General features: G+C 26.7%; 1 protein-coding gene across 1 annotated transcript; it reads right to left on the bottom strand.

The window, feature by feature from the left end:
• Positions 1 to 19,566: 19,566 nt before the first annotated feature.
• Positions 19,567 to 63,627, bottom strand: LOC132928143 (LON peptidase N-terminal domain and RING finger protein 2). The gene is made up of 10 exons (XM_060992655.1): positions 63,322 to 63,627; positions 54,090 to 54,916; positions 34,966 to 35,084; positions 34,627 to 34,902; positions 34,454 to 34,559; positions 32,234 to 32,439; positions 31,284 to 31,558; positions 30,343 to 30,527; positions 30,023 to 30,219; positions 19,567 to 21,287 (listed from the first exon to the last, which is right to left on the bottom strand). The coding sequence occupies exons 2-10, from the start codon at positions 54,910 to 54,912 to the stop codon at positions 21,174 to 21,176; spliced, it is 2,301 nt and encodes a 766-aa protein (XP_060848638.1). The 5' UTR covers positions 54,913 to 54,916; positions 63,322 to 63,627; the 3' UTR covers positions 19,567 to 21,173.
• Positions 63,628 to 66,204: the final 2,577 nt, after the last annotated feature.

The following is a 66,204-nucleotide window of genomic DNA, read 5'->3' as shown; positions in this document are numbered from 1 at the left end:
CAAAAACAATACGGCTTTATAAGATTAAATTCTGTCGTCGTTATTTTCGCACGTCTCGAACATCGCGCACTGAGTGTTAATCATTAATATATGACGCGCAACGCGGTTAGATAATTTAGGCGGTCGGTTACTATACAGTTATCATTACGACGCGACGCGTATCGAAAAAATTAGAAAAAATAAAATAATAAGTAATAACCAGTAACTAGTTACTGGTTTTACCATTGGCTAATGAATAATTTAAATGATGTGTACCTTAACTATAACTACAACTACAGGTATTTACACATGTTTATATAATATTATACATATGTATGATACAACTCCTGCGAATAATCTCCTCGCCGTCCTAGCACAAGTATACAGGGTGCCTCAGTATGTTTTCTAATTAATATTTTTTTTTAAATCATAACTGAACCTATTTATAGAAGGATACAATTTTTTGTAATACAAAATAGATGCCTACAATTTTCAAATAAAAAATGTTCAATTTATGAATGAATAATGTATCTAAATATTTTAAAAACTTAATTTTGGTCACCAAGTAGGTAATAGTAATCAAGTAGATTATTATAATATAAGTTATAAGTTCTTAAATTTAAAATAAGTATATTATAAATGTATAGTATTTTCTATTTAACTTACATATGAGAAATGAGCTTATAAGGCAAATGCGATGAACACTCTGTATAAAATATTATACATACACCGGTTCATGTCAATACACTCACGCGCGTATCTTTATTATTAATATGAATTATGAGGACATGAACTCGTCGTATTCGTTGTTTACGTGAAACACGTATAAGATGCTAAATTTTCATTCTTCTTAGGTAGTACTTAGAAGTTAATTGAATACAGTAGACATTATAATGTTTAAGTAAAAATCAATTTATTGTAAACAATAAATTATCTATGTTCTCTTATGGTTTTTTTCTCGATATTTCGATTCGATAAAGATGTACATTTTTAAATTCTAAAAACCCACTAATAAATAGCTCACATAAAAATTTAAATATCGAAAAATATAGGTATTTGACGAGATAATAAAGGTATGTATCTTTTTATAATCTTAACTTTTCAAGTTTGATAATAAGTAAATCTATAATACTAGCAGTTATTAAAATTAATAAATTTAGGTATTTATGTTAAAGCTGAACTTAAATTATTTTATATTAGAACATTTTTTAACATAAACTGTATACCATTTACTAGTGTGTATGAGTAACATTATTTGTATCATTATATATTTTACATACAAACAAGCCAATTTTGCAAAAATCTCCAACATAAATTGATATTTGGTTCAAACGGTACTACAGTATAGGTTTATTAGTATAATATTAGTATACATTATAGCTCTCGATCGTGTAAATCCTTCTCGTGTATATACTATGAGTACGCACTACGCAGTATCGTGTCCTATCCGTTATGTTTATTTTTTCTTTTAACAATATTTTACGTGTATTAGAAATATTATATAATCCACTTAGGACACGCCCTGAGTGACCGTGAACCTCTCAACGTAGATATTTTTACATGACCTGAACTGTGATGTATATTATTATTTATTATATACACACCGTTCGATATTTTTTCTCAGCTCTTTATTTGCATATATTATAAATGTGTGTGCGATTTTTACATCCAACCACCCACTCCTCCACACAACAGCGTACTTTGGTCAAACATCACGTAAATTGTAAGTATATATATATGTACTATACTATTATGTACACGCAATATAATATAAGCCACTCCTGTAAATATTATTAAGTGTTCGCCTTAAGGACAAGACGTTGCTCCCGGTCCAGAAGTTACATGGATAAATCGCGAATACGCTTTGCTTTAACATAATATTAGCACAATATAATAAAAGTAAGTTCATTCAATATTTGTCCGAAACGCATTATAAACTTTATAGTTTATTATTACCATTGTTTCTCAAAGTGTAATAAATACTCATCCATAATATCTAAAATATTTAATATGTTTTTTAAATCAACAACTGATTGAATCCTATTAAAAATCAAACTAAAATTACGTCTTAGGAATGTCAAAGTTACGACACAAGACTTGTTATTCACATTAAAAAAAAATATCACTATTATTATAAAAAAAATGGTTATACAAGCTTAGACAAAATAATAAATACCTAACGCGACAAAAATAAAAACCATATAGTTACAATTACTATTATTAGATTAATATTTTAATCTATGTATATATACTATATAGATATATAATACGTGGTATATATTATAATATACTACGTTACTACCCATATTTTACGTATATTGTTAGAGCCTCTAATTAAATATATTGCGTTGGGCCATATAAAAGTTAAACTATCATAATCACAGTTTACAAAATTACAGAACTTAATATCCCATCAACTTTTAATATGTATAAAAATTAATTTTTAGCGAAATTATAATTTGTAGGTACTTTCTTTTATACAATATATACACGCAACATACTCGTACATGCATACGCTATGCTCAACATTATATCTATAACCTATACAACAAATTATTAAAATAAATTAACCTTATATGTCAAATTTGATGTTATTGGGTTTTTAATTAAAAAAATATATTGTATATACAATAATAATATACTAAACTATGCATGTATATATAGTTACGATTTCTTGCAATAATAGTTTTTATCGGTTGTATCTTTTACTTACCTTCAAATTTCAATATTTGTATTATTATTTATTATATAATAATTGTATTATTATTTATTATATAATAAATAATAATAATACAAACATTGAAATTTGAAGGCAAGTAAAAGATACAACCGATAAAAACTATTATTGCAGGAAATCGTACCTATATATAAATATGTAGTTTAGTGAACATAATATAGATTTTATCACTGATAGAAGGAACTGATAAAGTCTTCAGTGTGATATTTTTTGTTTATCTTATATAATATTATAAAATAATATTTATTTATTACATTCATATAATATTTTATATTATATTAATTTGAAGTGCATATTATATAATTTTTAAAAGCATATTTTGAGGATTTTTTGTGAATACAAATCCGTTCTCTGTACATAACGTCATTCATTTGAATTTTAAAGTTCTCTAAGCTTTCATAATAACATAATATTATTAATTGTATATTTGTATCATTTATTAAGTACTATGAATGGCTTAACTAGGTTTCAAATTATTTAAAATCAATATTTTATAATTATAATAACAATAATAATGTATTCAGATAGATTTTTAGAACTGTAATAAAAATGGAAAACTTACTTTACCTTACTTACTTATTTTTATGAAATACATAGTATATCCTATAGGTATCTTTAAGAACTACGATATACTTACGGTATTACGATATAGCTATGTTAACTATCTATTCATACTACACAGTGGCGTCAAGGGAGTATTAAAAGGTCACAAACCTCTCACTTAATTTCTTACTTCATAAAAATATTTTTGACCCATTTTTACGAAATTTATGATTAAACCAATTATTATAACCCCTCTTCTCAGAAAAGTTGTATATTATGTGCAACTATTACTATATAACCAATATGATAATTAATCATTACAATTTCTGAAAATAGGGTATATATACTATATAGTATATACGTCTTATATTTACTAGTTACTGTATTAGTTCAAAGTCAAATACGGCCTGCACAAAGTTTTTAACTTTTAAATTAAAAAAAAAAAAAATTATTGAAATCTCTCTATTTCACAAATTGTGATAGTTTTTCCTGTGAAGCAATGGCATAGTATGTTTACTAAAAACATATTATCTTACCATGAATATTAAGTATTAAGTACGAGTATTATAGTATGATAGCTACGCGTACCGATAACACCTATACTATCAATCTAAAAATAAATCTTTTCTATATCATTATGTATTATAATATCAATGCCTATGTCTTTATAGTTTCATGAATAATAATATATTATACAGCTTCAGCCGCCCGTGGAGAAATGCGGTCCATATCGGAATTCGGCAGAGTCATGTTTTGCGGAAACAATAAAATATATAATAATAATAACATATTATATTACATTATTACACACGCATGGTCGGCGCGACTGTGCCCAAAAAACGCCCAAACTCATTACCGCGGACGGGCCGAGAACGCGGTAGGTATACATTTTCTGCGGTTGTCTCAAGTAGTAAAGTCAAACGCAATTAGAAGATTTATATATATATACACCACACACGGTAATTCCGTCTTGGCGTCGCGTATTATATTATGTTATTATGTGACTCGTATAATATAATTTACACGTCTGCTGGTTCGCGTGAATGACGTACGAGCTCATATATTATAATAATATTGTATATTGTCTAAGGATTTTTACACGCGCGCGTACCCGTAATAATTAGTAAGGCAGATCTATAGAAAATAAGATCATAAACAGCCTTTAGCGATTTTTTTTTTTTTTGTTTCCCCGAGTTTAAATCGTGCGCGTGTGTGTGTTTATATATATATATATATATATATGTGTGTGTGTTTATAAACATTCATTGCATTATACGATATATACGATAAGCCCTAAGTAGATAAAGTTAGCCTACTAGAGTCTATATTGTCTAGGGATCTAGGATTATCTTTTATTACACTAATAATATACTACATACTAGTAAATATATAAAAATACGCTAGATTTATTTGTTTCTACTGAAACGTGCATCTAAATGTACTTTCAACGGTTTTTTAATTAGAAAATAAATAACATTATTCAATTACCTGCTGAAGAAAGTAGAACATCAATCACATCGTGGAATTTTCACGGTAGAAATAATAGCTACGCACAATAATGATCATACTAATTATATTAATTCTTAAAGATATTTAAAGTACCTATTTATCATGCCAATTTAAAAAATGAACATTTTAATATTCTTATACAGTTATTAGGAATAGTAAATATTACTAATGCTTAAATGTATAATGATTAATGATTAAGATAATGATAACAAAATAAATAATTAGTTACAATATACAATATAATATAAGTAATATACATACAGTATATTTGTTCATGATTACAACTATAATATTGATAAGAATTCAGATGCAGATACTGATAATAACCCGTATTATTTGGTTGAAGAAATAATCAATCATTTAAATTTAAATGGTTTTTTTAGTACACTTATTAATATATATACCTACATATTAATAGAAACACAAAACAAAATTCATCTCAATCGCAATAATAAAATAATAAAAATAAGTAAATATAAAAACATTTTATTTTTACTCTGTTACCTACTTTTTTAAATATTTAAAATATCTTTTAAAATCTTTGGGGTTATTTTTCTGTAGGATTTCAAAAATAAACTCGATTCTGTATAAAAATGGTGTTATGTTAGAATTTCTGCTGTTTTTTTTGTTAATTGGTAACCTATTTCTCAATAAATAAGAAAATTACTGTGAATTTCTTATTTTATATCCACGCGGTTCCAGTTGATACATCTAGATTAGTTTTTCTACCAGAAACTATCATCAATCTTAAACAATTTTAAAAATATTCTGTTCCAAATTGAACAAGATTACTAACACAAATAAACCAGTGGCGTCATTTGATCATATGTTTGTAGCGAGGAGGATGAAATTTGTTTACATTTTACCTATAACCCCTCCTACCAAAAAAAAAAAATTGTATTTATCATAAGCATTTTCTTTCAGTGCAATAAACAGTATGTATGCATATGACAAGCCTCACAGAAACAAATAATTACAAAATATTCAATAAAATTTATTATTAAATTAGTAAATAAATGTAGTTAACCAGTCTTTTTTTAAAAAAAAAAAGGTCATGTTGGGGATATGACACTCAAATCCCCCCCTCGTAGTTACACCACTGAAATAAACACAAATCATTATAAAACTAATATGGCAATGCATTCTTCGTTCCACTCAGAAACCATAATTGTTGGAAGCTCGTACTAACTTTTTTTGTGGGCCTTGTTTGTTTTTGAGCGGCAGAGACGGCCGATTTCTTAGACTATTTGAAGTTCTTATACATTCCAATTAGGTTTTATATTCTTATATTTTTATTCATAGGGTTATCCGTAGGCCACAATACGCTTTATAATGTACTACACACGGTCTGCAGAGTACAAACAAACAATGTTTATTCCTCTCTCTTTCAAAAACTGTTCAGTTGATCCTCGTTATGTAATTGCTGTAAGTTAGGTATATGAATATGACCGTATTGTTTTCCGGAATAGAGTTTTTTCGTAGATCTAATTTGCATTTACGATTTACCAATGCTATTATTATGCGTACTCAACAATGAATGCCTATAACAAAATACAGAAACATAATATATATATATATACTGCCATAAGTACACTATGTAGTTATTTACATTTGTATTATATTAATTATTTTACTTATGCAATACGTCCTCTGAGTCTTCTATACTCATATGCTTTTTACAGAAAATATCGTAAAAGATCAAAGCAAATAGCTTAGTTACTTTTGTTTTCTATCAAAAATTAATAAATAAAATTTCCAAGGATTATAATACTTAAAATAATAAAGAAAAATAAAGAAGACAAAATAAATATCAATTTAAGTACATTATATATGGTGTAGAAGTTAAGTGTGTGATTAAATAAAAAAATTGTATAGAGAATTTATATAGATATTATTTTATTAAATACCTACTGAATCGTTTAGAAAACACCTTCCATGAATGCGCGAATGTAGAATGTTATTCAAACAAAAGATTTATCGCCTAACTTTTCTAAAAATCAATCTACATCATAATATATTAAGCTAAGACAATAAATAAGTACTAGCGCCGATAGAAAAAGCAACCAAAAATCTAATTAGATTCATCAATAAAGCTAAACTCGGACTGATTATATAATGAAGTATTGTACAACTAAATGTAAATAATTTAAATTTTAAAGTTAACTAACAACCACGTATAGTTGATGTTTAAAATAAAATAAACTATACATTGTATAATAACATAATATGACAAGTAAAGGCGTAACCAATTCATATATTTTTTTAGGGCCACATTAGAAAATTTGTGGAACACATCAAATTGTAATATACATACCTATCTAATCAAACTACCAAAGCAATTAAAGGAAAATAAAATGAAATGAATTAAACCTTATATAATTTACCATAAAATAATAATTAAAAAAAATAAATTTCTTATCTGCGGCCTGTGGGATACCATTTGACAAACATCCGGCATAAAGTACCTATACCTAATTAATAAACATTTTTTGTATGCCATATATATATATATATATAAATTTTAATACATAGACTTTAATAAGATATATTATATAGATATTAAGTAATTTTTTTTCATCAACTTTAAAATCATCGTAATACATTTTGTACAGCTAAAATCACAGTGATCGTTGTACACAAAAATAACTATACTGTACGCGTGCAAATTCATGAACAATATAATATTTATATCGTTGATTTTAATCATAATAACGACGCATGTCATTACGTGTGGATTATGAAATATGCGCAAATAAATATAAAAAAAAAACTGTTTTACGCTATAGGTACATACACAGACGAAAACCTTTAAAAGAAACTTTAAAAAAACGTTTCATCGAAGGGCATAAGGCGTGTCGGGTGTGTATAAAATTAATTTTTTTTATTTATACCAATTTTTTTTAATTTTATTTATTTATTTTTTATTCTATGTACGAGTAGCTAATATATTGCAAATGATCAATTTTCTTGTACACTATATATGCGATCGTTCCGTCATTGAAATATCAAGCCCGCGTGATCAACAAACATGATATTGAAATCAATCAAACGCTTGCAAATCTTTGTAATATAAATAAAACATAACAATACTTAATATTACACACTTTGTCTAAACGCGATTCGTGGCAGACAAGATGATGGATAAATACAAAACGTGTGGGTTACTATATTATGATAAGTTGCAGCACGCGCCGTTTGCAAGGTGAATTACTATTATCTCTCATTGGTAATATACTAATGTTATATTATTGTTCAGCTGAAGGGTAGCGTCGACAGTCATGGCGCCGCAACCGCCTCAGGTACAAAAAAAAAATGAAAAAAATAATTATAATAAAAAATAAAAAATAAAAATACACGTTTTCCACACTCCCAGACCAATCACGTGTAAATTTCGATATAAGTAGTTACAACTGTACAAGTTCATATCACTATTATAAGGTTATCAAACATTCACAAATTTTCATAAATCAATAAGCATGTAGGTACGTCTTTTAATATATTATATTTAATATTATACGATATAGGTATATTCAATATAGGTATCTGATAGTACATTATTTTTTTTATATTTCAAACTTTTTTTTGCTTCTCACGCCATACAATATAATATATTATGCAAACTCGTCCAAAAAACTTTAAAACTATATTATTATATTATAAACTTACCTATCTATATTCTATTTATATAACGTGAGTATATTATGATGTAACATATGCAAGTATTTTTGTGACTACCAATAACATATATAAGCCGATAAAGATTTTTTTTTTGCATGTCTTAATTGCTTTAAATTCACACGGAAAATAAAATATACAAAATAAAAAAATTACATCAGCATCGTCCCACGCGTTATTTTATCGGACAATCGTTTATTATACAATAGGTAATAATATTATTAACACTATAACTTGTAGGCATATGGTGTAAAAATAATTATGTACCCTTATACGTTAGGAAAATATAAAAACCATAATATGGTTTTCGTTCTTTCCTATGATTAGTTAATGTCGTCAATTGTCATGCGTTTATTATTGATACATCTAGTAAACAACGTATAGATAAAGCGAGAAACCGTCGTGTGTAGTTTTTGATATTTTATTTTTTCTTTAATTGATTTTTTTTCGAAAAACAGTTTGTGTAAAAATCATTATTTATTGTCTATGAACAAACAATATCTATTCAAGTATCATAATAATATACTATGTAAAGTATTTATTTCGCTAATTAGGTTAGGTTTTAGTCAATAAAAATAATTTATTTTCCTATCACTGTTTCCTATATTATATTGTTTAAACTACAAAATCGTGTTTGTTCGTTTGAATACATTTTCATGTATAGTCTGCATTAAGCATGCTTGATTACCTTATTTCTATTATATTACTATTATTATATGTATATTATATATACTAATAAAATGTAGATTAATTAAAAAATATATATTCAAATAAATTACATTACAGAAATACTAAATTAAATTTTTACTTCATAGCTATATTATATTTATAAAATAATATAATATACTAGTAATTTAGTAGGTGTAAGTTATGACTTTGTTAGTTTTAATAAGTAAATAAAATATTTTTTCCTCGTCAAGTTACTTTTGAGTGTTAAATATTTGTCAAATAAGTAAAAATTTGTAAAATTGTTTTTTTTATTTATCTATTATCTAATAGGTAGTTGCAGAGTCTGGTATTCGTAGCATATTCATGAATACTTAATAATGTCAGGGATAGCATAAACAATCATAAAACATTTAATAAATCAATAACATTCAAAAGTTATCAAATACTGTTACATGCTATTATGCTAATGCTGGTCTCTTAAATATCGTTAGTGCATTACAATTCATGAAAAATTTAATTAATACATTTTCTATGCAACTAAATATAAGAAACATAGAAAATGTTTATACATTCATACGTAAACATTTTTTCGGATTAAAGTATATTCAAGTATACATTTTTTTATAAAACTATTTACTATTTTAAAAATCTAAAAAAGTAATTAGTTATTGTTGCTTAAAATGTTTTTAATTTTTAATTGTTTGTGTATATTTTTAGTTTTTACATTTATAACATATTTAAGTACGTATTTAAATTATTTTTAATCCCGAACCTGTAGTATAAATAGTATAGTTCTATTATTTTACTTATAATTATTTTAGATCAAATAACAATCATTATGTCATACGTTATACGTTATACTACTGTCACTCTTAAAGTTCAGATATTTATATATATAATAACTAATAAGTTTAATTAAATATAATTTTATGTTTATTTTAATGAATACTCAATAGCATAAAGTTAGTTATTACTACAATACATCATGGAGCCTGCCTACACGTTCTTTATACAAACATATAATAAGCATGCGTTAAAAATAACTGTCATATATAACTATTATTTTTATTGTTATTGTTATTGTTATATTATTATTATCATTATTTATACTTAATTACCTCGGAAATTCAAATGTTTGGCATCCAAAAAAATAAAACGAACACACGGCGGATATCCGGATAGTTTTTGCATTGCTAAAAAAAACCCAATTCTCTAGTTAGACGTACACGACGGGAGATATTTTAGATTCTAAACACAGCAAGGAATTTAATAGTTTTACAATAATGTGTTTTTTCTGCAGGTCCGATCATCAGATTTTTTTGGAGCAGATAAATCTTTAACATTGTTCGTTTTTTCTATTAGCAAAATAATTCTAGTTGATACTTTTGGGAGTCAAAGGAAGATATAATAATAGAAAAAAATTGATATTTAAAAAAAAGCTGGATACGTATACGTTGATACTGTTACTACTTTTTTTAGAGTGCAATGTTCAAACTAGATCCAATTTTTCATCCAAGTTATCAAAAACTACCTTCAAAGTAACACATCCATTACAGTGACCTACTCTGCAATGACAATGTATTCTGGAAATAAAATAATAAAGGTCAAATACCCTTAACTGTAATATGCAATGTAAACCATAAACGTCATAATATTAATATTATTGTTGTAAATCGAATACAAATTGCTATAGTGTACAGATTTCCAATTGGTATTTACCTACTTATTTTTCATGTTTAGGTCAATCCGTATTTACCAAACATTTATAAATCCAAACAATACAGTTAAAATTTCTGAGAATTTGAAAAACCAACGTTTATTTTTCTAGGACATTATTATATACTCGCTGTGGATACGACAAAAGCTTATATGGATACTAATATTTTACTCCAATAACATATTGTAATTTCAAAAAAGAAATCAGAAAAATCATAGCGAACGTATGAACTGGTAAGTACAGACAGTACAGTATACCATTCATTATAATATTTTATGATGGTTATATTATACGCTACGTGGGAATTCACACTCGGGCGAGACAATAAGTCGAGGAGAAATTAAACGAACCAAACGCTGCGGCCGCAGAAGACAAATGGGAAAACACAATTAATCTAATACCTGTAGAGAAGAAATGATTTCGAACTCCTTACAAAAATCGGCCACACTCGGATTACTATCGCAACAATAATATGGCATATAATGAAGAAAATAACAAGCTGAACACAGTGATAAACGCGCGTGTGGGGAATATATCGGCGTACATTAATATCGTGATGTTTCGGTCGAATTCGATATTATTTCGCTATATAAATTGATTAAATAATTTATTATTTTGATTCGCGAATTGATCTGCAGTTGTTTATAGGTATCACGCGTAAACAATGTATTAGGCGGGTCGCGGGTTATACATTGTATGGCGTAAGTTAAACTTTTTTCGTGTTGATATTCATTGTAGGTACTATACATACTATAAGGAAACTACGAACATGAATATTGTGGCCCTGGAGGGATGTGTGAAATTATTTATTTAAAAGCTGACTATTAAAATGTTAAAACTGTCAAAAATTAAAAAAAAAAAAAATTAAGACTCAATAATTGTAAGTTAATTTCTGCTCTAGTAATATTTAAACCAAATGATAATTTAGAACAGATATAAACATTTTATTTATGTACATATATATTAACAACTATACCACGTGTCCATATACTACAATAATTTTATATTAAAAAGATAAAGATAACAACTAAATTCATGTGTGTAAAGCCACTAACCAACAATAAGCATGTCATGATATACGGTAAGCTCAGCTCCCATTTTGTCGTCGTATCATTTCGTCGAATTTATTGTTCGAGTAACTTAATATAACTTAAAAGTTACAAATTACATACTACCTAATTAATTATATTTATGAACAATAAAAAAATTAAAAGAAAAAAAGTTTTTTAAACTGATTTAAATCATTCGTTGTGTTTAATTAAATAACTAACATTGTCCAAATAATCAATCCATTTCATTTGTAAAACTTGTCACTCTTTCCTTATGAGATCAAATCCTTTGTTGGAGCTATGGTATTTATGGTAAATTCTTTTAATTTGTTTTCCACGATGGAGAAGTTTCATGTCATCTTCAATATTTTCAAAATTCATATAGTATAATACTAATAACTCAGTAATAAGATTGTTTCAAATTATAAATATTTCACTGTGTCTTTTTATCACTTTACAAATCACAAATTCATAACCATGTTTTAAAACAAAAATAATTTTAGAATTATGCGGCGAAATGAATCGGCAACAAAACGGGATACGACCATGATATACGTATATTATTCCAGTCGGTTGCACAAACGAGACATAATTATTATTTAATTGTAACGCCCCATAAGTACGGCAGGTACCTTAAATCCATTAACTGTTTTCCTCCGTTTTACCCCTTTCACAGACGACAAAAGAGTCGTAACCTTTACCACACTGCCAAATGCCATATTAACTTTATGATTGTACATTGTCCACCCACGTCGACAATTAACTCTTTTGTGCATAGTATAAAAAAAGTGATTTAATACTTTATGAAAGTTCATAACAACCCTATAATAAATAATAATATTGCATAAAATATAATATAAAATGAAGAAAGAAAGAAAACCATCTAACGTCGAGCCAAATTCAAGGCATTCTACTACCCTTATAACATATAATCAAATATTATATTTTTAGGTTAGAAAATTACAATAAAATAATATTAATAATAATAAATTAGGATATATTATAAGATACAAAAAATTATGAATTTTTAATATACCTACCAGGTGATTCTATTATAAAGCACTCTTATTCCAAAATCTATTTACGTTTTTGGAAATATTTTTCTTATACAATTTACAGTCAAAACAAAACAACATTTTTTTTAAGAAATATATATTTTTTCGTTTAAATTTTCAAGCTTTTTACATTTTTTGTATGAGAACGTGCATTTTTAAATTCATTTTCTGAAGTAGAATACTTTTTAGAGTATTTCGATACATAGAAATTGAAATCTGTACGAGTAATATATGAGTTATTAAGATTTATAATTTCGGTGAGCAGAGTATAGAGTGGAACGAAGTAGGTACCCTATAACATTTCAGTCTACTATACTATATTCAGAATGTTGTACTAAGTACTACTTACACTTACTATAATTATATACTATACAAAATATTCAAAATATCGTCGGCCCGTCATATATTGAAACGATTTGCCTATTGATTTTTCTTTACCTAGCTTCCTGCTATTACATACCTAGGAATACCGTTTACAGCCATAAAATATTTTAAATTTCATTCCTACACTAATCCAAAATATCGTTTATTTACCGCTCCAAACAGGTTTTTAGGATTTTTGCACACTAAAATATACTTCAACAATCAACCGTTTCCGCAATATGCCGTATACAAATAATATAATATTAACTCCAAAACTACGGAAATGTCAATTACCATAATATTATATCATTATTATTATTATTTTACGACAATAATTTGAACGGTATTGAACGAAACGGAATTATATATGGAAACATGTATGGAATTTAATAGCCGTGTGCCATTTAAACGATAGGTATCTACGCGAGTACTCTGCATAGATGAGCGTTCGCGAAATGTATATATCCTGCTGTACTTTTTTTTTTTTTTTTTGTTATGATTTTGACACATGTCCTTGTCGGATTCCTGTGCACGTCGAACCAGTTATACATGTGCATATACATGACCAGTATAAACGTATTATTATAAATATTATCATGGTATACTTCAGCGTGGTTATAGAGATCGGTGCCCCGCAACTCGCAAGTTTAAAACGAGTCAGTTTTTTTTCCGTTCTAACGCCATCGACGGCTATATACATAATGTTAAATACGCATATTATTATACTCTTCGTGAATTGTTTTATGGCGAATAATACAATTTAGGCTGTACTACTCTCCTCGTCATATTATATAGTGTCATACATTGTTATATACATTTATTCGAAGCGTACGTATAAGTGCGTCACATAATATCATTATAATGACCATATACCAAGCGAAAAAAAATCCGTATCAATGTAAAGTTAAAACAATTTTATTTTATGCATTAGCTTATTATTTTTAATTATTATTTATGTTATACTCAGTATAAATGTCAACATGCAAATTTATGTATTATTTGACCGTGAAATGGACAACGGCTTGAACCACCACCACCGACACCTTTATAAAAATGTACCTACTTACTATCGATTCGGATTAAGGTAAACATTTTTCATGAATATAATATAAGAATGTTCCTTTTTTCAACATAATTTCCAATTGAAACAATTATTCAACAAGTAGATAATATAATATCAATATATCATAAATACATTTTCGACCTGTTATATATTAGCTCAAACGATAGGTTACAAGGTATAGACCCATAGCAATATTATACTGATTAAATTGTTTCTTACATTTTAGTAACCGCTTAATTATAATATAGTTATATAGTATGGCACTTAAATTTACTTTCCAAGTACATGTGTATATTTTACTCAAAATAATATTACGAAAATAATTTAAGTATTTTAGTAGTAGTTGAATCTGAACGGATCAATAAACGTATGTATAATAACGAGTACAAGTACATACCAGATACATACCTACTCACCTATATTCGCAGAAAATTTACTAATATAAGTAGGTAATAACATAACTGTTATTATTATATAATATATGACGTGTTTTAAAAAACTCAACGATTAAATGCTTTTAATTTCAGTCTTTGATTATATTAACTTATTATACTTTACGTTTACATAATCCTAATATAATTTTAATCCACCTACAAAATATAATTATTGTTTTCTTGTGTTTTGTTTATACAATTAGTCAAATCATTACACACGTCATACAGCAATGCCCAAATAAAATTTACTATACACCATCGTACACGTACATTTATTTCTATAGTAAAACAAATTGTATTGATCGGTATAGAATAGATATTGCTTAGGTCAATAATTCTATAATATACAATCCTTATCACACTCCGGGATAACTAGTAAGTTTCCTATTAATTATTGTTGTATTTTATATTTCAACTCGCAAGACTACATTATTATAGAAAGTAACTGCGCACTACAAATAAAATTAATATATTCGTACAAACCTATACAAACTATTAGGAGTATTGTATATTATAATGAAATTATAATGTTTATACGAGTAGATCTTGAAAAAAATTAATGATTGTTACTCGTTAAGTAAATATTAATTACTTAATGCATTTGTCATATTAATGTTATTTTATACCTACAAAAAATGTATACTTATTTTTTTTTTTTAATAAAAAAAATTAATCGTACGGAAATTAATATAATAATAATTAATAATTATCAATAATTCGATAACAAATCGAGTGGTGCCAATTTTATAGGTTACACGGTGACTGTTTAAATATTTTATTTTTTATATTTCTACTAAATAATAAATATACAAAGCACTGCCACACAAGTACCTGCGTTTACAATTTCGTATCAACCGCAATCATTTTTATCATTAACTAATTATTATTATTATTATAGTTTTTTTTTTTATTATTATGACTTGTCATATTGTACTTCCTTTTCAGATTTAATTGCGCTGCAGCTAATTTACGCACTACCACCACCGCACAATCAATATTACACAAGTAGTGTAATTCTGTAATGCCATGTTTTACTATAAAAAAAAAAAATACCTATTGTAATATATTATATAGGTACAATATAATGGTGCTGTCTTTATCGATGATTTCGGTAGGTTGAACGTTTCGTAAAATAATGGCACTGCAGTATAATATATACATCGGTAAAAACAGCTCACACAATAACTATAAACGAGATATCTAACAAATTTAAATTTACATGACGTGATAAAGTGAAAATTGAATTCACATTTAGTATATATAGTATCAATAAAATATTGTTTAAACGCTAGACAATGCATAACTAAAAAAAAAATGTATACGACTCCGGTTGATCTATTGTTTTTTATTGTTATTTTTTCTTACGGCTTCGAATAAAAATACAAATAATAATGAAGATAATATATTTAATTAATTAATTAAATTTTTTCAGGTTACTACAAATTTTAGAGCTGATAAATTATTTTTATATTTTCAACTATAGTTTAGTGTATTTTAAAGATAAAAAAATATATATTTTTTAGTAGCCGAGAGTCTTATATAAAACAGCCTCGATAAAATATAAATATAAATCTATCGATAGATAAACATTGATGGTTTATTGGTTTGCTATAATATATTTTATCAGCATATCGTACAAATGTTTTCACATGCTAAACAATTATTATTGTTAAAATATTTTTAATTAGTATAGAAATCGAATTTCTTGGTAAATTTTTTTTAACGTTGACCATGTTAGCCAGTTGCCAGTAACCAGATATAGGTAAATGTAAGTATATTTTAATATACCATACGATTTTAAAGATAAAGAATATAAATTATTTTAATTTGATTTCAAAATTCTCACTAGATTGGTATAAAAAAAATTCTATTTACAGTACCAAATATACGAACCGTAATGATGTTTAGACGAAAAAAACGTCCCTGAAACTATAGGCAACTTAACTTACATACACATGTATATTGAATTGAGACCGGAAAGGAGCAATTAAAAAATTATCATGTAATAATGTGATATCATAATAACTTATTGAAAACCAAAGAACATATTCTTATTAATAAAATAATAACTATTATGTATTATGAAGTATTCATTTTAACACAATTTTTACTAATCATATTACGTTATTTTGATAATGTTTTTAATATTATATCGTTACAATTACCTGGTGATGACTACTATATATATATTTTTTTTTTTTTATTGATTTTAAATTAACATCGGTAGCAGCGGCCATTAGTTTTTATATTAATTACAATAAATGTTATATAAATTAAATCGTATAATTTATATCTTCTTAAAAATGTTAAAACTAGGTAAGTGGTGTCTACATTGGGTCCGTGTGCTGCGTCTAGGGTGATAGGGATATTGAGGTTGTTAAGTTCATCTACGTACTTAAGGCATTCTGTAAAAATATGGTTGACTGATAATTCGATATCGCAAGTAGTGTACAAAGATTTTTACTATATTTTATAATTATATTAATACATCCTTTACAACTGTAATTTATATTTTAGATTCTGGGCGAAGCGGTATTACAGGTTTTTTATTTCTTAGTCTGTTAACAATATTTGGAGTAGTTATTAAAGATTCAATCATCAGGGGTTGCCAAAAATAAAAAATTCCCAATTCTTATTAAAGTAATAAGATTAAATTAAAGAAAAACGGGGAAAAAATTACGGAATAGTCACAATTTTTTCATAAGCGTTTACAGTTTAATTTTAGATCAAAATAAAAATACCTAGTATCTAAAATATTCTACAAAAAGTTTAAGCATATTATTTAATCTACGTCATAATCATAATCTAAAATTATTCGATTTCAACAATGTGTTTATCCCTTGGTCAAGTATCTTGGCGCCATGTAGACAAACGATTAATTTAACAAGGTTGTCAACGTTTATCAATGCTGCTTTAAATTCTAATTAAAAAGTCTCCATTACTCAAAAAAATTCTGTCTTAACTACTTATTTATAATCTAGTAATGCATCTATTGCTTATTAACAATTGGCCAAATTTAGGAGACAATGTATTTGAGCCCACTTTAAAAAAATATAAATATTTATTTCAAAGCCTTAATTATAATAATAATAACAATCATTTTAAAAAAAGGTGTGGTAAGTGGGTACCACTCTGCTGTACAGTAGATAGCGAATAATCACCCTTTAAAATGACTTGTGAATTGTGATTGATGTGTTAAATTTGAATTCAATAAAATATCATTCTATGTATACAAAAAAGTATTTTGAGCAGACAATTAATTAGCGTACATCACTAAGTATATTTCATGTTATGTTCTTTGATATTGCTGTTAGGTAAATTTATTTATTTTACTATTAGTAATACTATAGATTCAATTAATTTTTGACGCAAAATATTGTATTTGAAAATTCCACTGTGTGCATAAAATATGATAATATACATACGATTTGTATGTACCCACAAGTAACGTTTTTGAATAAGCAGTTTCATCCAAATTTTAATTTAAAATATCTATAGATAAATTATAATTATATATTTTTAAATTTTATAGTTTCACTCTTCTTTTTGTGTCGGTTTTCAGCTTTATATTCCTTATGCTTCTCAATAAATAGTGATTTTTATCACCTTGTATGATGTCTATATGCAATCATTTATGGCAACCATAAATTCTTTTTTTCTACACTTAACTAGAAGTAGTGAACATGTAAACATATATTTGAATCTTACTCTATAGTCTATGCCGCATTCGCATTTCCCAGCCTCTCTAATTCCTCATATCTTCATAATACTAGCAGTCCTTATAGTTTCGATTATCATAATATTAAGTGTTTTACATGTTGATCATAGTAATTGGCTATCAGTGGGTAAATTTTCATTCAGGTCAGTCTATACCTGTGAGTTTGAGTCTTCTGTTTTCTCTTTCCATAGATCTATCTTGTTTTTTCAGGTGTTTGTAATATGCTAATTGTTATCTTTATGACGTTATTTATTGACTTAAGACGAAAGTTTTGTTATGGGCTATTTATGAGAAACTTTGTATAAAATGTTCAAGCCTTTGATATCAAAATTGCACATTTCATAAATTTTCAACTGCGAAATAATTTGCACATTTTTTTGTGATTTTAATGAATTTTGTATAAATTTGAACTTCAAATGATTATAAAAAATAATTGTGCCTATGTATTTTAAATATTTTACAACTATAAAAATAGTTTATGTAAATCATGTATTAAACTTTCAAGCTTTTTAAATAAACAAAAAAAAAATTAAAATATCTATAAATTGAACAAAACTAAAGTATTTTGTATGTCTATTAATAGCTTTAAAAAGCCAAAAATATTAACTATAATAATATTATATCATGTAAAAGAAATAGGTTTACATAATTTTTTAATAATTTTAAGTATCTTCACAACATACGATTTTATCAAAAAATGGTGTTATATGAATTTTCCGTATTTTTGTATATTTATTAGAAGATATTGAAATATTTTTTTTTTGTTTTAAAAAGTACACAAAAATTAATAAATAAAAAACACACATTATAACATTGTAACATTAATATAACCGTATCACTCCACTCAGAATCTAAAAATAAATAAACCGACAAACTTAATAAATGTACCAACATCGGTCACTTTGCATGCAAGTCGATAAAACCTTAACTTCTTTCAGCCATGAGTCATAACTTATGACACACCTCTCCTTTTTTTCCAGGATATCTAGAAGTTCTAAATGCAACTGAATTCAAAGTTTTGAGTGCACTAAAGTTTTAAATAACTAACAAATAAATATCAAATAAAATGTTGTATTAATATGAACAAGTCATAAGTTCAGATTATCACTAGGTACTTCACACGTACAGGTGACAGGTGTTAGGTCACACATGCATCTATTTAAATTAATAGTTATTATACTATAATAATTCAGATACAATTTATTATAATTGCTATTTAATGTTATTACTTATATGGTTTACATAGGTTTCAATTGATCATACATTTGTTTACAATTAAATTTGTTTAGGTAACATAAAATATATATATTCATAAGTAATTTTAATACTAATTCAAAAAGAAATAATAATATTATCTAATCAAAACAATAAATTCCCATAATTTTGGTTTGGGTAAAAAATCCGGTATATGAGCAGCAATTACATACATAGGTAAAATTGTGTAATTGCTAATAATATATTACATTCTATAAATAAAAGTTTTCACAAAACGACAAAGCATTCACAAAAATAAATTAAAAACACGTGTATAATATGATAAATAATTACATAATATATACATTTACATAGTTTATAATTTCTCTATTTATATTTGTTAACAGTTAAATACAAAAATAAATAAAAGGAAAAATTACAATATGTCTTCTATTTTTTAACTATCGATAAGAAAATGAACGACTAGTAATCCATTTTAATGGAAACGCAGAATACCTCTCTAACAGCAGAAAATGAGTAATCATACGGGCACAAATTAGGTTTGTTAATTTATAGCAATATAGAAAATACATGCTAAGAAAAATATGAGCATTGGTAACAAGAAATATTACAAAGATATTTATTTTTGTAAATTAACAATAATATTTAAGCTCAGAAATGAAATAAGTAAAAAAAAGAGCTTAAGAAAATCCCCTATCCCCTGCGTTCTTAAAGAGGCAGTAGCATATTAAATAATAATAGTATTATTAATAAATTAAAATAAACAATTACACAATTCAATATCACAAATTGAACCACGTTAGTGGCTTTGGGGTAATTTAAAATGTATCAACATAATATCAATACACTGAGAATTCGTTGTAATAGTCAAAAATCAAAAATCACGATAATAATTCAAAATCGTTAGTATTTTAAACATGGTTCGCAATTTGAAATATAATTATTATCCTAAAAATCTAATAATTGTTCATAACATAGTGGAAATATGTGTCATCTTAAATAATAAATTGAGATGAATCCGGTAATTTTTGTAGTAGTTATTTTATTTCATTTCATCTCGGGAAGCTCGGTACATAGAATGTTAAATAAAAATCGTTTAATTCACCTAGATGGTAGGTACGTTATTTTATTTATCAACAACTGAATTGACCAGATTTGGAGATCACAGAATATTGTACGATATTAAATATAATAATTAAAATGAAATAATATTATCCAAGACGTCGGACGTCAGATGTTTAATTCGTCCAATTTTTGTAATGGTATTGTAGGTAGGTACATAAATTATACGATCGAATTACAACGACGCTGCAATATTATGTGCAAACATAAATAAGTGGTTATTGTCGTCGAGACTTCCAGTCGGTTAACCGTTAAAAATAATATTATTAGTACTATCATCAACACAATAATTATAATATATAGTTCATTATTATTGATTATTATATTACAATGGTGACGACGTTATTCTTAAGGATAATGAGCTTCGTTCGATACGGCTGAGAATTTTGTTGATCACTTTTAATCGGACTTCAATACTAGTGTTAGCTAAGAGATCCACCTGCGAAAACAAAATATATTATTATTATATGGCATTTACATAATATGTGGTACGGAAAAAAGTTGCACAATATTATACATAAATTAATATTATTATCATATCGGTGAATAATATATTTTATGATAATTGTGTGGAAATCTAATAAGTAGGAAGGTATTAGGTAGTAAAATATTGATAAACCATTAAAGTAGGTATATTAATTTATTATCCACCACGAGATTAGAAAAATTAGTCGTTTTCCTAATATCTCATGACAACGATGAATTTTTAACCACCACTAATCGTTTGACGTTTCTCATTTCCAAATGAAAAATATAAAAAAAAAACGATTGCATCAAAACCCTTATCTTGATAATAATATTATTTTATACGTCGTTATGCGTAGTATTGCGCTGCGAGTAATATATTAATATTGTAAATTTATCTTATCGGCAATAACGATAAATTTTACTTTACATTTATTAAATGACAAACCGTATATTTTAGTGAATAGTGGATAATGGGTATGATTAAACTTCGGAAATTATAATTTTTTTTTTTTTAGTACCTAATACATGTAATAACTATATAATTCTTTAACAAGATACTAAATTTTTACTTTAAAAGTTTTTTTTTTTAACAATATAGAAAGTAATAACGTCATAATATCAAATACATATCACCATATAAAACATATCTAACTAAAAAAAAAATTATTTTTGTATATTGTATATCACAAATATAAATTATAAATATTATTTATCAAGTAATTTTATTTGTGTTAATAGGTGGAATAAAGTGATTCTAGATTTACAAGTTATAATCTTTTTTTTTTATTATCATTAATTAAAGACCCACGGTGTCTGTCGCAATTGGTCTGACATTATGATACATAAGTTATAATCAATGATAGATACTTTGTATAAATGTAAAACTTTATATGTATGTATTGTAAATTTGTAACGATACATATCTATAACAAATTAACGAATAACGGATTAATATATCTAATAACAAAATCATGTAGGTAACATTCATATAACTAAAAACCGGATTCCCGTGCAATTGCATATTTATACGACATAATCTAAATCCTATAGAGCAAACTACAAATCCAAATTAAGAGATGTAGATTAATTTAAAGAAAGTTTTATTTTGCACAAAATTGTTGGTTTTAGGTTTTTTTTGTATAAATATACTAATTAGTACTTTTGTACAGATATTTTTGTCGCCTTCCTTCAGAACCTATAATAATGAGATGGGAAACATAGTTAGAATCGGCTTTGCTTTATTCTGAAAATTGCAATAAATTTAAAAAATCGATATCTAATATTGAAGATAATGTCCAATCTGTCAAAAAAATAAAATCCATTTTGAGTAGGTACAACATATATTATATCTGATGTATTATTTATTCGATCACATTTATTCCAGTTCTCAATTTCAATTACAAAACTTTAAAAACAAAATTCTTCTTTAAATAACATATACATATATGTAGTATTTTAGTTGAAAAAGTAGAGATCGACTTTAAAAAATCGAGAATGCAAAGGGACAAATACTCTACAAAAAATTCAAAAAAGTAGGTATATTTGATGAAAATCCCGGATACAATAATGTCAATATTTTAAAACTATACAACGATTCAATAAATGGAAATGACGTAGATTTAAAAGTAGATTATGTTATTATAAGCTGCTACAAACAATGCCCGATAACAAGTATCGATGTAGAACGTGTGTTTTCAAAATTAAATCACATATTAAGTGACAGAAGACATACTTTACAGAAAAAAACTTAGATGTGTACATTATAATACATTTAAATCAAACATTGTAAATCAGTTTAAATTTTATATTTTTATACATCTAATACTTCATAGTTAATGCCAACTAATAAATAATAATATTAAAAAAATTAGGTAATAAAATTTTTAGTAAAAATTTGATTTCGCACGATTTCGCGCATTTCAGCATTTTAATTGCGCTTTTAGGTGTTAGCTGCATACAAATCCAGTCTTTATTTATAACATTGAATGTTGAATGAAAGTGAAAGAAAAGTAACGTTAAAACCTTTGATGCCGTTGAACGAATAAAAATGTTTTGATTGTTGAATTCAATACTAATTTTTCTTTTAAATCCGTGCCCTAAATTCTTGTAAAAATTTAATTTAAATTAAGAGAACGTTATACACGCTGTTGTCCTCGTCTCACGCACAACGTACTAAAATAATATGCGTTGAGCAGTTCTCGTTCTATAATATTAGTTCAAATTGACTTATTAGTTTTAGTTATTATACAAAAACCAAACCTAAAGGTAAGAATAATATCTAGGTTCTCTCGTCAGATTTTTACCATATTTTAATTATTAAGTAAAAAATAGTATGTGCAATTAATATTTAAAAATGCTCATAATTTGCTTAAAAAATAAAATATCGTAAAAAAACAACAAGATAAGACGGTCAATGTACGAGTACCCTTTAATATTCATAATAATAATAATGATAATTATTTGTTTCAGCAAAGATTTACAGTTATTAAACTTAAATTTCATAATATTTTTAAGCTAACAACACGACATTAGAACGTATATATTTTGGCATGTTATGCGTTGGGTTAGACGGATACAACACCTGCTGCGTACGTATATGATAAAAATTTGTAATACGAGAATAGATGGCGCGAAAAATTGAATTTCGTTTTCTCGCAAAAAGCTTTTGAACATTAAAGTTCCGAGTGCCAATAATAGAGAACGTGTATCGGAAATGCCGGAAAATTATTCGGAAACACCGGCACCGGCCACCCCACGGGCGCACCACAATCGCCACCACCCGGTGCGGTTGCTTTGGACGTGCCCGTCAAGCAAACTCTTGCATCACATATGCGTCTTCGGCTACCAGGGTCCCATGCGTACGATCGGCAGCCGAGCGGCGGCCGCTGCAGTAAACAGACACCACCCTGGGCGAGTGCAACACCGGTCGGTCGGAAGGCGGCGGTAACGGGATCGCAGAATAGCCCCGTGGTCGGGCCGCCGGTCGGCCGCGCTGTTGCCGCGTCTCGGCAGTTCGCGGTACCAGGGGCGCCGCCGCAATCGCTACCTTCCCCGCGGACACAATTCCGCGCGCGCTTGATCGACACGTCACCGCCAAGCCACCGACACAGATCAACCGTAGTTTTCCAGCACGTCACACCCATTTATGTTACTAAACCGTGTTCCGCACTATACACTGCAAACGTATTGCCCCCAACAAAACAATCTCGTGTTGTTCAATATTTTACATCAAAACGAGTTGAACTAATAAAAAATTCAAAAGTATGAACCATATCTGTGTTTGATGGTCAAATTTTTTTACCGTATTTTGATTGTTAAACGAATTATGAGTTTATATAAAATGTCATGGTTTAAAAATGTTCATAACTCGTTTGAAAATTAAAACATCAATAATTAATTAAAAATCCGACGATTGAACGCCTAATGTCTTTATGTTTAATGGGAGGTCACAGGCTTAATGAAAAATTGTCCATCAAAACTAAATTATCAGCATATTATTATTTAAAAAACTAATGCACATAAATATTTGTTATTGCATCTCATCTAACCTATCCAATCGCCCAGAATTTTTCTTAGGGGGGAGGGGAGTGTTTTAACTTTATACTTGAATATCACTGCCCCTTGTAGTAAAATATCATAAACACGAAATAGAACTATATGAAAAAATATTCTTTAGATATCTATAACATAATATATAGAATATTTTTTTACATAAATGCAGCTGACTATGAGTGGTATACAACGTCAAAACCTGTCACTGAACCTTTTTTTTTCTTTTTGGAGCCAACAACGCCGCGAAACAACTTTCGCACACCACTGAACCTAACCTAACCAGAACGTAGTTGTTGAGTAGTATAAATGTGTTATTTCGCGCGTAGATATATTGCAGTAGATGTAGCCGATGTAGGTATATTATAATTAAATCTATACATCATAAAGTTCTCTTTTAATGATCGATATTATTCCGGAGATCATTGTCAGTAGTCAATACTGAATGGGTGGGTTTTTCAAACATTTTGGAAACACTTTCGATTTCATTTTTCATTTTCCAACATAAACCAATTTTAATTTTAAGTTTTTTGCACTCTTGCCATATAATATATTCGTTGCATAGGTTCTTGTGCATATACCATGTATATCCGGAATTTTATAGCGACTCCTTTAAATTTTCTAAACAATAATCAGACGAACCTCGGGGTTTTTTTAAAAAAAACCTTATCATTAGATAATAAAACTTAGTTTAGAAGATTTCTTCGTATAGTTCCCATAGAACATATTTGACGGGTTTTCGTATACACTACCAATGGTACAGACGTGTATAGTATTTAGTTATCGAAATAAACTTAACCAACGTGGTTTTTGGGTAACATATCGTTATTATTATTGAAGTTTTTAAATTGTCGAATTTGTTCGAACTGGATGACGTTCATCGTATTTTGAATTATTTGACTGCCTAAATTTAGAAACCAGTATTTTCGAATAATAGAATTATTCACTAAGTCCATTAAAAGTCAAACTCCTAAATATTTTTTACACGTCATTTGAAATTATTTTAAAATGTTTATTTAGGTCTATATTTGTGTGCTATATATCATTGTTTCATACACAATATGTTAAATTAAATCATCTTGGAAAAAACAGCCGAATATTTGATAGGCAATATTTAAATTTTAAATTTCATGTGAAAGTCTGGAGTTACCAATAAAGTCTATATTTTATTTAAATAATTTTTCACGTTTCCAAGTAGTATCCAATTTTTATTTTTTATTTTAGGGCAAAGCATAGGTTAGGTTTTCCAGAAATTGTACCTATACTTACTATTTCTCAATCAAACAAAATGCTACTACTCGTAATGAAAAAAGTAACAATTTATAACATAGGTATACCATATACAACATAGGTATACTGGTATACCAGTTAAATAATAAAACACACAAAAATACGGCACTAAACTACGTCGGAAAAAATATACCCATGTAATGCTAAAAGCATACTGTTGCGTATGATCAACAACCGTGCATTATTGATTTCTAAATAAAATATTGAATTTATCTGTATAATCTTAGGAATTATCTAAAGTTTACATATATATAATATATACATATATATAGATCAACATAATTATACTTTTGTTATTCTCTATAGCCTATAGGCTTATTTTACGGTCATAAGTTTTTGAAAAAACCCAGAGTATTGTCACATTCGTCATTCATAGGTATTGGATCCATCGATTAATAGTTTAATTTTCTCAACCATATTCTGCTATCTATCGGTTTGAAAGTAAATCATATAATATATCATCATACTTAGGTGTGATTACAGTTTATACATACTATCGAACATAGATAAATATCTGATTATAACAGTTTTTATCAGTTGTTGCAGAGAAACAACGCCATGCATTGTTGGGTTAAGATGATCAGTTTAATAATTTACCGTCCAATTATACACAAAAATAGAATGCGTAATGTAAGTGCATAAATATGATAAAGAATGCCCTCGAGAATGTTGTTTTTTACGTTTTTTTAACACATTTACACACAAAGGTGTCTCAGCGGGCATGGGTCAGTCGACCCTAAAATATATATGTTATAATTATCACCGATAATGAAACTAGCTCGTTAAATAATATTTGGCGGTCGATGTAATAATAATATAATATCAAATTATTAGTGACTCGTTATATACACCTGAACATGTATATACGCATAATACTCGCATGTATTTGAAACATTTTTTTTGCATTACAAGCGATCGAAAATAACCTCTGTATATATAATACTTGTTGCGCAAGACTCGCAGAATTTTATTTTTATTAATAATAAAAAAAAATGTTTAAAAAACTAAATCGCATTTCCAGTGTATAACACTACAACCTAACCTAATACATCCTTATAATATTATTATGTAGATAATAATAATAATAATAACATATTCTTCTGAAAAACTACACTAATAGGTCTTAAAATTAATTAGTTAAAAATATCTCGAGCTGCCGACGAAGTATAGAATTAGTATTTGGGTCTTGGGTGTACCACACTACCACATTCCTGTTATTATACCTATTACATTTATTAAATAACGTGAAAATATTTATTATACTTTAAGAGTAATAAACTTTTAGAATATATAAATGTTCATCATTTGTTTACAAATTAGAATACCTTAAGAAAAACAACGTAATATGAACAGAGATTTTAACGTTTGTAGTTTTAAGTTTAATAGTAGCTAGTTCAGTTGAATCTAATATCTATTAATGTCAATATCAGAAAATTGGTTCGGTTGAACAAAAATTTGCTGTTGTACATACAATTGCAAAATTTTAAAACATATACGTTTGTAAGACGGAGACGACATATACAAACGTGGCGTTCTTTCAATAATAATATAATATGTCTACGTCCTATGTGACTATGTAATTTGACTTGAAAATTATTATTTATATATATTATATATATAAATATTTCATTATACATAATATATAATTTACTGACCGTATTGGTAATACGCGGCGACGTGCGTTTGTCTAAAGAAGCTTTTCACATACGGGCATCATACGCGAAACGAATAATAATAACAACACTTATTACATACCTATTAGGTATATCGTATATATATATATATTAGGTAGTATATAGCTACGCCGTATGAACTACGAACGATAAAAAAACAGGTGCAACTCGCGTATGTTTACTATTACGGAACGAGTTACATAAGAACCGTCGCCCGTCGGACATAGGACTAATGTCAAATCAGTGCGTATATAATCTAATATAATGATTAATGATTATTATTGTGCGGTGTGTGTGTGTGTATGTGTGTGTATGTGTGTCGTTTTGTAGTACGTTAGGTTATGTATTTTGGTTTTTTTTTTTGCATTTCACGGTTGTTGTCGAAATTTTATCATGTGCAGAAATTAAGGTTTCCGTCGTTACGATGTACGTTGAGTACAACTACAACCTACCTATTAGCCTATAATACGATTTTTAGTTTTACTTTGTATTTTATGAACGGTCGATGACATACAACGAAACATATTAGTTATATTTATCTACGTATTATTTACACATCCTTCGACATTAAATAATGCTTTTTTTTAATAAAATGTAAATAATTATTTATAATTTTGTTCACAGCTCAATAAAAATATATAATGTTGACTCTATTTTCCGAAAAAATAAATAAACTACAGTGCAAAGACATAAGAAACCTATAGGTACCTACAAAATGTATACATTATAACGACAGGTCACGTTTTTATTGCCCTGAGATGAGCAATCGTATATACGACAATAATAATATTTAATGGCATTAATGTTTATTATTTATATGACTATATTATATGATGAAAACCCATAAACGATATAAGTTATTAGATTAATTTGATAAAAAATATAACAATGCAATGTAATGCATTTAAAGTTTAGGAAATGTGATGAGCATTTAATAGGATTTTTCTAAAAACAATATAGCATTTATAATAATTTATAATGTCAAAGTAATGATATTTAACTCAAATATAATAGACATAGATTAAAATTAAGTGCATTATTATGTGTTTTTATTTATTTATGTAAGAATTATTCTTAAATAACTAAGAGCGTAAATTGGTCTAAATGAAATTATTTACCATTATGATAATAAACATAATATAATTTATGAAAAGCATGGTATTTAAAAGCATAAATATATATATCATCATATTATTATAGTACAATAACAGATTTTCCGTTATGTATATTTTACAAATTTAAATTTTAGATACTTATTACCCAATAATAGTTTAATTGAATTCATAAGGTTTAATTTTTGTAAAATGATAAATTCATTTTACGTTGTTTGTTCTATAAATCTGCACTCAAAACAGAAACGAAAAAAACTTATACAAACAATAAATATTTAATCTAATTACATTATTATTGTAATAGTAATATCTACCTACTTCAAAATATAATTAAGTCTGTGTAAACAAATGAAGAAATTTAGCTTTAAAATATTAATAACTGTATAAATTATCATTTATCTATTTTTTAAGCCAACATAATGTAGTATAATCATATCACTAAATATTTGTTGTATGTATCTTTTAGGTTATTCATTTGTTTAAGACAAAAGATACTTACGAAACATTTTTATACTTAAAACAATATATACAATAATATTTTATGTATTCCTATTATTCCTATTAATTAATTATTCATGTTTTATAGTAAAAATAATAATAATAATAATAAATAACAATTGTTTATGAATTATGTAAGTCAATACTCAATAGGTACTAATAATATACAAAACGGATGCTGCATAATACGTGGCCGACAAAGTTAAGTAAGACATTATGCCATTCTATTTTCCATGTTAAATACTATAATATATTACTCGTTACTCGTTATTCTATCAAACAAAAATATTATCCCAATTGAGATAAAAATAATCACCCGCGATCTGGGATTCAATATAATTTAGGAAACCTTCAATGTTCAATACACGTAGATAATTAATCAAAAAATTAAAATGCAAAAATTAAAAATTAAATTAAAACTTATAAGAATTTATTTAATTTACCTTAAAAAAATGTCTACAAGCCACCATCTAGTGGTCCTTTATTAATTATAATACAAAAATATCAACACATTATGCACATACATGGGTGCAAGATAATATTATTAAGTTTCAAATAAAGGCAAACAATATATTTAAACTTACATGAGCGTTTTGTCCCAGTGGTAATAACGACAACAGCCACCACGTCCAAGCTGGACCGTCAGACAGTTCTTCCCAATTTGGTTCGGTGTTTGGTGGAAATCCAACGGTTCTCAAGATTTCAGATTTTATTTCAGACCGAAAACTATCAAACCACGTTAATCCCCGTTGTCGAACGTCGTCGTGAAGTTTATATAATTCTATATATACATATAACCAAAATAAGAAGCTCATTAATTTAGCGCTACCGATAAGTTTTCTAAATAAAAAAAAGCTCAACTACGCAAATATATATAATATGATATCGTATGAAATGTACAGACCTGATAATTTTTTTGAAGGAACTTTTTCGTCCTGTATGTATTGCACAGTAGCCATGTCATAGCCATCGTGTTCTTTTCGGACTAACACTTTAAATCGTCGCATTCCGACTGTTGATAGAAAAGAGCAACCATTACCCATCATGATCCTATCTTTGATTTCCAACACCGTTCCGAACTCGGCAAACCTAAAATTCAAGACAAAAATTTAAAATTTGAACGTAAACAGAAATATAGCGTCATGTGATAGAGTGAATATTTTATGATTTTTTACGCTTATTTTTTGCGCACGTATCCATAAGCCATTTTAATAATACATAATCATTCAAATAATATAATAAATAATAATAAAGACTAGGAAATTATTTTACTAAAAACTTCAAAATATGCAATAACAAAAGTTGAAAAAATCAGTACAAATAATTTTAAAATATTGTCTATCTAGAAAATTCTAATTTAAATAAGTGATTAAAGTTTAAATAATCGTCTACGATAATTTATTTTTGTATCACAACCAAACAAATTAAGATACATTTTTTTTTTAAGACTGGTGTTGCATAAAATATAGGTACCAGCTATTTTTTCAATTATAAAGAAAAGTGATGGGTATTCTACTGTCTCATCAAAAAACCAAATAGTTAAAATTTGTTACCAGAAGTCACCGTTAATGTTAAATATTAAAGCGAATTCTCTGCTCAAAAACGTGAAAATCCAAAGACACAGAAAGAAATGTAGAAGAACTAAAGTGTTAGTTAGTATATTCGTTTTACTCAAAAATATGCGCTTAAAATGTTTAAATTTCTAATCCAGATATCACATACGAATCAGATATTTTTCTATTTGTCCCCCTGAACAAATATGCAAATGCATTAAATCTGAAGCTCTAATAAATAATAAAATATTATTATTGTTATTATTATGTATACGTGCGTGAGTGTACGAACTTCATGGGAGGACAGCAGTTGCTGATCATGGCGAATCTCCGCGTACCCGATTCTATACACCTCCTGATCATCAGTCTGTACCGCGGTTCGAACACGTGCAAAGGACATGATACGGACGGGAAAGCGTTCGTGCAAACGAACACCGGTAAGTACGTGCTGTCATGTTCCGCTTCCGGTTTCCAGTTTATCGTCTGCATGAGACTGTTTTTGGTGTACTTGTGACAGATAAGCTCATTGACAAATTCTGAGGTATTCTTTTTACTTAGTGCCAAGCTCTGCAAATGACCAGACAATATTTTACTTAGTACGTGTTTTTCTCATTCTATGTAACTAAGTATATAATATACGAGTATACAATTAATAATAATTATAATATGTATAGGATATAATAAATACGCGAAATTTGGTTTTTAAATATAATTTAAGTAAATATATAATATATATAATTTCAGTAACTCATGGATATGTTTAATATAATAGTATCATTAGCGTCCGATTAAAAGACAATTATTAATATTATAACTCTTTAAAATTGAATTTTTTTGACGGGATTAAAAAAATCCAATAAAATACAAGTGTACCTATATATAGAGAAATAACAATTTTACTTGTCCCTCCTGTAAAATGTTTATAAAAACTGCTTTTGGTGCATTTTACAGGTATAGAACATCCATTCAATTATATTCATATACACGACGTGTATTTATTAGCACGGCAGTAGTTATAAGGATATAAGTTGACGGTCGATGGTGGTATACCGATTACAATATCATTGTAATAATTGAAAATAAACACTGACGACTTTATATCTACGTGATATTAGGTATTCAATAGTACTGCTATTACTATTTTCATTATTATTATTATTATTATTATTATTATTATTATTAATATTACTAAACTATTACAATAATCTATTGCGTCGAGATGATAATGATATTTTTACTCACGGGCGGCAGTGACGTCAGACACAGAGGACAGTGGAAACTGTAATCGAAATTGTGTTCTAAACAGTCTAAGCAGTACGTGTGTCCACACGGTGTCGTCACTGGGTTCCTCAACATTCCGCAACACAGAACACAATTGAAATCCGTTTCGTCCAACAACGATACATCTACGTTTAATGTGTTATTGATTAAGACGCTTGTAGTGTAATCTGAAAAATCAAATCCGAAACGACGTTCTTTGTTTTGAATCTCGTCAATATTCATTGAGCACAACTAATTGTTATATACATTAGATTATAATATATTTATATGTGTACACGAAATTGCGTGACCAAAATATCTTAATGGTCTAAGTGTTTCACATAATTCGTATTATTATTATCTCGTGAAAATAATATTCCATAACACTTATGAAATATTAATATTACTTAATGGTATTCAAAGTACCTATTGAATAAACCAATATATATATAGTTACCTATATACCTATAGTACCTATATAGTTACCTATATCAATATACTATTATAGTGGCGTATAATAATAATACTATAATTCGCCCGTAAAGTTAGTTGCATAATGTTTTAATATAATAAAGTATATATACCGTAAAAGTAAATATTTATATAATTTATTTTATTTCAAAACATACTGTTCGCGTAAGTACCTACCTATATTATTATAGTGATGTTTTAATGAGTGGAAACAACTTTTACTTCGCATGGGGGTAAAATATATCAATTTAAATGTATCTGATTTTTTACCCCATATAACGTAAATTTCTATTTTTGATTGTGGGTATTAAAATATGATTTAATTTTACATTAAACTTAAGCACCATTAGCAAACATTAAAACTTTCTTAGAGAAATCCATAACTAGATAAAAAATTTACAAATATTATTTATTCTCAATAACAATTCCCAATTATACCACTAAATAATATATTATGTACATTTTGTAATAATGAATTATATATTGTTTAAAAAAAATTAGTATGAAGATTGTCTAAGTATTGACAAAATGTATTAAACGAATTGATTTATTATTATTGGTAAGTAAAATTTAAATGTAATAAACGATGACTTGTAAAATGAAATCATTTTGGCATCTCTCTGATTAACGAACAGCCTGTGCTTGAGGTAGGCGAGTTATAGAATGAAATGTTAGGTATAACCCATACATATTATCATATTATTGAAACATACACCATACATATAATAACAATAGGTTATCTACTCGTTTGCTAGATCATTCAAACCAATTAGAAATAAATAGTTGCATAAGATTGCTCTATAAATTATAATTATTTATATTATCTACTCAAAACATTCACTATAGTATAATTATATTTATAAAAACATGAGCTCTAAGAATAATAATTGTATTAAAATATAAGGAACCGATAACTAGCAAGGCTGCAGGCAAGGCTGGGCAAGTTAACTAATTATTTTAACCCGTTAAATAAAGTTAATATAGAAAATTTAACCAAATTTTAAAATAACTTAAATTGATTAAAAATCAATTACCTACATTTTTCTTTTAACTAAGTACTTTTATCGGATTTCAAAGCATAATAAGTAAATTTGATACAATAATATATATATATATATACATAAACAAAAATATATTATATAGTAAAAATAATACATAGGTATAAGAATAATGACCAAAAAAATAACAGAAAGTGCCATTCGTCTAATAATAGAACCCATAACCCCCGACTGAATTTATAAATCATTTTGGTTAATAATTTAAATATTTGTTTAATTATTAAACATCAAACTGAGTTATCTGGTAGAGTTATTATTGTTGGATTTTAAATTAATATATTATATGAATAAGATTCTATGAAAATGTATATAAATATATTAGAAATAGTTTATTCAACAATTTGACAGTCTACAGTTTAGTATTTACAATGCATAACATTATAAAAAATAATAATTTGTACAAAACAAAATATAGTTTTAACAAATGGTGTTTAAATTAGGAAAAATTAACTTAACAGTTAACGTAACTAAATAATTAAATAAATGATTAGTAATTAATTACTACATTTTATTTAAAACAATTTAATTTATTAATTTAGAAGTTACTTTTTTTTTTAAAGAACTCGTTATGTAACTTAGTAATAGGTAACTTAATTTCAATTTTTAAATGGTTAATTTCAGTCTTGTCTATAATTTCTAATTTCTAATAATTAACATAATATAATCCACTTACGTTTAGCCTGCATTATTTCAACAAAAATATGTTGAACCAACTCGGTTAATGTACTGATTTCACAGAGTTGTTTTTTCATAAATGTACTTTCTTTGATGATAGACTTCTAAAAACAAAACAAAAATTTGATAATTTAATAATTTTTTTTTAAATTGTTATCATTGACATATTACTTTTAAGGAGTTTGAACTCTTGTCAAATACATTAGATCTGTTGATAAACGTGTTCAAGTACGATCTTAAGTAACTGTGAGATATGGGATTCCAACCCTCTAGATCTAGATCATCAGTTTTATTGGAATATAGTGTCAGTAACCTTTGTAGCACCTCGTTAATTTGTGATTTGAGTTTTTGATGGTTTTCGCCGAGCACTGCGCTCAACGAAAACTCTAATAACGCCTCTTGATATCTTTTCAGAGAAAACAACACCATACCACGTGTGAAATGTCCCTAATGAATTTAAAATTATTAATCTGATGCTACAAAAACAAGTAAAAAAGTAAAAAAACGTACTTTGGACCACTTTGGTTTTATTTGGACTACACGGACAGCGTCCAAAAGAGCGTTTTCATTGAGTCCGAGTTTAAGCAGCGTTCTCGATCTAACGTTTAATAAATCATAATTTTCGCCTCCTGAAAAACAACGACAACTAATTGAGTTTTTACGTTCATATATATGTTAATAGAAATGTATTATATATAAATCATAATATTTTGTGAAGTGAATAATAATACATGATAATAAAATAATGTATAAAATGTTTATATATATATTAGTGTTAATTGTTCTAAAAATCCATCAACTAAATGGTAAGTCAATATTACCTTTAATCATTTAATATATATATATACTTATGTTATTTATAGGTACATACAAGAATAGGCATGGGGAGACTTCTAGAAAAACCACTCCAAACCTTAGGCATTTCGCTTTGCTATGTAGGCCTACTGCCTAGGAAAGAAGACCTATTGAAAACCAGGATAGGAAGCATCAGATGTTGCAGTATACTATCCGGAGAGCTGAACGTTGCTCCATTGTTGTTTATTTATTATATCATAATATATATATAGAATACAGATGTTATAATATGTAAGGTCTGATCACCATGAGATTTTATATAATTTTCTTATTGTTATTATTATAATTATTATTGTCAAATTAACGATTCAACTGAGGTAGTAGTAATAATGGTAAGTGGTTCCTGTCTCAGTTGTGATACCACTTTAAAAAAAAGATACACAATTAACGTAGGCTATTAAATGTTCACTAACTGTTATTGACCATAATAGATTATTTTGTCATAATACTCATTAAGTGAAGTTATATTTGTTGAAAAATGCGGTCTCGTGTAAATGGAAAATTGTTGTTTTAAAATTGTTCACCTACCAAATATTTAACCTATAGGTACTAATTAATACTGATATAATAACTAATTTTATATCATCAAAATAGTCTAAAAAAAATAAATACAATTCGTTTTATAAATATAGTACCTACCTATCTAAATACCAAGTAAAAACTTCATTATGTTTCAATTTAGTTTTAAAAATAATAAGTAATAACATTAAATATTGCTTGTCGTAATCGTATATTAACTTCCAATATTATACAACAACGATTTACTTTGACACATTGCCACATTACAATTTTAATAATTAATACATGATTTAGTCGATATTTTTTCGTTGACGATTTTAATTAAAATTCCACCTAAATGTCTTCATTAAATATACATCAAGGCATCAAAGTCGGCATGAAAACTGGTCAGTCCAAAATAATAGTTTTGAGCCATTTCTAGTTTTGACAAATATATTTTATATTATATGCAACGTGTTAAATTCAACATGTATAATTATACTCAATATATACGCAGTAATTATATGCTTTTACATCAATGATGATAATTTAAAACGACTCGTGCACTCTAAACACTTAATAGCCTATTATAACATTTATAACATAAATCAACAAATTCTTATCTCGAAAAGGGACTTTACGCCCTAAAATACACCTAATTTAGTAATTTGACATATTATACGTATGTACCTATCTACGCGATAAACAATTACTAAATATGTATTAAAAAAAGTTTTTCATTTAAGAAAATTTTTTCAATTTTAATATTTATAGCCCATCTGTGCCAAAATAAAAAGGTACATTTTTTCCGACCGCCTATTTGCGCCAAATTAACCTGCGTTATAAAATGATTTTAAATAATAATAATCAATTAAATGTATATACCTATTATTTAATATTACAATATAACTATAATACAAATTGACAATTTTTTTCATATAACTGTTAGTAATAATCAATTATACAATTTTTTTTCTTCAAATTATAGACTATTAAAAATAACGATTGGTTATTTTACTTATTTTGCACCTATTTTAACTATTTTATAATATTAATATTAAAAAATATTTAGTTGATTACTATTATCATAAATAACTACTATACAACTAAGGTAAATTTGGCGGTCGGAAAAGCCGTACCTTTATTTTTTTTTTGCGCAAATGGACCTAAATTGTAAACCTAAATTTACGCGTGATTGAGGAAAAAGGGGCTGCATTTGGCCCATAGGTACACTTGAGTATTATCTAAATTGTACTGAAAATATTATCGAACAACGATGTCATAATGACGCGTTCAAATCATATTAAATGCCAGTTGCGTGGTGAACGACATTTGACTAATGCAATATGCAATTGATCAGTCCTAGAGATTTATATTGAATTTAAAAATTTAAATTTGTGTGGATGAGTATATAATTAATTATCATTGTATTTTTTTATACTAAATTGTCGATAACCTGCTATATCTTTCAACGAAAATTCTAAATTAGCTTACAGTTTCAAATAAAATAGGGAGTAGTGAGTGGTTCGTTTTTTAAATACTTTGCTTAGAATTTCAAATATGCTTGTCACGCCATTGTTAAAATCCTACATATATTAGATTTTATTTGGTGTAAAACCATGTTATATCCACTGTTGTTATTTTCTAAACAAATTCACAATTAAACCATATCAAATGGAATGGAATAATTGCTACTAATATAAAATATAATAATAACAGCGTATATTATAAGCCTTTTAAATGTTATCACATAACAGTTACATAATGTGTTATTTTTCGACGATAATACGTTTTATGAGTTAAAAATCCCATTACAGTTTTACTATTCACATTTTAAAACGTTATAAGTCATAACTCTTAAGAAAACTAACTTTTATTAAAATATATTGTTCATACTTTGCAATACGAATATTGTCCTCTAATAATTATGACATTAACCACGTACTAAGGTTAATACGTATATTATAACATTAAATCGGTAGTGTATTCGCGTCGTATCAATCTTATTTTAATTAATGGAAGTTATTATTTGTTGCGTGAAAACTGTTTAAACATAATTAATAATTATATAACATGGGTTAATACCATAATATGCACAAGGTAAAAAAACCGTTTAACTGATTGTTAGTCTCAGTCGACTAATCAACATAATGCGAATGAGTCAATTTATAACATGGGTCATAAAGTGATATATATAATATACTAATAACATCACTTTAAACGTTTTTCGACATACGCGTACTAAGCAAGTGCTTGTCTCTAAAATAGGCAAATAAATATAATTCAATATTACTGGGTGACAGAGGGAATAAGCGATATTAGGTATTTAGAATATTATAAGTTGTAACAGCTCTAATATTCATATATTATGTTTTTATAACAGATGAAAATATTAATAATATTATAATATCTATTGTATACCGTTGATATTTTTATGAAATAAATTATTTTGTCGAGACTCCTCCCGTCCAACACAATCGTAAAAATCCGTGGTCCCCGAAAAACTGCTCAACGCAGGCAATAATACTTTTATTATTATTATTATTATTATTATTATTTAGTCTTCAGTTTTTACGTATAACAACGCTTGTGTAGCGTTTAGGTATATAATATACTACTTTATTACTATTATTATTATTATTATTGTTACCGTCATCGTACATACAATACATAATGCGGTAAAAATGTCCCGACCGCCAGAGGTTTACCTAAGGTTTTACATAATAAGAATAAGAATATTATTATATATTGGTACCAAGTTTGTCAATGACGCAATTGCCTCGCGTATACAAACGACGACGGTACCTGCCTGCCTGTCTGTATCGACGCCCTCTAGTGGATTGCGCCAACCCGTGTTATCCAACAAAACCTCCTTGTTATGTTGTATTTTTTTTTTCGTTTTAGTGTTACTCAAACTTACATAACCCTATCCCGGTCTCTCGGTAAGTATACCATCTTATGTAAAAAAATCAAATACCCAACAAAATTATAACATCACGTGGTACCCCTCGACCACGGCGGATATATAATATAATATCGAATTAGTCGGTAATAATATTATAACCTATTATATTATAAACTTTTTATTATTATTTTTTTTCCAACTGTACACAATAATATCGTTTACATCTTTTATCTGTTAACAGTATAATAATAAACAGGATTTACACACATTTTAAATTGTAAAATATGCACTTGAAAAACACAAAATATGCAAAATAATTTTTAAATATTTTGCAATTTAATTTGTACGTATATTGTATAATTTTTATTATTTTAAATTTACAGATATTTATTAATTAATTATCAGTTTTATCAGTTTATCATAAAATCATTAAAATACATAATTCGCTATAAAAATAATATTACATAATTTATGTACTACTTATACCTATATGTTATAACGTAAATTATCTACATCTATTTATGTATTATTTAGTTATAAAAGCAAGACATTAATGAAGAAAAAATGATTATTGATATACAATATTTATGATAAAAAAAATATGCAATTTTAACGTTATTGGAAAAACAATAATTACCTATCGATAGTACTTTCCATGTTGGTATTGGTTAAGTTATAACGACGGTTTAAAGTTTAAACAAAATATACGTAGACAAACCGTGTTCTCCATCAACGTTCTCAACTTGGTGAATTTTAGAACATTCTTTTAACAATTTAAAAATTTTATAAAATTTGTAACTTATTCAAAAATGTCTAAGTTTCTATACGTAAAACCTGAAGTCTCGCGTTTTCAAAATATTATCAACAATAATTGAAAATTTGTTAGTTTGTTTTTTTTATTTAGTTAAATACTTTTAGTTTATAACGCTTTTGACAGCATTAACTTGTAGATTTTGAATTACATCTTTAAAATCACCGAAATTATTATATGCATAAAATATTACCAATTTTAGGCACCCCACCATATTATTATATGTTGAAGCGGTAATAGATTATTAGGTAACATTTTATGATATAATTGAATTCTATAAGAGGCTTTCAAAAATATATTTTTTCCGTTGTCAATTAAATCATTAAAATCATAAAAAATATTTATAATCTTTTAAGCGATACGATGAATCTCATGCGCAATAAATACACGAATGTAATATTATATTATTTTTAAAAGTATTTTAAAATAAATTCGTACCTATACAAAATTATGAAATAAAATTAAAACAATTATATGTATAGATAATATGCAAAACGCGAGTTTTAATGAAAAATTTGCACTTACACTCAAAATATGCAAAATAAAAATTTGTAATATTCTTTATTTAAGTATGATATTTAAAAATCCATTTACTGCATGTAATTGCTTCTAAAGATATAAACATATATTATATGTAAAATTCGGTCTCTAATAAGAATAAGAATACATAATCGGCACTGTAATATTTTGACATATAACATAACAGCCAAGCTAATAGGTAGAATATTATACGCACGAATAATTTCGTTTTGCGTTCGGCACAATAAATATGTAACATCTATCACTTATATTATATTATATATAAACCTATTATATGTATATACGTAACACTACGCACTGCAATTGTGAATTAATTATTTAACGATGTTATATATCATAATAAATATTATCACATGTTGTCACGTAGATAATTTTAATTTTAATGAACCGTACATAACATTGCCTATTTGGCATTTGTACACACAAACTACCGACCTATATTAGGTATAACGCAAAGGTACATAATGACGTATATTATACAGTATACAATAATGATCGTCGATTGATTATCACACGTTATCATTTTGACACGCACGATAAATATCCTAAAATTAATGAAGAACGTACACTGATAAAACACTCACAAACCACTGTACATGGAAAACTATTAACTGTTTTCGTTCAGTGTAGTGCAGTTATCAATGACAACGACAGATAGATGGCCAAAAAAAAACTTCCTATAGAATAAATATTGTTAAAAGTAACAAAACGAGATTTATTATTTTTTTTTTGGGGCAAGTTTTGTCGAATGCTTTGGAAAGTTGTAATATTATTGTATTGTTATTGTTAGTACTTAGTGAACACATAAACATCATGTTACAAGTATAATAATATTATTGTATCGTATACTCATATAATGAGTATAATTTGTAATTTATACATTGTACGTAATAAAACGATAGTAGGTATACAGTATACACCTACTTTGGTTTTGCGTAAAAATTATTACAATATTCGTACTATACGACTAGTGAGTGGGAACCAAATTTTGCAACTTACGCTGAACTTCGGCGACTCCGCGAATTAAAAAACTATTATATGCATAGTGTATTTTGTGTATTATATTTCACAGGGCAAACGCGTTTCGTGTACGCGATAATATTATCGGTAACTGTATCGACTATATTTCCGATGTGTATAAGGCGACGAACCTGTTGCCACAACCGTTGACGGATCGCACACACAGATTTTCGCATAGGTGTAGGTTGGTAAGTAGGTAGATACTAGATATACGTGTGTATAATATTTTATACCCGCTAAACTTGCCCTTGAGTCCAACCGACCGTGAAAAATCAGTCATGCTGCCGATAACGTCAATGTAATTTATACATACAGTGTGTCTCCTATTTCCTAATAAGCGTCGATTTATCCACGTCAATAAATGTAATGTCTTCTAATCAATATTTTTGAAATATAATTTAGGATTTCAGAAAACTGTAACTACGTATAAATTGGAGGGCAACAGTATTAACCAATCATTGGTTTACATACATGAACTTAAAATTCTCGTGTTTTTTTATAAAATTCCAAGATAAACAATTTACAGAATTAATTTATGTCATATACGTTTTAAAACCTGAGTATATATAAATAGAAACACCCTATGCTATTATAAATTCAATAAAATATAGAATATTATTATATAATATATACTACTATTATTATTAAGTATACGTGTATATATTTGCATCATATTATGTACAACGTATTTTGTATTTACACATTATATTATATGCACACGTGCTATGGGTTTCAGATAGAAATTTTGAGAACGAAAACAACGTGATTATAAGTGCGTATATTATTAGTTTTATTTTCCTTATTTAACGCGTTATTTTTCCGTGTATACAATTATAGAAGAGATCAATGCGGTCATCGACTTTTATAGTATTTAACATATTTATTCATTTGTTAGAGGCCAAAATGTATCCTTGTTTTGGCCAATAAATATTTAGTACGATAATATACAATTTAATTTTAATTATCAATTATCTTCTTTGAACGCAAATAATGAATAGCAGTGGGGATAAAAACGACAACGCCCGGTACAATGTTCTATAATAATATCATCTATTAATATTAAACATAGTACATACTATATAAAAATATTTTTATTTGCCAAATCTAACAAATTTATTTTCTTGGGTTATGATTTTAAGTTTTAAAATATAACATCTACAATATACGTCTAATACAAAGTGTTTTTGTTTCTTCGTGAATACCCACCCTGCAGTTTGTATGTAGCATAATGTATACATTGACACTCACTACATAAAATATTTATAATTAATATACCACAACAAAAACAACAATTGTATTTAAAGTTTATGTAAACAAAAGTATTACCAAAGAACAATAATCTTTTATTCATCATAATCATTTTCCAAAAATATATTTAAAAAATTTAAAATATTAATCAATTATAGCAAATATGTTATATTGAAGAGTACATGATGAACTCAGTGTGAGATACCTATGTGTAATAATTTATCATATGAATGTGAAAATCCAGTAGGCTTGAATCTTGAATTAAAATTAAAAACATCCAGTAAAGTGGATTTATAATCGAATTCTCTATCTCCCTAAATAAATCGACATAATAGTATATATTATAATATAACTGCGGTTAGGTTGTGATTTTGACATTTATTAGTACTTACATTTAAATATTGGTATATCATGATTTAAAAGGTATACCCATGTGTGAAAACCGGTATACTCGTAAACAGTGCAGTCGTGCAGAATGTTAGAACTGATCTCTTAAATATAATATTATACAGTATACACGTTAAGAAAATTAATAGTATCGTTATTATTTCTATTAATTATTACGCATTATAATTTATAAAGTTTATAATTATGCTGTACAAGAAGAGCGACAACAGCTGATCGGTAAACAAATTGAGTGAAAGCCATGCGGCGGCGATGACCTGGATGTCAAGGTACGCATACATAAAATAAAATACAAAAAATTCACGCTTTCGGCCAACGTTGACCCGAATAAAACTACAAAATAAAATATGTACTAGTTGTACTACGTATTTTTCTTCCGCTTTAACCCGCGTTTTTCTTTATTCAAGATATTATACATAGCAGCCAGCAGATAGTTTAGTTTATGCATGCATACTACATATATATTACAAATATTATATGCACTAAGAAGATAGGTATTGAGAGTAATCAGTGGTTGTCTAGGATTTTTTTTAAGAATAGCACATAACTCAATTCCTTTAAGCAATTTGAAAAGGGAAAGACAGAAATATACTCGTAGTATATTATAATTTTATAACATAATCAACCAACTATAGCTAGGTACCTATATAAATTTCTATACCAGTTTTCTAAATGTGATTATGAAATAATGTGACTTATATAAATTGTTATAATGTTGTTTTTACTTGTACAATATTTGATTATCGCATTAGAGATGTATATTAAGATTTACAGATTAAAGAACTGCTCTAAGAGGATCTCGAATTTTTGGGATGCGGCCTTTGACTGAAGTTATGAGATGATAACTAATCTAGACGGTCGTCTGCAGTATATAATATAAAATAATTCTTTATATTAAAGATAATGTCAATATAAATACGTCGTTCTCTCGGCAAAGTAAATCGTCGTCTCAGGGACGACGGTATTTTTTTCTCTTTTCGACCAATGCATCGACATTTTTTTCCGTACCCAACTAAGTTATGTAGACATGCAAACAATAAGAGACAGACCATACGCACGTTCGCCAGTGTCGTCGCACGTATATATGTATATAGTAAGTACATATGATTGGTGGACTGCACAAGGACAATCGATGTCGATCTTAGTGTCAGAATATTATATATATATTAAACATTTACCTCTAGTAAACACTGCATAACATAACTATTTTATTATTATTGTTATTAATTGTTTACCTATATATATATAGATAGATAATGGGTAAAGGGTCCAGCCTCTACAGCTGCCGAGAGCATAAAATCCAAATAAGAATACATATACATTAAACATTGCAGTAGCTTATACATTATGACGTAGGTAGCAAGTATACCATATATCTATTATTACAACAACACCGTCACGCACATGAATTCTGAGCGAGCACACAAGTCGTAGTTACCCGCGCACCACCTCTCTGTATGTAATATTAGTGTTATATAACACCGTTTAATTTTCTCTGGAGGTCTCCATGCGATTCGTGTGTTCCGTTTAAGGCGTGTAATTAGATGTTATTGTTTCACTGACAACACCGTGTATAACACAACATCAAATAATATTATGTTTATTATTTATTTCCTACGATATGCTATTACAATCGGTATGAAACCGTTCAAAAAATGACGTTATACGATATCTATACCTATTGAAAATATATTTTTGGGCAAACAAGCACACTATGCTTTATAAACAAAATAATATCAATAAGTTGATATATGCGTAAACATTAAACACACATAGACAAATCTGAAAAGTTTATAAATTTATAATAAACAATAAGTATGTAATAAGTAGTAGGTAATAATTATATTGTATATAGGAAGTACTACTAACAGCTGATTTAATACATTGCTTAATATGCCCCGATTAATTCGTCCGTTTTATATTTTACATATCACAATTTCATATTATATAATTTGTCATGTTATAATCGCATTATAATATGATGATCAAATAATTAGGTCTCTATATTGTTTCGAAAAAATTATTCATCCGTAAAGCACATTTCTGTTTCGTGGACTACGGTCATATAAGGCAACAATAAAATAGTATTCTATAACCTATATCTCGAATTTATACGTTATACTGATATAGGAGGCCCACAAGATGACTCCAACAAAATAATTTTAATACTAAATTAAAAAATAATTATTGGTGTGTGCCCTTATAAAGTTATAACTACCTAATCCAGTTGTAGTCTTACAGTATATGCATATATATTTATGATGTACAAGTTAAAATATCAACAAAAAGAAAATCCTGCAAATTGTATATCATTTTGTAGGACAGTTCATACTATTACGCGCACATTCAAGATTATACATCGCGTACCTAAACGTCCTAAACATATGCAATCCGAAAAATTGATTAAAATGTGTGAGTATGATATTATGTAGGTATAATATAGGTATATATTAATATAGTTTATAGTATCTAGAATATTAAAATATTTTTTTTACATCGTTATTTGTACAACACGTTTTTAATTATATATATTAGGCCACCGTACATACATAGCTTACGTAGCTTAAGTAAACAATATAATATTTGAATTTGGCGCTTTCATATCTCATGTATGGTCTGCTCGCCAACTGATACATTTTTATATAGGTTTTAGACCTATAATTACCGCAACTACTAAACTAAATTGCATTTAAATAAAATGTGTATGTGAGTACTTAGGAACGTATATGTAATGTAACAATATATTGTATACTATAATATAACTATTACGCTGTACATAAGTAAGATTAACACAGGTAGAACAATACAGCATGTACCGTACACGTAATACGTATATACTAAGTCGTAGCGATAATCGATACACAATGACCGAGGAAAATCTTAATCTTTGAATTATGAATAGATATAAAATATTAAGCAGTATAGGTTAATAGTAAGTATATAGTTTGGGTTATATTAAAGGTTTCGCCCAAAAAACGTTACATCCGTAAATATGTTATATTATGTCACCTTTGCCAATGTCCGATCCGATTACGTGACTTATTTTTATTCGCGCAGACGAGCCTATCGGCTTTTTTGGAACTCTCGTGTATATAGGTAGGTACTACAAATAGATGTGGCGACGACGCTCTAGCACACGCGTATATAATATATACATAATATATTGTGTTAATGTATACCATTATGTATATATTATTTTATGTACAATGTATACAGTTGACACACAAAATATATTATACATAATGTGTATTATAACATGTTTACAACCTATTAATAGAGTGTTACATAAATGGGTCATTGGGAAGCGCAAGTAAGGATCACATATATTATTAGGTATTCTAGATTAGTATAGTGAACGTACAGAATACGCATGTTTTTATACAGACGCAGATCCTGAGATCTAAAATTGGGGGAGACTACATTTTTTTCTCATAAAAATAAAATTATAACTTTAGTACTTAATAAATAACATATAGACAGGATTTGTGAATAATATAAACAGAATAATTTATTATTTAAAAATGCATGGATTTTAAAACGTATGAACTATTTATTATATAAATAATTAATATATAATAAATAAAAATTGCCAGATGGGGGGGAGCAGTTACATAATAAAAGACAATAATTTTAACGTTAAACACCTCATGTAATATCGGACGATTTTTGTGACTTAAAAAAACAGTTTATGTCAAATATTGATATGATAAGTTTTGTATTTATAAATACTGAAGTTTATATTATTAGATGCCGGGATTTAGCACAAGTGCCGCCATAGATCACAATATCATTTTCCATTCGCACACACACTCAATCCTCTCCCGCTATGAAAAAAGGTTGAAAAATATTTTGCTGTCCTAGGCCCAGCCTATGCCAAAATCCGGGCCTGGTCATTATCACTAATAATGATGTAAAAGATGCCTCGTGAAATATTACTCCACATTTAAATAATATAAATAACATATAGTGCTCAAGATAACACATATATGTATACATATACTCGTAATATATATTAAGATATTTTTTAAATCTATTTGTATTTATATATTTTTTATATAAACTGCTCAAAATTCAATATATTATTATGATCAAAATTATTAAAAACTTAAAAATTACAATCATATAAAATAAGTTATCTATGTTTAAAAATTGTATTAATAATTATAGTTATTAAATTTATTATAGTACCTATTTCGAACTATGTGAAAACACGTTTTTATTTTTACTGAAAAATACAAAAACATAATAAATTCAGATCAAGATAATTATTTTTAAAACATCACCCTGTATAAGTTCGTAAACAACACCAAAACATTTAAACATATGCTACCAAATTGGGTTACACGAGAATAAAAAAAACTCGGCTGACCAGATTTAAATATATATATATATATATATCATATTATATTATATTAGCTGTGTCTATTATAATATAAGTATATATATACATATACATAACGCATACGTAAAATGGACGGCTATCTGTATAGTTTGGATGTCATAATACTATTAAAACTGGAAAAAGTTGATTCCTATAGTAGAAAAAGATTACTGAAATCGGTCTTGAAAACTTCCAACGTTGAACTATAAATACTTGTTTTGTGTTTCGGAAATTGAAAATCACGCGTTATATAATGTCTATAGCTATGCCTATAATACATGACCACGCACAATACATATATTAGTACCTATCTATATTGACCTATAACTTAAGCAAAAATTATTTTTTTAATTAATAATTATGAAAAAAAAAATTTTAAAAAGAAGATAAGTAAGTACAAATATCCACTTTGCTTTGATAGTTTAGTATTGATTGGATAGGTTACTGTACGAGTTAAAATTGAATTCAATAATTTATTTGTCGCATTCGAAAAATGATTTTGTATAGAGTCAGAAGGTTAATCAGTAGAGTAGACAGTACAGGTTAGTTGGTTCATAATACTAAATTTGATTAGTTATTAATGAATATTACTATTAGAAAATAGTGAGCATTATATTAAATGGAAAAATTATAAGAAAAAATGTAATCTAAATATTTTGAAAAAGTCATTGCAAATAGTAAAAAATTATCTATTCTCCATGAATAATTAAAATAACTAAAATCGCTATTCTCCGATTAAAGATTAAATTTCATCAACATTTAAACTTCAATTATCTATAAAAAAATATAGTTATGAAAATATTTTTTTAGATTTACGAATTTCAGTAAGAACTGAAACCAAACAAGAGAAACCTTGAAATAAATTTACAAACATTAGTTATAAAAATTAAACACTTCATAAAATTTTACTTATGAAATAATTAGCCAATTTTCATGATTTTGACGAATTTCCTATTATTTTCAAACTTTTTAACTAAAAATTTAAATGTCTATCAATAAGTACTTTAAAAATAAAATTAGTGCCAAGTGGGTACTTTGCTTTGGTATACATTAAGTGTTGGTGTATTTCACTATTATGAGCGTGTTAAATAACGGTTCTGAGCGGAAACGATGTTAGCCTTTATCACTAAGTATATTTTACAATATTTTTTTTTTGATATAGCTAAAATAAAATATACACATACTTATACCATATTATTATTAATAACGTTTTAGTCAATACCATCCTACCGTAAAACAGAGTGAATAAGTTCATGATAAAAAGTGGTTGCCGGTTGGTAATATCTTCAAATTAATCTACGTATTTTTAAAATTCATTCCTCATGATTAATAATATACGTAAAAGTGTTATGGTAAACATAGTTTCAAAACAATTATTTTAATAACTATATTGGATTTTCATATAAAAATCCCCTATTTCTTTAATAGTTATTTGTATGTTTCCGATCATAAAAGTACTGGGAATTTTTAATTTTAACCTCTCTAAATTTGTTTTCAACAACGAATCGTGTAATACACACAAAACTTACATATTTGTAAAGTCAATACATTCATTACTCCGCTCAAAATCTAAAAACTTAAATGTGTTTTAATATTTTAAAAATGTCATTGAGTATATACTACAATTAATGTTTCAAGTTTCTACAATTTAAATCTTTTGAGTCACAATAAAAAACTAAAATTAATTAAGATTAAATAAGATTAATTAAGATCCGAAATTATAAATCTGCAATATTTAACACATGGTTGTTCATTTCGCTGTATACGAATTGAGTCCGAGGATTATTTTGAGTAAAATATAATTGTATATAGTATTATTCAGTCCATCCAAACATTTACCAATTTATAAACATTTTGTTGAATGTACAATGCGAAACGTATATAAAAATTAGAAGTGTTCATACAATTAATACAAGAAATTATATAAAAGAAAAAGAAGAAGAAATCGGACATCAAATGTAGCTGTTACAATCAAACACAATAACTAGATTTGAATATATACAATGCTTATCCCATAGATTTTTACCAATAAAAAAAAATGTTTTTTTATCATTATCTATATTTATACACAACTTATTTATATTATATTATACCCCTACATAATTATATATTTATATTATAAAATATTTAAAAAAAAAAACATTTTTAACCATAACTGAAGATTTTTTTGTTACAGACTTTTGTTACAGTCCTAAGTCTGTAAAAATGGGAAGAAAATTTTTTTTTTTTTAAATTTTACGAGACTCAGTTAGTATTATACCTAAAATTTCACTGGACTCAATTGGTATATACCCTAAAATAAACCGGGATTCAATTCGTCATAAAAGATTATACTGGGATTCAGTTCATCGTTTTAATAAAAATGTAAACTTCAGAAGTTCATAAAAAATTATTGAAGACTTATTTACACTGCTTAAATATTTTGTTGATTCCAGTGTAAATAATTTACAAGGAATCTTGTATTATATTTTCAAGGTTTTTTACTCACCAAAAAAATACCTTTTTGCTTATACATCCAAAAATAACTAAAAAATAATTAGGAAATTTCAATGAGGAATTTATAAAAAAAAATACAAAAAGAGCCAAAATATTTTAAAATTTATGCTATGTATAGAAAATTCTAATACATATAAAGAATTGGTAAAATTTTAAGTGTCTACGGTTATATTTTGTTTTTAAATTACGACAAAATTAATTATATCAAAAACTGGTTTTAAGTAACAAATCCTGTTTTCCCCTACATATTTTTTATTTTGTTTTATTTTTATCAATTATTAAGAAAAATATAAGGATTATTTTACTACATTTTTTTACCCCCTCTCTTCCCAACCGAAAGTACTAACTAAACTTATTTTCCTACATGAAAATATATTAAAATTGATTATCGGAGCAAGAAAAATACTTCAAAGGTGTTGACAAACATAATAAAAAACACATTATTGTATAATCAATACATTCATCGCTCCATTCAGTATCTAAAAATATAATGCTGATTTTTATTTTTTCACTCACCCAAAAATCATGTAAAATTATAAATGTAAGAGGAGCAGAAATTAGATACTGCAGGATACCTTTAAAATTTAATAATAACCTAGTTGTTTGTTTTCTTTCCAAAAACAATTCAATAAAATAAATTAATGTGTATGGTAATAGAATCATATTTTATGAAAATAAATATTATTAACATTCGAATAAGATATATATTTGATTTATTTTCAAACTTCAATTAAATTATTTTTTTTATTATTTATTAAAACGATTTACAATCTATATAGATAATAATAATTAAATTTGATTATTAATATTGGTAAGTAAATGATAGGTTAGAATTAATAGCCAGACACTCAGCAGTATTATAACCGACAATTATACGAGTATTTAGTGTTTGAATGAAGTATTTCAATCTGTAAGATATTTCAATATTTTAATAAAATTATTATATATATATACGAGTATACGTATAACTTAAATTATACATATATATATACTTATATTTAGTCATAATGATAGTACCATGACCATCATGGCAAACATATTTCAAACTTCATATACTACCTAAGTATATTCTACTGAACTTATATTTATAATATATACATGCATGATAATATGATACAAGTGATTTCATCGCAACGCCTCAGTAAACCAAGAGTAATGTAAATTTTAACAAAATTATATTAAGTACATTGAATTTGCAGTTTGCCTCGATACGACTATTCAGTCCAAGTATTCCAAGGCTATTCTTTCAAAAAACGATGCGCGTAAATACGAAACAAATAGCTTAATATTTACCTAATCCAAATAAACACATAGGTAGGTTCATATAATATATTTAACTAGAAATATCTATTGCAATAGAAAAATATTACGAAATATAGAATAAAATCCTAATATTTTATAGCTTATTTTTTTTAAATTTAAATACTTAATCGCTCTTGTTTTGTTGATGACAATGATAATATTCTAAAACGTTTATACTAGAAGTCTTAACATTTGCTAATTTATAATAATTTGATAAATGACTTTTTATATTTATTAAGTTGCTGTATCAAAAATAACAGTTAAATATATACTGTTGGTAACTTATATTTATTTTATGTATTTCTCTCCCTTCCGAATCTATGTATAATATGTTATGGCTTATGTTATCATATCTCATACTAATGTGTTATGTCCGTATCGGTAATAGTAATTTAAATAATGTAAATTGGTTTACACAATGTTTTTACTTTAAATTATTCTCCCATGTGCATAATACTATTTAATCATGTTATTTATCTCAGAAATTTTCCGCAATATTTCATTAAAATAATTAAAATAATTTTCAGTGTGGATAATGTGAACAACAAATAAACTATAGGAATCATAAATCAATTTTTTATAGATTACTAACACAATGATTTACATCTTTATTTTTCATCAAACATTTTGTGTAATAAAAATGTATACATTGTCATATGTCATAATGGACAAAAAATAAATTAAACCAATTCGTAGATTATAACCATCGTCGATAAAAATATTATCTACAACACGAGTTAGATAATAATATTTTACGCATGTAACAGCAGTACATTTTTTTATCCACGAACAATTATATTTTGGCACATATTATTGTATAACTATAATATATATTATATTTATAGATATGTATAAGACCTTCATTTGGAACAAACATATACGCATATTCATAAAAAAATACGTATGAATCGTATGATTGACTTGGGCGTATATATACTATATTATTACGTTTGCTGATTAGTAGTTTTTTGGGTATGTTATGCATTAATAATTAATATATTGTCGTATTTAAAATACGTTCAATATTGTTGTTTACTACAATATTCAATATCTACTTTATAGGTATATTACAAATTACAATGTCACAACATTATGTGAAAAAATAAACAATTAACTAAACTAAATAAAAAACTAGTCAAAATAAATAAATTAAATTATCGAATGAACAAGGTAAATCTTTACATACTCAATGATTTAATGAAATTTCAGAAAAATATTATAAATTAAAACGTTCACATTAATTTAACAAGCAAAATTTTAGAATTGGAAATTAAAATTAAGAAAAAAATGGATAGTGTTATCTCCATACTTTTCAGCTCAATCTATGAAGTAGTATAAAATATTTATTGAAAATCTAGAGCCCTTAATGGCTTAATTTAATCTTATTTCATCTTCAGAAGATAATACTACCTCAGACATTACAAAATCTTACAAAATTATATAATGTTCGGCTGTTAAATTTTTATTGAATAAGTTTAAATGTTAAATTTATTAGATATTATTATCACCTTTGTAATTTGTAAATCATAAACTAAATCTGCACTGTTAAAAATTACTTTCAACAATAGGAAAATTGTTTTTGATGTTATTCAAGTACAGCTTAAAATTCGTTTGTGTACAAAGCTTACAAGGACACTCACTAATCATCAGTTCTATTATCATTACTCTAATTGTAATATAGATTTTATTTTGATATTCCTCTTTTAGTTTTAGATATGCTTAATAAATAATAATTCGTCAGCATTGAAAATAATATACATTTCTATATTTCGTTCCTAATTAGAAAATGCAGTTCCCATATAGTTCCCTAATTCTATTGTTCTAATCGCCATATTGTGTTGCAATTATTGTTTTTTTAATATTTTATTACAATATTAACGGCTATGAGTCATTATTCTTAATTTATACTTTATGCTAGCTTAATTTATGTAATAGCTACCTATAGTAAATTGTAAGTTTTGTTTTACGCACATATGGATATACGAATATACAGTGTACTTACTATATATTAAACTATCTTCTATACACCTATAATACCGTGTGATTATTTTAACGAACAACATTCATTATTTCAAAATCTATTAAAATTTTTAAATATTTTTTATATTATTTCCAGTCTAAATAAAACAACTTTTTAATATTTTTTATTGTGATAATTTTTCAAGTTTTTTTTACTTTTTTGAATGACAATGTACATTTTTAATTTCATATTCTGCTTCAGAATATATTTCGGAAATTTCAGAAATTCGGACTAGTAGTTTTTGAATTAAAAAAATTTAAAGTTTTAGTGAACGGAATGGAGTATTACGGGGATACTCCACAAAATACTAGTCTACTACTCCGCTCACCTGATCTTTACTTGTATGTAATTCAAAAATTACTTATCCGAATTTAAAGTTGTAAGTATCCAACTACTCCGAATATACGCTTTAGAATATGAGATTAAAAATTTATGTTTTCATCAAAAAAGTAAAAAAAATTATAACGATAAAAAATATTAAAAAATGTATAATAAAAATAATCTTATATTTTGACTGGAAATTATGTAAAAAAAAAATAGTTTTAATTAAGTTAGATTATGAAATGATGAGTAATCAATAAAAGAATCACCTTGTATAATTGTACGTTTGTACTTTATTATTATTATTATATATATATATATATATATATATATATATATATAAATACTATAAATAAAATTTATCTTTTCCATACAAAAAATTATAATAAATCATACCTGAAATTATTTTAATTTGAGCACAAAATAACGCAATATAGATAAATGTAAAGTAGTTAATACAAAAAAAAAATACGAATCTCCCTTTTTATAGTTTATATGATAATTATTTTAGTATTTCAATGGACCTCGACCATTTCATTTGTCAGTTAAATTTATATACTATATAGGTATGTATAAATAGTATGTTACTAATTATAAAATTAGTAACCCTAGTTCAGGATGTATTTCAGATATTTTAGTAAATTGTTTGAATGTATATGACTAATAACCTCCCTTATACCATATGGTATTTATACGATACACTCCACTGCACTGCACATAACCATACTACAGGTATACCTACATCATAAACTGAGGTTACTAACCTATTCAACCTGCTATTAAAGATTCACTATTTCACAATAATAAATGAAATAAAAATCGATTGCCTTACCGGTGTAATATGCCTGGTTGAACTTTATGAGGGCCGAGTGCATCTTGTCTTGTCTGTACAAAGCCTTGCCCTCGTCCAGCAGCTCGGAGGCCCGCAATTGCACCGGCCATAGTTTCTCGACCAACGACTTGACCAATACATCTACGTGTGGCTGGAATGGCGTGCGTATGCCACACTTGTTGCACACTATCGGCTTGCAGGCAGTACCACCCCCGCACCTCCGGCAACACGTGTGACCGCACAGCAACGTGACCGGTTCTCGGAGCACCAGGTTGCAGACGCAGCAAGCGAACGGACAGGATTGTTGTTGCTGATAGTCATAGCAGGTATTATAGTGGTGGATATGACTGTTGAGGTACTGATGGTTGTTGTGTTGCTGTTGTTGTTGTTGCGACTGTGGCGGCGGTGACGAGGCCTTTGGGATTGTCTGAGGGTCGTCGAACTGCTGTCGAATCAAGTCCAAAAACGCCGAGGTCACGTGCCACAGACAGTCGGCAGGAAGTGGGCCCATCCGGAAACACCGGGCGTACAGATCCAGGGATTCGCACACACGACCGCACTTGGCCACCGAATCGGCGTACGCGATGCACGCGTCCAAATCGTTGTAACCGATATCGACGCTGCCATTTCGGATTTGCTGCAGTCCCTCCTGTTGCTGTTGCTGCTGCAGCTGTTGTTGTTGTTGCTGCTGCTGCTCCTGATGATGCTGTTGTCCACCGCCGCCATACGTGCTGATGTATAGACCGGAGAACTTGTCGTTTGCTACCACTTTGGCCATAAAATCATTTATGCTAACTTCCAAATCTTGAATGAAGAACGACATTAACCTGTAAACACCATTCGTATTTAATATTATCACATTTTATATTATACCTATTAAATTCAAATATAATAATGCAATAATTGTCGATCACGTGCATTTTATGTTAAAATGTAAATAACATCAGATATCAGTGCTTTAGTCGACTGAAAATAAAAGACATGGTATATTATACAACCTATCTTGTAAAATATCTATGACCTATAACTTACAGATTGATAGACATATGACTAATTAAATATTAACCTACCCCTAAAACATATAGCCATTGGCAAATGTGTTCGATTACCGTCACCTGCACGTGTTTAAAATATGACAAATGTATGTACATATACCTATAACTGATAAGAACTTACTATTTATTTAATATAATGTTAAGCATGATAATATATTAATATTTCATCGGCCATCAACACTAAGTGCACGTTATCATCCTATTCAGGAATGCGATCAAATATTTTTTTCTCCACCTGTTTAAATCGAGTATTTTTGACTCTATGGAGAGTATATTATTTATTTTTAAAACACGAATTTGTTAACGATTTAAAACTCTGATGATCATAGTTTGTAAATATTTAAATGTATACATGTGATTATTGTTGTATTATATCGTAAACATATAATCAGTCCAACCGCGATGCACGACCAACTGTAAATTCATAAATAAAGCACGTGTGTATCGTGCTCCTTTTTTCGCCCCCACTGATTGACTGGCAATTCTCAACGTAGCAAGCGAGTCACGAATGCGCACACCCACTCCCTACCCTTCACTGCACACGCCGTTCCGTTTAGTCGCATTATTATTATTATTATTATTATATATTTTACGGATTACGTAACCCGGCCAGAACCAGTCAGAAATGTTTACAAGAACAGAATGACATAAAATCTACACACACGCGACACAATCGCATGAGCTCGTGCCTACTATCGTCGGGTTAGAAAACGATCGTTTTATTTTTTATTATTAAAACATTATGTTATAGTTTTATTACATACGATTTTTGGAATAAAGTGTTACTAATTTAACATAGACAAATATTGTATATTTAATTATTGAAAGATTTTTTTGGACATCTTTGATCAGTTACGACTTTTAAACATTCTTTGTTATAAGACATTATTATCCACTTAAGCTTTTGACGCGTGCGTATTCTATACCATCATAATAATATTGTATTGACATTTGATTATTCGAATATATTGTCTTAAAGTATGAGAAATTTTCGGATGATACTCAAAGTTCACAGACAGTTAATTAATACTACCTACAGTTAAAAAATGGTTCGACTGAAAACTGGATGGCTAATCCACATAATATATATTTATATCCCACCCTGTACATAACAACAGACAGTGTTATAAGATTTAATACCTATTATTCGTAATTTTTTTGTTTAATATACAAACACGAATAAACGTAATTACACAACGAAGTATGAACACCCACTGCAAAGTTGTATGCACTTTGTAATTTCGTATTACGCACTTTAGGTTTCGTAATGCATACAATATGGAGTATTATAAGCACACAAAATGGCCAGGTTATAAATCATAAATCACCAGAGCGAAATCTAAAAAGTGTTATGTTATGATTCCTGCGGCTCTGTGTGAATTATAATAATATTATATTATACGCAAACGATTGTAATAAAACGGCCTGAGTGCGTAATGACTGCACGATTGAATGTTATTAGGTCATTTCTGTAACCAACTATGTATTATTATTATTATTGAGACACAAGCGTATACCACCTAGTTGCAATCCCTCTTTTTTTGTTTTTGTAATGGTGCGGTGTGGATCCGCCATAACTGCGACTGTTACGAAATAATAATAAAATATACAGGTATTATGCACCATCCAAACACATTCAGATTATTTAGCTACACATAAAAATCAACTAAATAAGTAAGTATCTCAATAAATAAACTTTTTCAATTAGATTTTAAAGGTACAAAACCATCTGAAATTCTGAAGTTACAGCTGGTTATTGGACATACAACAGTCCATTTTCTGTCTATTTATCAAGATGACAATCAAAAGTTTTAGAGAACATATACGATTATATAATCTCTTATGCGTACTGCATCGTACAGCTATAATATTATTGTACAGCGACGATTTGGACGCTCTATCTCGAGTAGAACACACACGCAGTATCATTTTTTTTTCAACATTTCAGTACTTAACGTGTATAACCAAATTCCCATTCCATTTACCTACATATATATATACATAAATGTAGTTAAATCTAATCTAACCCTACCAAATTATGTTTACAAAATATATCACTTTCACTTTTATCAATCATTCAGCTACGTATACTTACTTCTTTAGTTTTTTTAGTTTATACTCTTTAAATTTACGATACGTGAATATACGGCCATATGGTGCCACATAACTATTACAATTTTCAGTGATGTAAGCAAAATATTTTATAATTATTTGCAATTATAAATTTTTGAATAATAGTTACCTAATTAGATATATCATGCTTAAATAAAATATTTTGAGAACCAATGACCAAACCAAAGTCGAGAATCTATAACCTCGATGATTACTAACTATTAATTTTTAGCTATTTAAAAAATATCTATCCATATACTTATACTCTTACCAATAATAAAGCGTAAAAATTTTAAAATATATTTTTAGCATCAGATAATTCAAGGTTTGTAACGACTAGACTACCAATAATCCAAAAAAATAATACTTTTAGATTCTAAGCGGGGCGATAATGTAGACAAATTGCTTTTACAATTATGTGTATTTTTTTTTTTTTTGTCAAGTAGCAAATTGGATCTAGTTAGTACTAACAATAAAAAATATCTAGTAATTTTTAAAATAATCTGAAATATCCCCCTCCACACACACACACGACACACACACTCACTCACACAAAACCTGACCTAGTCGATTGTTTTTTTTTAAATTCAAAAATAAAAATCATAGACTTAAAATGTTTATTAAACATTCATATTAACTTAAGACTTGTATAATTTTCAAAATATTTTGAACAAGTTTCTACTTAAATGTAAAAAACCTTGAAAATAAAATACAAGGTTTCATGTAAGTTGTTTTTTTAGCAATTAAAAAAACATCGAAAATACATAGTCAAAACTATTTTTATAAATAATCAAAGATCAAACTTATATGGAATTCATTAAAATCATGAATATTTGCCATTTATTTCATAGTTTCAAGTTTATAAAATTGTATCACCTATAACTTCTAAATTAAGTATTGATAAACAATTTTAGATCCGGTCAATAAGCTTAAAAACGTAATACAATTAATCACATAAGTTGTTTTTATAACATTTTAAAAATAATATTTGATACATAAACACGATTTTTGTTTATAATCATTTGTTAAGATATTGAAAAAATTAAGTATTTAAATGAATAAAAACCATTTTAGTTATTTTTTTTTTTAATTTAAAAATATTATTTGCGGGGACTTGAAAGTTTTATTTTTTTATTTAGACTATTATATTTTATTATACTAAATTACATTTTCTAAATTTTTAGATTAATTTTAAATTATATTACCTATTATAACAGTTTAAATATATAGGTATAGGTACCTACTTAGTAATATAAGCTATAAGATTGTTTCCACTCAGAACCACTTTTCATGTAGGTACAATGATTTATCTTTGAAATCAAATTTAACTCATTAATTACAGTGACCTACCAGTAACGAGGTAGATATATTGACATCTACTGTACAGCAGAGTGATAAAAGTAGGTAACTTTACAGCTTTTTTTTTAGATTTAATTTGTTACAAAATGATGTGTTTTATAAGAAATTATTAAAATGCAAAACATCCTAGTCCATTATCGTATTGTATACTACAACTACAAGTGTTTTGAAAAATTAATTATACCTGGTTATTTTATATCTAGATGTATACAGAGTAATTCATCAAGTATACTCAAATCCATTTTTTTTTTTAATAACATAATATACATTCAAATAACGTAATTTTTTGTATTACTTTAGGAGTGTCATTCAGTTATAAAATGTAAAATATAGTAATACAATATAATTATTATTGAATTCATTTAATAAAAAATGTTTTTATTATTTTACATAATATTTCAATATAAATTATTATTTTATTATCACTTCAAAAAATTGTTTAAATAATAATATGTATATTTATATAGTTTTTTTGTAAAATTGCTAAATAAAATTTAAATTATATTTTATTCAATATAAAATATTTAACAAAATAAATCAATACATTTTTAAACCACTCAACTTGTGATAAAAATAACCGTGTAGGTATCACAGCAACAAACTATGTGTGAATTCCTAGACAATATTGACGTCAATCGCAAAGTCACATAAGACGCGCATGAACATTTTTAGTAGGTATACGCTCAAAAATCACGATAAAAATATTTGGCTGTTATACTATTTTACCAATATACAGCAATAATTATCAATATTTTCTATATTATATGTCAAATGGTCAACTATTTGAAACTTATACAAGAACAAATAAATTAAAATATATACAGTACATTATCAATCAAAAAAGTTATTCTTAAATATTTAAACTTAAAACTCTTGTATTAAGCTTATAAATAAATATTTCTTGATTCTAGTTTATAAAATAAATTTAACAGCTGTGACCACTAACTAGTGTTATAAGAGTCTATCAAAATTATGAATTTATGACCAATGGCCACATAAAGAAATATGTTGTATATTGATAAATATTTTTAACGTAGCTTTATGCAATTTTGTACTAGTTTGATGAACTCTTAATAAATAATTGATAATAAATTTTAATAACATTCTTATCATTAAGTATTAATACTTCACATTTCAACACAAGCATTGTTTGGTTATGATATTTTTATACTTAGGAAACACATTAATTATCATCGTTTTATTGAGACAAACAACGATTAGATGAAGAGATGGATCTTTAAAATGATCATATGAATAAAATTAATTAAAACAATTCTTAAAATAGGAATAAAATTTACGTTTGCAAATTAAAAAATTCTGCATGAATTATTATTCAAATAGCATTTAATTGGTAAGCTTAATAATATATCGAAGTGACGGATAATGAATAATGATTGTTAAAAAATAACACATATGGCTATATGACTGTTAAATTTAAATGTATAAATCTTGTATTACTCAATATAGTTACTAAAAAATAATAGTAATTGTGATAAAGACTTCTATGAATTCTTATTCATAATTAAATTATTTAAATTATTATTATTTAAATTATTTAAATTATTTTTATAAAATTTATTATAAGAAAATGTTGTTTTAATTTTAATTTTTTGTGATAGTTTTTGTTTTTGTATTTATAAAATTAATATAATTAATCAACATTCTACATTAGTAAAAGTTAAAATAAAATAAATGTATAATAACATATTTAATTTCAAACACAATATTAAGTATTAAGATATTAAAAGTATAATATATAAGCGTAGTGCAAGCCACGAAGTCATTCAAATTTTATTTTACAAAATTGGCAGTGCATCACTTACATCAGCTTTTAATTATAATTATTATAATATTTATATTACGTATAACATATTTTCAAAAAATAAAAATTTAAAAACATTGTACATAAAACGATTAATATATTTACTTTACACTTTACAGGTATATCATATTATTATGAATTAAGAGCAACGACCCATCTATTTATTAAAATCATAATTTATTTCATTATTAAGCAATGTTGCTAAATGTTTATACAATTTCTGTTATTTAAATTTTTGTTTACTAATTTAATTCCTAATTAATTATTTTATTTTTACTTAACTCTGTAAAACTGAACGCATGTTTACATGTTATTAGCTACCTTAATTTAAAACTTGTTTATCATAATAATATTTAATGACATGGTAAAAATGAAAAATAACATAATTTTAAACAATTTTAACTTTTATTCACCATAGAAATAAATTTTAAACCTAAGATAATTGCAAAATTGTAATTAACATATTTTAATATAAAATTGAATTATTTCTTTAATAATCCAATTGACTGGAATGCCTAATAATACCTATGAACCCAACTCTTGAATAATTAATTATTCAAGTGCAATATTATAATAGAAAATATAATTTTTATTTTTTAGCTTACAGCTTTTAGATTGGTATGACAACAGTTGAACACTTTGTAAGTATTATTTTTTATCAATATAGAATGATGGATGCTAGGAAAGTTGTACTGTGCATGCTTCAAGTTTTCTGTTACCCTCTGCACATAACATTATTATAAAACAATATAAGCATACATAGTTATAATACTCATATACTTAGATGTATTTAAAACTATTTATAAATTTATAATCGTATTTATATAATGTAACTTTATACATAATATTATAATATTATATCCGAGCATAAAATGTTACATATACTTGCACTTATACACATACATTTAAATTTAAAAATCAATAACAAAATTACTGAATTTATTAAAAAAAGAAAAATTATTTATATTATAAACATTAAATAATAATATTAAAACGAGTATCGATACCTCAATTTAGCTACCACAACTGCTGCAGTTATATCTGCTAAAATATAATTTTAATTACATAATAAGTTTCGATAAATTGCTTCACGCGGTACGTAATCAAATACAATTAGTTTTATCCCACGCGCGGGGTCCAAGAGAGAATAATAATTACCATTATATGGTATTATGCGGTAATAGGTATATATAATATAATATAGTATATAGTATATGATATATGTACCTAATATATAAGCGTTACATATTATAATAGAGCAGTAATGCAGTATTATATTATATAGTAAACGTTCTGATCCCACAGGAATTCACAGTCGTCAAGATCAAGGTTTTTATCCGAATGATACACGCATTACGTATTATTTTACGTACATATTTTGTTATTATTATTATATATTTCTACTGTTAGCTGGCTCACAAATAACGACGAAACTATTACCCAACAAAACAATACTATATAATACGTGTATATTGTTATGGCAATCGTATTTTATAGTTTCGCCGGCGGGCGGGCTACAATATGAGTGGTTATACACAACCCAACTCCTACCACCCTTTCTTCACCCCACAACAACAAACGATCGAATGATTAAAAATTAAATCATCGGAAGAGTTACGTCGTTACTGTCGGTTCGGTCGTGAATTAATTAAAATTTCTTGTGGACGCATGCAAAAGTATGTTTTAGAATTTTTTTTTTTTTTACACCATAGCGTCTCGGGATGAAAACACAATATTATGTCACGCAGATATTTCCAAGTTCGAAACGTATCGCATTACTCACACGCCGCCGCCACGTGCATATAATATTATATTTTATACTGCAATAATACAGCTGTGACATACACCACGGGTGCAACACGTATCCGCGCCCCCTCATTAACATATTGTATATATGTGCGCAAACGATGCGATTAAACTCCAATGAAAAATCTTAATCAAACATACACGCACAGCGATTGATATAGAGATACATATCATTTATATGATTACGTGGTGTCGTTTTTTTTTGCATGCCTACAATCCACGCAGTATTATACATCATTATACTTCATATGATTTGGGATATATAATAACACCACCACCCTTCGGTACGCGTCGCAATTTCGGGTCACTGTATTATTGAAAAGATTTTCGTAAATTAATTTCTTGCGCGGTTATTACGTATTACGCGACAATAATTTTATTTCCCGGAGCTCCTGGTAAAATGTATTAATGCTACCGTTACGTAACGATCCTTTTTTGATCAAAGACCCTATATTATTTTTTCACGCCTGTTTATTATCGACATACCCGTAACATGTCTTATGAATTATAATAATGTATTACTAAATATAATATACGACATCATAATAAAATTACATAATTTATAATTTATATATACCAATATAATCATAATATTATGTTATGAATGTTATGATATTCATTTTTACCACCCCGGACGTATACAAGAATAATAAAAACAAAGTAATGATTTGATAACAGCTGCCATTTTTATTGATATTTCTAAGTCTTTTAATATATTTATCATGAGAATATCTATCGCCTTATATAAACACGATACTTTATTTGGTTTATCAATAAGATGATTTTTAATAAAAAATGTATCCAAAATATATAAAAAAAAATGGACTAACACTGAATTATAGTGCTCCTTTAAATTTACCTCATAGCTTACTATTTATACTAATTTTGTAAAAATGTATTAGGAAGTAAAACGGATATTTAGATAATGGTTGTTATTATTTTTTTTAAAAGCTTCCGATTAATCTTTCGCATTAAAACTTAATGTTTATTTTTGTATTTTTTGACAGTAGATACATATTTAAAAAAATGTAATTTATTTAATAATACAATATAAATTACATATTTTGATTTTACTTACAGTTATCATTATCATTTTTTGGAGCGTACATATTTTTTTATTCCAAATTTGTTATTTAACCGCCACAAAAAATAAATAAACATCTGACACCTCCGTAATTTACTAAATGTGTTATTACAAATTCACTAATATTATACCAATAAAAACTTGATAACAAAAATAATTTAGTTTGTAGACGCAGAGTACAGCAATAACAAATCAACGCGGAATAAACAATAAACGAACTCAACGTTATACGACAAGAAACGCCGACGGCCAACTGGTTCGTAAAACGATTACATTCTCGACCGAGCAAAAATTTAAATTATCACTAGTCCATTCAACCGAGTAGCAGAAAACTAGCAGTTCGCAGACATGAGTGGATTACTAGCGCTCCCTACGGCTTGTTACCACACCGACGACTACCACACATTTTCGACAGCGACGCCGCGACCTATCTAATATAGATTATAATTTACAGTTGAGTCTGTTTTCTAACGATATGTCGTCCCAAGTATAAAAAAAATTTTGAGTTTTATAAGATCAAATTACATTTATATTCCACTAGACAGTTTTATTAATTTGTATTGAAAACTAATCGATAAATATATGGATATATTATATAATATATAAAAATATTGAATTATTATTTATGATTTTAGGTACATTAAATTAGAATACAATCAATAATATTTATCTCATCCAATGTTTATTTACCTACATGTTGAATAGGTAAATTATTTTGGAAAATACTTAAAATACTCTTTTAGAGTTCAATACAATTATAGGTATTATATTATAATTTATTAACAAGTACCACGTTTTTATAGAGCAGGCACCGGCAACCCACGGCCCTCAAAATATATTTCATGCTATTTAAAATTTAAATTTATATAAATACAATTTAATCATTATTATTATATAATAATGTGCACATCTCATGAGATAAGCTATGAGCGAGAACGTAATCTAATCGTATTTAATATATATATCGTAATACATATATGTATATAATAAATTATAATTTTTAATATTTTAATTTTGTATGCGGCCCTCAATGAAAAACTGAAAAAAATTATGGCCCGTGTAAGTAAAAAGGTTGCCGATCCCTGTTATAGAGTATCTAAATATAGACGTATAGATACGCTATATCTAAATAAACTATTATAATATACTTATAAATATTACCACAACTAGTCGAGTACTAGTACTAGTACCTACCTACATAATACATTAAGATCATATTAAAATTATGTAATAATGGAATTAAGTAAGTAAAAAGTACCGTTCTATGATTATTTCTGAAGCTGTAAAAATAAAAATTATAAAAGAACTTTTATTTCACACTTGAATGTAATACAATTTTCATCCAAAAATTAGCAAAATAAAAAAGTTAATAGTATTTTTTCAATAATTATGATTTAGGTTCTGAGTGAAGTAATAAATAAATATATAGTTAAATATAATTTATTTCGCAGTACCTATCCGCGATCGCGTTTTGAAGTATAAAAAACAGTTCAACACTACCTACGATTTTGATCTAGTTATTAATTGGAGTGTAAATAGTTACAACACACCAAGATCTATTTTGTCAAAAACAAGAGTTGTGTAAAATTTCAAAATTTTGATTTTGATATAGGAATTAATAATTATCCAATTATCAAATAAATTTCTTCGCAATATAATAAATTTGAATTTTGTATACCTTGGTCGTAATTCTGAAACGGTAATATTCATCAAAATTTACCTTATTCACCTTATTCGTCTGAGCAAAACTATTTTAAAAACGTAATTATTTTTAAATTATTCAAGTTACACAACAATATATCAACACAATTGATCAGCTCATTTTGATATTGGTTACATAATACTAATTTGTATCACTCATTATATTGTGTAATATGAGCAATTTGTTTAACGAAGTGCGTGTATTGAATATTTAAATAAAAACTAATATTTCGGGTAGAAGCAGCTGCTGGTTCAATGATTTTAATGAAAAATATTAATTTAAAACATCTATAATATGTTTAATATATCTACTTTATATCAAATAAAACATAACAATTCCTATATATTTTTTGTTTAAATTAATTAATTCATCAAACATTAAAGTATTAAAAAAATAGTATTATAGAAGAACATATTATAGTAGTTTTAATATTTATTTTAAGTTAAACACAGTTAAAAATCATGATTTAATACCTTATTTAAATCTAACGTAAATAAATTATTTTAACAATAAATAATCTAAAATTCAATATTTTCTTTGTTTTTATGGAACTCTTCCTATAAAAAACTAAAAAAGCAATATAATTATGTATAGTTACATATTTTAAAATTATGAGTAGCTGAGTAAATAGCTAGTAGTAGTGATTTTGTAGGAAAATGGATTATTTTTAGTATACTATAAAACATAGTTTCATTATTAATACAAAAATTGAATTAGTTACAAATTAATTAAATTGTTAAATTTGTATTAAACATATTTTTACGTCATTTTTTCGTTTTTATTATTTTTTTTTTCAAATTTTTGTCTTATAAATATTTTATATGTTTTTATATACACGTCGCAGTATGTACTGCCTGTACTTAATATCTTTAATCCAAAATATTTTACACCAATAATTGATTTTTTTTAGTTCTTCACAAGAATGTTATTTTTAATAGAAATATACAATATGTGGATTGTAGGTTGCAATAAGAATATGCGCTAAATTACAATGATAGTAAATAACTTACACCACCGATAATAAAATTATTATCAATTGTTTAAAAATAGTTTGCGATGTTCGTTATTAAGATGGTGTTATGGGGAGGTCAAAAATTTAAAAAAGATTAAATTTTACGAACACTTGCAATTTACCTACAGCGTATATAAAAATATACAATTAATTAAATCACACC

Source organism: Rhopalosiphum padi, chromosome 1 (genome assembly GCF_020882245.1).
Source record: "Rhopalosiphum padi isolate XX-2018 chromosome 1, ASM2088224v1, whole genome shotgun sequence".
Taxonomy (NCBI): Eukaryota; Metazoa; Arthropoda; class Insecta; order Hemiptera; family Aphididae; genus Rhopalosiphum; species Rhopalosiphum padi.
The sequence above is the reverse complement of the archived record's forward strand: the minus strand, read 5'-3'. Positions and strand labels throughout refer to the sequence as shown.

Excerpts from the sequence above, each read along its gene's own strand:
- LOC132928143 (XM_060992655.1), bottom strand. The coding sequence starts at position 54,912 with ATGTCGTTCTTCATTCAAGATTTGGAAGTTAGCATAAATGATTTTATG. Across the intron at positions 35,085-54,089 it reads CAACCAGGCATATTACACCG|GAGGCGAAAATTATGATTTA; the intron begins GTAAGGCAATCG and ends GTTGTTTTTCAG. Across the intron at positions 32,440-34,453 it reads TGAAATAATGCAGGCTAAAC|ATTACACTACAAGCGTCTTA; the intron begins GTAAGTGGATTA and ends TTGATTTTTCAG.